This window comes from Cibotium barometz, chromosome 21 (genome assembly GCF_041138505.1).
Source record: "Cibotium barometz isolate CiBa-2024 chromosome 21, ASM4113850v1, whole genome shotgun sequence".
Taxonomy (NCBI): domain Eukaryota; kingdom Viridiplantae; phylum Streptophyta; class Polypodiopsida; order Cyatheales; family Cibotiaceae; genus Cibotium; species Cibotium barometz.
This window is the reverse complement of record NC_141066.1, coordinates 2,866,841-2,938,929: the sequence shown is the minus strand read 5'-3', so window position 1 is coordinate 2,938,929 and position 72,089 is coordinate 2,866,841. Positions and strand designations below refer to the sequence as shown.

The window sequence follows — 72,089 nt, the reverse complement described above, 5'->3', positions numbered from 1 at the left end:
TGAACAAGCACGAGTGACACGGCGCTCACGAAAGAAAGCCACCAAGATTGGTAAAGGATAGAGCCAAGTGGTTATCAAGAGCGGTAGAGAACCTATTGACACATACCAACGACCGAAAAAGCTCACCGAGTATCTAACCCCATTGAGGAAAAGGAGAGACTCCTAGCAATCCAAGAGTTGTTCAGAGAATGCCAAGCGCAATTGGAAGATGAACCCTCCCACTGTCTACTTTGAACAATGTCCCATCGGTCTCTAACCTGAGACCTGCTGGATGAAGCTCAAGTGTATCCTCAAGAGCTTCCAGACCAACCGCTCCCACAAAGGCAAACAGAAGCAGCAACTTCCACTTCACCAGCTACCCCCAGCAAGGAGACATGGTGGCCGAATATCTTAGGAACCTAGGAGATGACCATTTTAGGAGAGCGAGCACATATATCCATGTTCCTATCCCTTACACACAAAAGAGGTTAAGACTAAGCCAAACCAACCTTACTCACGAAACAAACCCCGTTCCAAGAGACATTGTAGGTCTCTCTTCCTTCCTCTCTTCTCAGGTCCAAATCCCTATCGGCACTTTACTCCAAAGTAGCCCAAGTTTATGGAATAATTTGAAGGACTGAATGGAAGGATGCCTCAAGCTTGGTTGGCATGTACGAAACCATAGAGCCTGACCGCTCTACTGAATCTGAGGAAGAAGAATTTCGCATACCCCATTATGTAGCTGAAACCCCTATGGCTCGAGTGAATATAGCCTTGCCAATAACCTTCGATGGCCACCGAGTTATAGCAATCTTGGATGGTGAAGTGGGAATGAGCATTGTTACAAAACAATGCTGGGAAAAATGGGGAGTCCCCACCTTGGATATCACCACGTTACTGGTTAAACTTGCTGATGGAGCCATCGCTAGACCCATTGGTCTACTAAGGAATCTCAAGATTAAGATCCTAGGAACCACTTACCGCCACACCTTCGTGGTGATGAATTTTAGACGTCAGCTAGTCTCATATGACTACATCCTTGGCAGACCATTCATGAGTGTCAAAAATGATTCATGATTGGGATACCGACCACATATACATTCGGCGAAAAGATCTAACATTCAAGATCAATCTACGTACGTGGAAGGTACACCTCATGAGTAGTAGACCATTCATAGAGGACTCTATCATAACTACACAATCCACGGCAATCGATCTATGCCAGACATGCCACAAAACACTTGAAGATGAAAAGGAGAGTGAGGGGTGTGCACCTCTTCCAGATCTTGAGTACTCTGAGAACTGGATGCATATCCTTGTTACCCTAGACATTTTACCTAGACACACTCATACAAGGTTTGCTACGACAGACAGGCAAGAGAGTACATCGTTATACATGCTCAGTTCAACATACTTGCCTGACGTTGCCACCCAAGAACTTGAACAGGTTATTAGAGCAAAGCCATCAAGAGATACACGCTCCCATAAAACGCATAGGCCTGAGGGATTCCCTGGACCAGAACGATATGTTTTTCTTGATAATTCAGATACCCATTGGTTGAAGTATGTGGGAGCTGTGGAAGCGCATGACCACTTCAATGAAATGTGGCAAACGAAATTTGCTAATAGCTCTCTTTTGGTCCACTCCACCATCCCACAACCAGTAGAATCCATTGAACCCAAACCAGTCCCAGAAAAGCTTTGCCGCTTCACACACAAAGCATGTAACAAGAAGCTAGCACTTACAGAAAAGAAAGCCAAAAGGCTAGTTGACGAAGAAAGTGCTAAAGCTAAAGAAACTAGACAGGTGCCTAAGCATTTTAAGACTTTCCAGATGGCCGGCCGATTTGTCTAATATGATTCAACTCAAAGGTCCGACAGTGGGCAACCTGGGACCTTATATAATGGTCCAGCCAAGGTCAAGGAGGTAAACCTAGAAGGCCCGGGTGAACACCCAAGGCCGATATTTATTGGAGAAGACCTTTCTAAGAAAGAAGAGACTGAGCTCATCGCTCTACTGACTGAGTTCCAAGATTGCTTCGCTTGGAAGTACACAGATATGAAAGGTATACCTCCAAACGTAGTCCAGCATACCATTCTAATGGTTGATGGAGCTAGGCCGATCAAACAACGAGCTTACCCAATGAACCCTACATACTTTAAGATGGTCTGAGAAGAGATTGAGAGACTTATTGATGCCGGATTCATCTATGAAATCGAGCATACAAAGTGGGTATCACCCATCGTGATAATATCCAAAAAGAATAGAAAAGTCAGAGTGTGCGTCAACCTCAAAAAGGTCAATGTCACCACCATTAGGGATCACTATCCTTACCTTTTACGAAACATGTACTAGAACGAGTAGCTAAAAAGGAAGCTTACAGCTTTCTCGATGGATTCTCTAGTTACAATCAAGTACTGATCGACCCTAAGGACCAGCACAAAACAACCTTTGCGACCGAATGGGACACCTATATATACCGAGTCATGTCCTTCAAGCTGACCAATGCCCCTGGAACCTTCCAACATCTTATGTGCACGGCTTACAAGGAATATCTTTGAAAATTCCTTGAGGTCTTCATGGATGACCTTTGTGTCAATTCCTCCTGGAAGGAGCACCTTGTATATTTGCGAAAAGTGCTAGAAAGGTGCAAGCTATTCCACATCTCGTTGAATTCCCCTCAAATACCAATTTTGGGTTCGACATGGAGTGATCCTGGAATACATCATCTCCGAGCAGAGAATCTCTACCGATAACAAAGTGTGGCTCATCCTAGAGCTGCCACCACCCCCACAAACTTCAAAGCAATCCAACGCTTTATATGCACGCCAACTACCATCGACGATTCATTTTTCTATACATAGATATTGCTCAACTTCTCCATGGACTCGTCATTGTGTTCGAGTGGAGATTGAAGAATGCCAACGGACCTACACTACGCTCAAAAAAGCCTTAGCAAGCACATCATTCTCAGGTCCCCAAACTGGGATATCTTTCACGTCCATATTGATACCTCAACCTTTGCTATCATATGGATGCTTGCCCAACCAAGAGAACACAAGATAGATTTCCCCATCAATTTTACCAACCGCTCCCCCAACCACCCTCACACACATGCGACGTGACCTGAGTAGCTTTTATCATCTTGTTTTGTTTTTCAAGGCCTTGAAGAATGAAAAGCACTTCTAAGAAAATTTTTAAAAATGAAGTTTTTCTTTATTTTTAAGTGAATTTACATTTTATACAGCTTATTATGGCCAAGAGAGGATTAAAGCACAGACTCGTCCCTTTCAAATTTCAAAGTGCTTGCTCTCTTTTATACTTCACATATCATAAGGTGATGATGCATATGGCTTTTTTGAGGATATATGTCTAATTAACTCCATGGAGCACACTAGCTACAAAAGAATCATGTCCACTTCAAAAAACAGTCACATAACATCATTTAAATTTCCTTTTAAAAAACATGCAAAGACAACAAACACTACCACAAAAGGTAAAACATCTCATTCCCTCCCAGAATCCACCTTTCCTGAGCCACGTAAACACTCTTACTATTTTCACAAATAGACTCTTACCATTTTCTTACATCATAGAATGATGTTTTAGTATGCAAGTTTGATACTCAATTATGGACACAATGTAAAAGTGTGATTATTGAATAGCAATAAATCCCATTAATGTGGGCATACATCCTATGAATAGCAGTGAGTTCAATAATATCAAGTGCACTGTATTAACAGAAGCAACTTCAGATCGTATTGGCTAATTAATTTAGTTGTATCGACTAATTGAATTCCTCAAATGTCTTGGTGAGTTTTTGAGGCGCCAACTACTTTTCCTCTTGGTTTTAAACCATGTGGGACGGTCAACCTGACCCATTTTTCCTTTCTTCTCAGTATTCCCCTGCCTATAATTTGTACCCTGGTCATGCCGTTCTTCAAAGCATCTTACTTCCCTATCACCCTCTCTTAGTCTTTTGGTTTCTACTTGAAGATCTTCGACTAATATTTCAGTTTGCTTGCTTGAGATACCACGTATGTACCATGATATGGGTGGTGGCGGAAGAAGCCTAGGTTGTACAATTTGTTTCAAGGTGACATCTGAAGCTAACCTGCTTGAAGTACATGCTGGATCACTCTCCGGAGAGGTCATAAAAGCACATTGAGGAGCATCCACATAGATGGGTTTAATATCCCAAGTCCCCTCAAACTTCTTCATAAAGCCTTCCTTGGAAAGATAAAAACTTACCTGTTAAAGGATGTAACAAAACTGTTAGCTCTCTCTCTCTCTCTCTCTCTCTCTCTCTCTCTCTCTCTCTCTATATATATATATATATATATATATATATATATATATATATATATATATATATATGTTTCGTCATTGAGAATCCGGGTTCAAATCGCCTTCCCTGCACTTCAGTACCCCCGTATGGATCATATCTGTCTGCTGGCTTGGCTGTGACGTTTAAATCTCTCTCTCTCTCTCTCTCTCTCTCTCTCTCTCTCTCTGTGCACGCAGTGCCATCATATGGATCATATGTGGTCCTCAGGCTGGCTATGATGTTAAAGACTCACCATCATCTGTTTCTCTCTCTCAAATACAATCCATTCTTGCAATTATGTCCCCGCGTCTTACCGAATGAGTGTGCTTGTTTTGGTCAACAAAGACACTAATGGAAAGCGTCCCTGAGAAACACAGAAACCTCCAGATGGCAGATTGCTCCACCTCTACAAGCTGCCGGTGTCCATCATCTTCAAGAACATTTCTGTATGTAACTTCCTACATCACATTCTTGAGCTATGTCAACAATCACCCGGCAATGCATGTTGTGCCCAAGCCTCCACAAAGAAGGCTAACTATATGAAGCTTTTAGGGTCACCTTGATATTCTTAAAAACACGCTTGTTTCCGGGGTCTGTGATGATGTCAAATAGGTCATCAGGTGGCAAACCTATCTGGAAGCGTGTGTCGAGAAGACAAAGCGTGCCTTTTGGAACTGTTACCTGCTCCATGGGAAGACCAAATCTGATGTCAAAACCCAAATGATTGAACTTCTTTGTGAAGGTTTTAGATCCTACAGAAAGGACAAGTCATGAGTAAAATCAAAACGATGCAGATACATTGAAATCTCATGGCAATGCTAAGATGGATACATACGCGAGTCAAATCTAGAATACATAGATACATTAAAACACTGATGGACATGCTTGCAGATTGATGTGTCAAATGTAGATTGAACCTTATACCCATGCTTGCAAAATCGAGGAATCAAATGTCCATTAGGTGGGGCCATGGCTGTGCTTGCAAGATCAATGAATCCAATATAGATGAGATAAGATGCATGTGAAAACCCTCATGGAAATGCTTGCAAAAGTCGTCTAGTCAAATCCAGATGTCAAATCTAGATAAGATAGGATGCATTTAAAACCCTCATGACCAACCAACAAGTAAAAATGAGTGGATACATTTGAGAATCCAGATGGTCATGCTTGCTGAGTCAAACCTAGATCAGATGGATACATCAAAAACCCTTGCAAATCGATGACTCAAATCTAGATAGATGTAAAAATATATTGAATGATCATGCCATGTGCCAATATTGCCCCATGACTTGGATGGATTGAAAAACCTAATGGTTATCCAAACATGGGGTGTGTGAGTTTAGATAGCAGCACCTTCTCAAAAAGAAATATCGAAATAAAATCCCCAATGATCATGCTTCCAAGATGAGAAGGATACATTTAAACACTATAATGGACATGCTCGCAAAATTGAGTCATCAAAAGTACATGAGAAGGATAGATTACAAACCCTCATGGTCATGCTTGAAAAAATAAGCAAGAGCTCTATTACCTAATGGTTATGCGAATACCATCAGGAGCCCTAATATTCATGCTTATGCCATTAATAGCCCTAATTATTATGCTTGCAAAACTTTAGATCTAACAAAAGGTGGAGTCGATGAGATGAGACCTTTAGAACTGGGGGCCTGTCCGTCCAAGCACTGTTCTTATTCCAAGCTTCCAGCTGCCTGCTTGAAGTCTGCTCAACTGAGGGTAAAGCTGGAACAACAGGGGCAGATTCTTGCTTTGAATCCCAATTTTTATTTCTGTTAAGCAGCTGTTGCAGCTTCAGCCTCCACGTATTCAGAGACTCTTGAGTTTCCTGAACAGGTCCACACACAAAACCATGGCATGAAAGCAAACGATAAGCAAAGATCTGGCCCAAGGCCATCTTCTTGAGAGGTAGAAAACACGCTTAACATTTAACCCTAGCCCCCGTATGCGAACCTGCAACGCTTCGCGCAGAGGAGAGGGCTCTCGCGCCATGTGATGGAGTAATACTTGTAACAAATTCGCTTGAGGAGAGGCAAAATGGCACCAAAATGTTTTTTCTTTTTCATTTCCATTAAATATATTATTTGAGATTTTAGAGAATAAGAGTGTTTTTTTTCTAAGGTTTCATTTTAGTGATTAATGTTTGAAAAAGTAAATGAAATGATACCCCATATCCTCTCTATTTAAGGCAATAAAATGATGACCCTCCATATGATTTCTATTTGCATACATTCACCCATATGCTTTCTATTTGCAATCCTCTCTATTTAAGGCAATAAAATGACTACCCCCATATCATTTCTATTTGCATGCATTCACCCATATCCTTTCTATTTAAGGGCCACAATTCTCTATAAAAAGCTTCAAAGGGCTCACTCAATGAGTAGAGGGAAGAAGAGAGAGAAAGAAGAGAGGGAAGTGATGGGAAAACTCATTTTCTAAGGTTGTATTAATTAAATGCCATGTGAATAACATTTAACTAATACATATCAAATAATTTATTTGAATACTCCCGTCTCCGATGCAAGAGATATTCTTGCATGCATAAAAACACATACTCGTCCTTGGGACAGGAGAGGAGAGATAGGCCTTATATGTGAAGTCCATTTTGGGCCTCGTGGTCCTCAACTATCCATGCTTGCCATATATATCCACGTAGGAGCTCCTAAAGGACTAACTTTTCTTTGAAGAAAGCACCAAACTTAGCATACATATACATCTAGCATCCCAACCCAGGGTAGTGGTGACAATCTTAACATACGTGGTATTGAGAAAACCAATCCACAACATGAATTTAAAAATAAAGGTTACAAATAGTGTCATATTAGGTGCCTTTTCACTCTCATTATGACTACATGATAGGATAACACAAAAGGTAGAGTCTAACCCAAAAACCAATACAAAGCTAGTAAATTCTCTACCATCTACACACAAAAATGTCTGAAAGAGTGACACAAAAAGTAGATTAATGTCCCATGCAAAACCATCATCATTGACCTGCACATAAATTGGCTCGTCAGTTAACAGGAAACACACAATTTACTTCTCTTTACACCACTAACAAAATTGATGTGGCAAACCATTAAAACAATCTTCCAGGCGATTGGATTCTCTCCTTAGAAGCACATACTCCTCGCCTCCATCTCTCTAAAATATATATATATAATAATAACATTAGCTATTAAAAGATATAATTTTTTAAGAAAATAAAAGCTGAAAGAGAAAACCTTACAAAACACATTCAGTGGATCAATTCTTGAGATGAATGGTATTTGAACATACTTATAGACAGCAAATTGAAAATTTATGTATTGTCCAGTGCCTATGCACCGAAAATCTAACTTATTAGGCTTTTCATAGTCTACAACATTACATGTACATGAAGCTGATCCGCAATCGTAGATTGTAAATTCCAAAGAGCCCAAAGCTCTCACTGTAAGTGTCTGGACCATACAAACCTAGCAATAATCTAGGTTCAAAAATAAAAAAATTATTTTAATTTTAAAAATAATATATTAATAAAAATTTATATTTATAATTAAACGTAATAACTACATAAAAAGCAAGTTTTTATACCATAATACACATGTGCACTCTAATAGTTCGATCATTAGAGATGTTGTTGCTTGTCCTTCCCAAGATGGGGGGTCTACAATTGAGCCATGAATATTAAATAAATTATGGTAAATAATGATGACTATATTATAGCAAATATCGAGACAAATATCTTCAATATCTTGTCCATCGCCAACCATAAATAAATGAAAATGATCTCCTTGTTACATCCATCTTGAGCAATATTACCCATTATATCAAATACGACACTAAACTTCTCTAGGGGCTGAAACAGCCATTTCTTGTGACTATGCTTTTGGTGCTTAAGAGGCCATGTAAAATCTCGCTCTTCCACATACCATCGTACCCCAACATGCTCCGATGGGGACCAAACTTTGCAAGGGAGGACCCACCCCACATGCTTGCAAAGTCTGGTCACCATCAGAGCAAGTTTGGGTTAGAAATTAGCGCGCCCAGTGCGGATTTTTCAAAGTCTCTTGGTGCTTAGGCCATAGAAAATCCTAGTCTTCCCCATAGCATCGTACCCAACATGCTCGGATAAGGACCAAACTTTGCAAGATTTCAAGGGGAACCCACCCTCACATGCTAGCAAAGTTTGGTCACCATCGGAGCATGTTTGGGTTAGCAATTAGCGCCCAGCGTGGATTTTTCAATGGTAGCGCGAATGTGGGAGATAAATTAAAAGAAGATTGCCATCATCCAACTCCTATTTAACTTCATATCTTCGCATCACAATAAAATAATTGTCATTCTAAAAGAAACATCAATCAACTTTAAAGCATGCACACTTACTGAAAGACCACATAGATTACACATGTCACATCTTTGTAAACATTCTCCTTCCAAATGCTTACTTAATTGATACAAAGATATCTATGAATGTAGTCTCTGACATTTGTAGGATGTTGTATCAATAGCTCATTCTCTACCTTCTAGGCATATATTACATTTACAATCTTCTAGATGTCATTTGCAATACCTCTTTATAGACAACATTGGTTGTGTAGACTTTGTTTGTACCTTTAATGCTGCTTTCATGGTCCACAATATCTTTTACACACACTTTTCACTACATTTAATGATCTAACACGTGACATAGCAACTTACAATTGTCCATGTATGAATACTTGTGTGGCCAAATAAAGTCCCGACACCCTCAATGTTTGTCCTTGGGACTTATTTATATTGACATACCAAAAGCTAGCCTCACTGAGAAACTGTCTCCTTCTCATGTCAAAAGGCAGTTGAAGGATCTAGATGGTATGAATGTTATCCTAGGAATAGACCCTATCTCCAATGTTTGTACCTGTAATAATTTCTACTTCTATCACCTTTGAGTGAAATTACTTACATATCAATCGGGTTGTTGTACCATTACAAACTCCTCTCACTGAGGGTCCAAATTGCGGAGCAGCATGATAGGAGCATTCATCTTTAGAAGCAAGTGGTGTGAGGAGGGTAACCACCACCTACATTCAAACTATTCAAGTACTCAATTGCATACAATATTCTGTCATATGTAGTAGAAGAAACAATCGAATCTGTACTGAGGTATTCTCTTTCAAGAACAGGTAATGCACTTAAGGCTAGTTGAAATGGAGTGATCATAAGCTGAGATTAGGGACAATCATTATGCAGATTAATATACAATTAGTAAGAAATCAGACATAATGCCTAAGTGATTTAGCCCTTCACAAAAGGATGGAAACAGCCTTACAGAAGCCAAGGTTAGAAGCCATGAGGCTCCAAGAGTCATGATGACTAATATCAAAAGATATCAAAAGGTGTCAAAAGGTTAAAAAGGGTAAAATGATAGTCCATGAGTCTTCTTTTATACTTGAGCCTATGACCAAAGTCCTAAACCTAATCTAAAGGTGTTGCTTCATTACAAACCATCCCCCTCCTATACTTGAGCCTATGACCAAAGTCCTTTTATACTTGAGCCTATGACCAAAGTCCTAAACCTAATCTAAAGGTGTTACTTCATTACAAACCATCCCCTCCTATAATGATTTTGTCCTCGAAATCAAAGGGTGATTGTGCACCAAGAAAAGACATATACAAGAGGCAATGTAAAAAAGCTAAAAATCACATCCATGACTAAATGTGGATGAAGTGGAAGACCCATACATGAATCATATGACCCCTAGGGTCAAATGGAAAGGATGAAGGACTCTCATCCGCCGATGATGAGGCTATTCATGCAACCACTTGGATCGAAAGGAAATCCGAGGCATGCAAAATCCAAGGCAATGGTTCCATGATAATCTGGTGCAAGTGGAGAACATAAGGAACCACTATCGATGACAAAGTTAGTCGAGTATCCTCCAAGATCAAAAGGATATGTATATGCCCCGAACCATCAAAGCTGAAATGGTAGTAGCTCTTGGGTCAAAAGGAAAGCTCAACTTTGAAGCAAAAGTGATGGTAGATCCTGGATCAAAAGGAAAGCTCGAGTCTAGAGAAATAGTAGCACCAGGGTTGAAAGAAAAACTGGTAAGCTCAGTCTCACAACCACAGTGTGAATCTGGCATATGAAAAGTATCCACCGAAGAAGCTTGAAACTCCTCGCCATAATGTCCAATGGTTTTGGTGAAAAAGAACCATCGTGTAGACCAAGACTGGGATATGTCATAGGTGCATCTGAATGTCGAGCCAAATATCCAGAAACTATGCTCCTCAAGTGACAAAGAATGCCACCTCGTAATAACGAGAAGTCGATGAGTGAGAATCTAGAGGTCTAAGCCTCGATGTGCCAAAGGTATGTGCGAATGCCGCAAATAAGATGTGCTTGCTGACACAAAGTGGCAACTCATGATAACGATCGTGGAGACATGAAGACAATGCATGCGCGACCCTCCTAAAATCAGGATGATCTGAGATGATGTCATAGTGATATCGATGACAAAGATGATGTGTGGTGTGTTGATCATCATAAGAAGGATAAAAATAGTAAGAAACACCCATAGCTACGTGTGAACACCCACAACTCTAAGCGTGTGAACAAAGTCTACGAAACCCAAAATGTGCTAACATGTGTAAACATGCCCTATAAAAGTTATAAGCATGTGAACAATACCCAATGAAAGCTCAAAGCAAGCGAACACCTCACACATGTGAAAAATCATCAATGAAGTCCAAGGGGTGTCATTGACACTCACATCACATGTGAGCAAGACCAAATAATGCATCAATATGAGTGTCACACCTCACACACGTGATAAAAAATCTCCAAAGAAAAATTTCCAAACATTGTATTTGTTTTTAGTGTATTCTTCTCATCCTTCTTTCTCACACATTGGCGGCCTTTCTAAGGGCTTCATGGGCCGATTGTTTGCTGAGAGCTCTAATGCTATGTGATGCTCCCATGGCTTGGCTGCTAGCTTGCACTTGCAGGAAATGCCAAACGAAGCAAGCCCAACGCGTTCTCAGAGCATGTAATGCTTCTTTTTGCTCTACATGTTCTTTTTTTTCTTTTAGCAACATCACCATGTCTGGCAAAGATCAGAGGCGATGTTCTGAGGTGTGTAGATCTCCTTTGGGTTTTTGCACACAAGCTCATTATCTACAGTGTGTCACCACCAAGATCTCGACCGATTGCCAACCAGATAACCAAAAAAAAAAAAAAAAACTAGAGTGCAGAGCCTCAAAGAGGCGATGAAGCCCGCTGCTTTTTTCTTTTTTTAAAAAAAATTGTTTTCTTTTAAAATCTCCCACTGTGCCAGTTGTGATACACGTTGAGGGTGATAAACTGAGTTACTAACGTTGAAAGATGCTCACTGAAATGCGCTCTCTGATGAAGCATTGCTTTGATGAAAAAACCTGCGTTACTAACGCTGAAATGCTCTCTGATGAAGCAGCGTTGCTTTGATGAAGAAACATTGAAGATCTGTGTCCTAATATAGATTAGCTCCGAGGAAGAGAAACTTGCACTGATGAGCTGCTTATTAGACGCAGGCGATGCAACTATTTAATTTACGCTGAGCCTTGATCGAAATAAGCAAGGGGGCGATGCTGAAAGGCTGCACCATTCATTCGCTCTTCTTCCAAACCACTGAGACGGCGCCTTAGGTTTTTACCCTAGCCTCTCCTCTCCTCTCTTTCAACTGGTTCCTCATGCTTGCACTCACGTTTGTTGCTCGCCCCTTGAAGTAGTGTAATTGCTAATAAATAATGAAGGCAGATATCTCAATGATCATCTTGACATCAACACAGACAGTCACAGGCAAAATAAAAAGAAAATGCATGATTCCCTTCTTGGCTTGAATGTGACTTTTGCAAGCTGTGAGATGATAGCATCAGTCTTGGTGCTCATATGGTTCTTGAAGGCCTGCTCGTAAAACGCCTTAACCGCTTTTGTCTGTCACTCTATGGTGAACTCTGTTGAAAAAATGGTTGTTGACAGTTTTTCTCCATAGCCATTGTGACCAAGTCTTGTTGTCTTCTTTTGATTGTCATCGTAGTTGCTACTTTGTCAATAGATGCCCAAAGTGGTGAAGCCTAGCCCCACACTAGATAGGCATTGTTGTTGTGAAATTGATCATCGCTTGTCACCTACCCATTGGGAGGTGGACAGTTCATTTGTCTTGCCACTAATGTGCATGCACTTAGAATGGCCAAGAATCACCAATCATAGCCAATGTCCTTCAGCTATTCACCACTGATTTCTCATGTGAAAGCTCCTCCTTTTCCAAGCTACCACCAGCAATACCGATGCCTTTGGTGAGGCTATACACCGTCTTCACCATTTGTGCTGTAAAGCTATGGCAACATGTTACCTTTGATGTAGCTTTCTTTGCTAAGCTTAAAACTTGGCTTTCTTGGAAACTGTAACTATTTGTAGAACTTGTAGAGCAAAAATAAATTTTTGTTAACCGTTCATCAAACTGTTGAACTTTGTTGTAAGCACCAAAACATTGTTAAAGCTGCAATAATCTTTGATAAATCTTTGATGAACTTTAATGAGTCTTGCACACACTATTAAGATCTTCATTTTGCACTCAAGATTGTAGTTTTGCATTGCTAATTTATGCCTATATTGTTTGATGCTTTCTTGGCTAGCTAGATTAAAAGACCCGTCCTATGTTGCCCAGCTTGCTATAAATCCTTGAAGGCTACCAAACCAATCAGTGGTTGGTAGTCTCTCCCAACAACCAACAGCACTCAAGCCTTATGGTGTATGGAGCATATTGGCTAGTGCCAATGGTCTAGGTTCAACTCGCACAGTGAGGCTTTCTTGATTAACAACAAAAATTTGTAGCAAGAATCCACCTCATAGAGCATACATTCATCAATCTTTGTTGTAGAAGTGTGTTTGGCATTAATCTTTGAAAGATTAATACTAATCTATAATAAGACCTTACTTTTGTACAAATCTAAAAAGATTTAACAGTTTATACACACTTTCTTGCTCAAGAACTGCATCATTTCATTGATTTTCTCTGTAATTCACTGCTCTTGAAGCTTTCACAATTTCTTTGTAATTATTATGCAATCTTTGTCAAAAGTTGTAAAGATTCACTTATCTTTCACCAAGCATCTTTGTCTTTCAATTTGTTTGTTGAGCAAGCCATAGTTACACAATATTCAAGAAACATGACGAAATAAAGTTAAAGTTTGTGCACTTACTTCAAGATTTGTTTAAAACTTCATTAATCTTGAACTGCACTAAAGTTTACAATGAAACTTATTCAAAACTGTAATGAAACTGCACTCAGCACATCACTCTACAACTCTACAACAGTAATCTAAGAACTCTACACAACAATTAACACCATATTAGATAATTTGGAAAAATTCTCATTCCCATTTTAAAAATGGGATCATGGTGAATTTGTCCAAAATTTTGTCAAAACTCTCTCATGTGACATATCGTTAGAAAGGTCTTGAAGAGTAGAATCTAAATCTACAATCTTTGACAAATTCAGAGCTATTATATTTAAGATATGTCTAAAACTATATAGAAACGTTGATTCCCAAAATATGATATTTTTTCCAAATTACCTAATATTGACTTAATTTGAATATTCTGCACATTAATCTAAAAACTATGCACATCAAGTGTAATTTGAAAACTTTACACAACAACTGTAATGTGAAAAGTTTGCACAGTAATTTAAAAACTTTGTAAAGTAATATGAACTCTGCACAGTAATCAAGAATCTCTCCAAAAATGCAAAGAACTCAAGGGATATTATAGCTAATAAGAAGAAACCAAGATTTGTGTGAAGATTTGATAAGAATACACTCTAATTAAGGTAAAAATTCTCTAAAATTCAAGAAATCAATAAGATTTTCAAGAACATCAAGAAATGCAAGAAAACCAAGAAAGTGCATTTTGAAAATTGTGGAAATTTCTAATCCAAAAATAATTAACATTAATCATGATTAAAGAAATGTATTCTGAAAAACTAGATTAACGGTAATTCGAAAATGATTATCACTAATCATGATCAAAGAAATGCATTCTAGAAAATTGGATTAATATTAATCTAAAAATGATTATTACTAATCATAATCAAAAAAATATATCTTGAAAATTAGATTAAGAAAAATATAAAAATAATTATCATCTAATCATTGTCTAAGCAAGGATTTAAGCCAAGAGCTCTGATACCAATTGAAATGAAGTGATCATAAGTTAAGATTACGGACAATCATTACGCTGATTAACATGCAATTAGTAAGAAATCATGCATAATGCTTAAGTGATTTATCCTTTCACCAAAGGATGGAAACAGCCTTCCATAAGCCAAGGTTGAAAGCCATAAGGCTCTAAGAGTCAGATGACTAATATCAAAAGATATCAAAAGGTGTCAAAAGGTCAAAAAGGATATAATGATAGTCCATGAGCCCCCTTTTATACTTAAGCCCATGACAAAAGTCCTAAGCCTAATCTAAAAGTGTTGCTTAATTACATCGGTTCATTGATCTCATTGACCTAATTTAAAGGTGTTGCTTTATTACGCTAGTTCATTGATCTCATTGACCTCTTAATTTCGAGGTACAAGAATAGTTTGACCTTTGAAGAAGCATGCATAATCCTCCACTCTTTGAAGATCTTTGTACACCCATTCTACCAAACTCATCAGGGAGTTCTCATGGATCAACATTTGCAGTGGAATTACCACTCTACCTTGATTGTTTGGATGATCTATAGAGTCATCTCTAATTTGTAAAGTCCATTTGAAAAATTCTTGTTCTGTACCACATAACCACTTTGAATGACCCGCATGTTTTGGGTGAGCTTTAAAACATTCACATATCTCTAAATATATGACCGGCACAACGTTACATCAACAATATCCTCACATGATTCCTTTGCCACAACAGGTAAGATTTGCCTAAAGTCACCACTAAAGAGCATAATTTTCCGACCAAACACTTTGCATAATGTCTTTTAATGTCATGTCTAATGCTTCATATGCATACCAATGCATCATTGGAGCCTCATCTTAAATGATCAATCTTGCAAGCTTCAACACCTCAGCCAATGGGCTATTAACTTTAGTACTACATATGTTAGAAGCATTGAGAACCAATGGGATTTTGAAACGTGAGTGTGCAGTACGTCCATTTGAAAGTAACAATGTAGCTATTCCAGAAGATGCATATGCCAAAGCAACTTGATTCTCTCCACGTAATCAGGATAACAAAGCATTATAAAGATATGTTTTGCTTGATCCACTTGGTCCATCAAGGAAAAAAACACCACCATTGTTCAAATAAACGACATCAAGGATGGTATCAAATGCTCTTGATTTGATAACTGTTAAGTCTCCTTTCCATTAAAAGAGCCAAATCAGCCTATTGAACATAATCAAACATCATCTCTTCCATCAAGAAACTATTATTGACAGTAGAAACACTTCATCTATTAGGAAGAGGCAACACTTCAAAATTATATAGACGTTTTTCATATTGTTGGTAAGAGGTCTTGCATGTGTAAAAGAGAGCTTAATTCTTAGCTTTAAAATTACAAACACTAACGTCAGCACACCTTCTCTATACGCTATAAAAAAACTCATCTAAAAGTTTGGTAAAGAAATTGTTCCAAAGCTGTTCGAGACATATAAGCTCACAAAACACCAGAATAATGACAAAAATTTGACGCAGTTGAAATCCTATTTTCTGAAATGCAACTTCTTGAAGACACATATACCACCTCACATCACTCTCCAGCATTCCTTTGACTTCACATGTAGCCTTAAAACAGGGATACAAATGTCTATTCACTGTTCATACATCCTCAAAAGATTTGCAGCCTTTACACACTATGAGTAACATGCGTAGGTAGTATTTCTCACCTGCACACTCAGGCTAATATTATACATACGTCCAGTCATATTTCTCCTTTTTCTTTTAGTCCATTATTGAGAAGCTATATTCCACGCCCACTTACAAGAAAAATCAACATATAGGAAGCTATTTGCATAATTCACAGCTATAATGGTAGAGCATACTTCTATGTTAATATGGGCTTTGTATTATAGAGAGAAAAGGGTTATATGTCCTTTATATACATACTTATACAAATATTTCATAGTTGTAATGGTAGAGCATACTTTTATGTTAATATGGGCTTTGTATCATAGAGAGAAAAGGGTTATATGGAACAACCCATTGACTATCCACCCTATGATCCTTTACTTGTATGAAACTACCATCGTCTCACCGCATGTAAGTTGGATATCCATTGTCATCAATGATAGTAGTCTCAGAAAACTTTCGAGGATAATGATGCCATTAACCATGCAAGGAGAGCACATATTTAGTTCCCACATGGTCCATAGACATTACAATGACTGATTATGCTATGCAACTCAAGAAACATCACCTTATCTGGAAGTTCAAAACATACCAGCTTATCATAATGAGCAATCTCAGTCGGTTCACATTCACTTTCCAATATCAATAATATATGTGCATCTAGAAAGCCTCTTTTTTAAAATTCAATAATCGAAACAAATCCCGCTACCTTTCCAAATAATGCTTTTTTCACCAATAAGTGCATCAAATCCTTATGCTTCTCATAGAAGACCCGTGCAGTTAGGTCAATCTTGGATAACTTGACCCGGTAGTAAAGCATTGCTTATTTCATTCCACTTAGAATTGCAAGTAAAGATAATAAAGAGGTCAAGTTTATCCATCTTCCTAACAATTACTATTGAATCCTAATATAATTGATGCATATATCGAGACCCCCAGTATATGTAAATGGTAGAACTATCCGGCATCCAGTAATGCCACCAGAGACCCTATTAACTCCATTGCTTATATTAACCATATCTGCAAGTCCTTGGCATACTTAGCACACAATGCTTTCTGGATATTACGTATCCATACTAATCTTGATTCTTTCATACTGTTATATGCATCAATAATGTATTGTTGCAAAATTCGACCACCGCATAGAAGGCACACATTTTTATCTTCCCTTATTTGTAACCTATATGCATAATATTCTCATTAAGTCATAGTCTTTATCTCCTCATTTGAACCTTGTCTATTCCTACCATGGAGTGGAATTCCAACATACCAACCATCCTCTCCTCGAGGAAATAGAAGAACATATAATAGAGACATATATGCACGATGCAAGTTAGATATTCTTTTTATAGTACTGTCTATGACCTACATGAAAATCATCCCCTTGACCCAACATGATAGCAACTACCTCACTATCCATAAGAACCCAGTATTGCCTTGAGGTTGATCGAGCTTCAATGAATTGATGACCATTCTCTAATCTGCACGTGGACTCGATTGTAACGTTTCTCTCATTGTACAAAATGCACATGCATATAGATTCTGTTCATACATCATTGTTTGTAACCTTTCAAGCACATTATGACTTAAAGAAGGCATCCCATGAAGTCTATTCTTCAATTCATGCACCATATCATACACATATAATTGGGTAAATTGAGGAGCTGCATCTTGTGTTCCATCATGTATTACAACACGATGATATGTAGTACCATGGATTTTAAAATTAAATACACCTTCCCCTAGTGAATTAATTATCCAAGTAAGCACCCAGTGAAATGAATGCTAAGGCATTGTTATAAGAGCATATATTTTTCCTATATTCCTTATTTACATTATCATCACCAAGTAGCAGATCAACCAATGTAGGAAGAGGACTTTCTAAAGGCAATAAAAAGATGTTCCCACTTACACAACAGTGTTTGCCCACATATTGTCAAAGCTTTCTTGATGCCTCACATTTCAAAATTAGTGTAGCACAAAAATGACACTTATAAGTAAGGGCCCCTAAAGAGTGAAGAGTAAAATCTCCATAACATAACACCATGGTTGTTGGATGCTTAACATTGTGAGGAAATGAAAACACATGCTTTATAGAATGACATTCAGATTTAGTACCTTTCACATCATCGACAACAGCATAGGAAATAGGTTGAAAATTATCAATATGACCAATCTCATCTATAGGTAGCTCATTTAAACAAAAAGAAACAGGGCCTCCGGCCATATCTCTATGTGCCTGAACATTTTAATGTTTATTAATAGGTTCTTAAAGAACCGTAGCAGCAGTAGGAGTTGCTTTGTTACATGAATCTAAGTGGATTCCAGCATAGAATTTTCTCTGCTCCTTCTCATATTCAACCCTTCCAAGTGTTTTAATTTCATTTACATTAAAATCCTCCTTTAAACTAGCATCAATTTGTTTTCGAATGCAAGTCCTGTTTGCGAATAATTACAGCAAGATACGCGTGTTGTATACAAAATTCAAAGCCAATAAACTTGGTTCAAACTTAGGTATATACAGCTCCTAACCATCTTCAAACTTAGGTATATACAGCTCCTAACCATCTTCAACCTCCTTTCTAAAATAAAAAAGCAAATAATAATTTTCTTATTTTGCTTTTACAAATATTCTTAACTTTGAACTGATGACAAAATATTATCTTATCATATTTATTCTTTTTCAAGTGCCATTATCCTCACATATGATCTTGGAGGCCTATATCGTGACATGTGACCCTACTCTCAGGGATAGACTCCATACAGTAGCAAACATGATGTAATCATTAGAGAATTTTAAAATAGAAAAGTTTGTCTAACAAATACTACCCATTTATATCTCTAATTTCTATGTATGCACTAATAAATGATAACCTCTCTCAGTCTCTCACCTTTATTTGCTAACAAAGACATTACTCCACACACACACACACACACACACACACACACACACACACACACACACACACACACACACACAGAGAGAGAGAGCATGAAAAAAACAGAATTATAAAACATATTGAGAGACAAAAAAGAGAGCGAGAAAGAGAATATAGACAAAAAGAGAGATATAAAGACAATGAGAAAATAGAGAATTCATAAATATCACTATGAAGAAGCCAAAGCTGGAAAGTTGGAATAAGATTTTTCCCTCGAATAGATACATCAATTCTAAAGCTACCAAGAAAACTTCATTACTCTCACGAAATCTCTAGGCAACTAACTACCTTGGACCTTGGTTTCTGTTAAAACCCTAAAGATCTCTCTAGCTAATAACCATACATGAACCAAGCACATACTCATCCACCCAACCACCCCCAAGACCAAGGGTGCACACATATATACAATGAAGTATCACATATCTTACCTTAGTGTCCCATACCACCAAGAGATATGACTTCACTCTAGCAACACTTAGCTCTAGCTTGAAATGGCAAGAGAGTAGACACAATGCTCTACACAAGAGAATATCCCTTGAGAATGCCCCATGTCCCTATTATATAGGAGGGCCCTCAAGTGACTCTTGACTCTCCATTTCCATGTATGACCCTTGGTTGCCTGACTCTAACCTCAACCCAAGGTTAGACCTAACCCTTGCCCCGCTAGAGCATGTTCCCATGCTCCTATGTTCACATGCCTAGGGTGGGTTAGCCTCCTAGTATATGCACATATAATGTGCACATAACATACTCCCCCTCTCTCAAAACATTGCACTCTTGCACTGAAAAGAAGGAAAACTATGCTGAATGTTCTCAACTGACTCCCAAGTCGAATCCTCAATTTCCCTGTCTTTCCACTTAATTTTAACCTCAAGGATTAGGCAAGACTACGAAGTTCTCTTTCCCTGAATTCAAGTACCATTTCAGGTTCATATGGAACATAAGACAAATCTTTGACTTCAAGGAGTTCTTGAGGAGTAACTGTGTTATCCTCACCTCCCAGCTTCTCTTTTAGTCTACTAACATGAAAGACTAGATGAACTCTAACATGTGGAGGTAGTTTTAATTCATACGCAACCGTACCAATCCAACGTATAACTCAGAATGGACCACAATATCTAGGAGATAATTTTGAGCACTTTTCTGTTGATAAAGTCTGAGAATCTTTAGGAACTTTCAAATAAACCAACGCTCTTGGCTCAAAAGACCGAGGTGAGCATCCCCTATCAGCATAAAACCATGCTCTATCCTGAGCACTCTTGATAGAATCCTGAGCTTGGGTCAGCATTTCCTACATATCTCGTAAGAAATCCCTCGATGCATCAAGATCAATGTCCTTAAGACCGACATCAATAGGTATCCTGGGTTGATACCCATACATAAGCATGAACGGACTATAAGTAGTAGCCGAATCCTTAGAACTATTATAGGCAAATTCCATCATTGGAAGATATTTTTTCCAACTCGATGGTTTTCTAGAGACAAATGCACGAAGCATATCCTCAACAATCTGATTCACACTCTCTATTTGCCCATCAGACTGCAAGTTATTAGAGGAACTTATACTCAAAGTAGTTTCCAATTTCTTGAAAACTTCCTGCCAAAAATGAGCTGTGAACTTCCTGATCACTCACAATATCAGAAGAAGGTAGAACATATAGTCTAAACAGTTGCTTGACAAATTGGTAAACCAATTCCGAAGCTTTAATTGTTATCTTTATAGGTAAAAACCTAGCCATCTTTGTCAATCTAGATATCCACTACTATACCCAAATGGCATCGTGACCCCTGTTGGTACATGAAAGTCCCGTAATGAAATCCATTGGAAATACTTTCCCACTTTCGAGATGGAATATCCAAAGGATGTAATAACCCAGCACATTTAAGGCACTCTGCCTTATTAATCTGACACACTGATGACATTTGACCACATAATTCTAAATAAAATCCTTCATTTTTTGCTAATAAAAAGTCCTTCTAACCAAAGCCAAGGTACGTTGTATCCCCAGATGTCTTGCCGATGGTGCATCATGACACTCAAAGAGGACCCTCAATTTAATTTCCGGCACATCCAGTACTACGCAAACCCTATCATTTCGGAATAAAAGACCATTCTGAATAAAAATAGGTTGGCTTTTCCTTAATTCACCAGGTTTTGATCTACCTCAAAGTTGGACCCTGTTTTTGCCAAATCCTAATATTTTCCAAAGAAAATATATGTATTGCATTTTCCCTTGAGTGAATCGTACGAGTTAGAAGTAATTTCTATGAAGCTAAGTTCATTAACTTCACCAATTCGACTCAATGCATCAGCAATGCTATTCAAGCGACCTTTTCTATATTTAGTCATGAAATCAAAGTCATGCATCAATTCAGCCGATTGGGCCTTTCTACCTTTTAAGTCCGGTTGATCCACAAATAAACTGCAAAGACTGATAATCTGTCAAGACCATAAATTGAGACCCGTAGAGGTATTGTCTCCATCCCTTTAAAGCATAAATAATTGCATACAACTCTTTCTCCTAAATTGGGTACCTAGTCTGTGCATCGTTGAGTTTCTTACTTTCGAAGGCCACACACAAGCTTCCCATCCTGGAACAAAGCTGCGCCTACCGCAAAATCACTAGCATCAGTCTCTACAATGTTAGGCCTACTAGGATCTGGTAAGACTAACACATGAGCATCTCGAACTTTATATTTCAAGTATCAAAAGTTTCAACTTTGAATAATCCTTGACAGATTTTCAAAGAAATACCACAAAACCTAAGATCTTAACTGCTTGACCGTACGCGGAACTGGCCATTCCAAAAACCTTTTGGATGCGATCCAAATCTATACTTAAGCCATCTCGAGAGATCTTATGACCCAAGTATAACAATTTCTTTTTAAAGAAATTACACAGATAATTTACAATACAGTTTCTCCCTCCTCATGAGCCTTCCTAGAACCTCTTTAAGATGATTCTCATGTGCACGCAAAGTTTTACTCTATATCAAAATATCATCTAAGAAAACCACCCGCATTTTTCTAATAGATATCTAAATATATCATTCATCATCTATTGGAAAGTTGCTGGTGCATTAGTGAGACCAAAGGGTAACACTAAAAAATTCATAATGGCCATAACGTGTCCTAAAAGCAGTTTTAGAAATATCTTCCTCTGCAATACGAATCTGATGATAATCGGTTCGCAAATCAAGCAGAACTACACCCCAAGGAGACTTAATTGGTCTAATTTGACCAATCTTCAAGTATTCAGCTAGTTGCTTTGCTACCTCGTCTTTCTGAGTCTGGCTGAGTCTATATGGAGGACTACTAACAAGTTCTGCACCCGACACTAGCTCAATTTTATGGTCCACCTCTCGTTTAGGAGGTAATCCATGAGGTAACTCATCAGGAAATACATCTTGAAATTCGCTTTTAATGGAATTTAACACTTTACTTTCCCAAACATCCATAGAAACAATGTTTACATCAAACTGAACACATGGACATTGGATCCATAACCAATTGAAAAAGTTCATAGTTAAAAAGATTTTTCATTAACTCAAGCTCATTAATAAAAGATTCCTTGGGTACAACAATGTTTCCCTTAAGAGTAACAAGGTTTCCATTATGATGGAAAGACATCAAATGTTTGACCCAATCAATAGAAAATTCCTTCTTTTTTTTATGAACATTCCATCCCTAGAATTATGTCTACATGACATAAGCTCATGACATGAAAATCAAGTCTATCTAAGTACAATTGGATGTCTAACGGTAGTTTTGACACCTTCTTGTCCCAGAATTAGACTTGTCCTCCAGTCATCCCTGACCTTGTACATGTGATCATTATTTGTGGTTTCCAGCTTCATCCTCTGTACTCTGTACCACAATGTTATCAATAAAATTATGAGTACTACCAGGATCAAACAAAATATGAACCTGAAATCCATTTATTGATTCATAAACACGAAATAATTTGTTTAGACCAAAAATGTCTTTACTACTGAAAGTACAATCTAAACATTGGCTTCCTTCAAAAAGCGTAATATTAACTTTAGAAAATTTACCTTGAAGTTCTGTAATGTGTATAGATTTCTTTGGTATGAACTTCTTCGGTGCCACCTTTTGTCCAGGCGCCGAAGGTGCTGTAGCTCCATTCAAAGGACAGAATTTCTTCGTGTGTCCCTTTCCCTTGCATTTGAAACATGTAATATTATCCTTGCTCACAAATTTTTGCTTCTTGCTGGCATTGTCAAAAAAAATTAGTTTTTTTGTGAAAACCAACTTTCTTTTTTGTTCACTATTTGAAAAAGTGAACATGGATTTCTTTTCATTAGACGATGGTTTGAAATGTTGGCGTCGACCATAGTCTTATGAAAAAACCTGAACTGCTTGAATAGCATCCTCAACCATTTTGACCTTGCAGTTCTTTACCTAGACCATTGATGAAAATCCCACCACAAGTTATGATCATCAGATTTGGCTTTGGTAGCCAATTGTCTAAATTTTTGCACATAATTATCAAAAGACTGATTTTCCATGCTATTTTTAACAAACTTGGCAATTATTTCAAATTCATCCTCTGGTTGGACAAACTCTTTTTTAAAAGCTTCCTCAAAATTTTGCCAAGTGGTGGGGATGGAATCATCTTTGAGATCCTTTCACCAAGTTAATGCCTTTCCTTTCAATAAACCCTGCGCCATCTGCAGCTTCTTTTGCATATCTGTGAATGGATGAAAGGAAAAATGAATAGTCCACATATTGAGCCAGGCATCTACACATTCCTGGGTATTCTCCTTTTTCTCATCGTCGTACACTTTTAGTGCAAACGACAAAGCAACCACTTTGGTAGGAGCAGGAGGTGCCACCAAAAAGGCTTTTTGCAAAGTCAAAATTTGCATCTTTAGTGACTCCATCTCGTTCGTGACATTTGGCAATAGTTGCCTCAAGATGCTATGTCACTTCCAAAAATTCACTCTTTCCAACAGCCTTCTCTTCTTCAACTTGAAATTTTAGATCTTCCCCACCCAAGTTGGGATGATCACTCATCTTATCGATATTATCATTGACTGAGAAGTCAATATGAGCCATTATAATAAATTCTTCAAAAATCACAATTCACTCGAATTCAACTTCACTTGCCCTATTTTGACCAAAATGATCTAGCAAATCAATTCACTAGAATGGACTTCACATAAGAAAAAATGCTTTAATTATCATGAAAACATCGTGTAGAATTAACCAAACAGAAATAACTATAAATACGAGACATACTCGCATTAATTATACGTGAATAATTCGCATATATCTAATGTCAGCACGTAAAAAACATACTTCAACACTATATAACCCTCAAAAATATTAAATTCTCAAGAAAAAAAATTATCATGATATTTTCTCTATTTTTCTAGGACCTCAAAATTTACTAATTTTAAAATCTACCAAATTCTCTCTTATGGCACTCCAAATCTAAAATTTCCAAAAAAACAGCAATAAAATTTACCAAAACACAATTGATATTTCAAAATACCAATTTTTAGGATTTTTCTAATTTTTGGCGATTAAAAAAATTACCTCGATAATCCCATTGAATACGAAATTTTTCAATTCCACCAGATAATTCTCAAATCCAATTAAAACTTATAATTTTAATGAATTTACTAATTTTTTACGTTAAAAAAGATTTTTTTAAAGGAATTTGAACGATCACCAATCCCAAATATTTTTAAGGAATTTTAAGGGAATTTGAACACACTACATGCCGATCACCAAACCCAAATATTCCAAAAATTTGAAATAACCTTTGTCTAAATTTTCATAAATTTTTTATTTTTTTAGAAAAAATTTAATGCACCCCGAACGCATTAGAATACGAACAGTCAAAAAATTCAAAACCCGAAAAGTCATCCCGGAATATGGAAAGTCAAGGGTTGCAGGAAAATAAAAAGACAAAAAATACCGGAATTTGAAAGGTCAAAAAAAAATTAGACCCCAAAGGTCAAAAGGGCTCATCATGAATTTTTTTGTTAAAAAAAATATCATGAAATAAGAAGATTTTTTTCCTCTTTTTTAAAGCTTTAACCAAAGTTTAATTAAGCTTTAATTAAATGTAATAAAGCTATATTAAAGCTTTTAACTAAGATTTATTAAAAAGCTTAATAAAATTTTTTATTCAAGATCAACTGCGGGGGGCCTATGCACAGGCGGCCTACAGAACCCCCCCTCCCCCCAGCATGTGCGTTTGAGAGAGAGGGGAGAGGAGCAAAGCTCACTCCCCCATCTCCACTCTCTTTTCCTTCCACCCTTATTCTCCACTCTCTATTCTGTGAAAGTGATTAAAGTCTTAATCATAATTATAGTTGCTAATCATGATTAAAGCTTAATCATGTTTAATATTAATTAACCCCACCTAAGAGGTGTTCACATATGAGGGAGAAGAATATGAAAGAAAATTCAGATTTGAGAGATGGAAAAAATGTCACGCACACAAGAGACAACCCGATGCACCGACATGCTGCCCCCTACTACATTTCAGTTAAAAAGTCGACAGAGATTCAATAGCATGCCCACGGGAAACCTATAAAAAATGTATTTAAAAATACTTTTTTACCATAAAATGCTCAAACAATGTCCTAAAAATTAAGAAAGTTTTCCTAAATTTATTTAAGATGTAGGGGAATCCTGTTTGAGCAAAATACCCACATTATCATGTGGGGTATTTTGGTTAAAAAAAATCTGTAAATGCTTATTTTAATCATAAAATTAAAGAAAAATAGCATTTTCACTCACGAAATTTCCCCGCAACGTCGATATATCATCCAAGTTGAGAAGCATCGTGTTCCAATCGCCATTTTTTTTTAGAGATCTACCTGGACACTTAATGAGCATACGCCCATGGCTTTAAGTGTGAACGACCATGATAATTTTTTTTTTCAAGAAGGTTCGCCCGAACGCTTATGAGCATACACTTGTGGCTTTAAGTGTGAACGGCCGTAGCAAATTTTTATTTTTTATTTTTTTAAATTTTTTTTGGTATGTTCGTACGCCGTGCGAATTTAAATTTGGAAGAAGGTGATTGTTGAGTGGGGGACAACTAAGATCCCCTCATTAATGCAAGGTAGGTGGGAAAAGGCTAAAGTTAGAGGTTAACTCTAAATCAATGGTTTTCAACTAATTTAGAGAGGCACTCTAAGTTGACTAATGATTAATCCTTCTTAATTCCACTATTAATTATCTTTTAACCATCTTCTTTGCTCTCTAATTACTCCTTAATGGTGAGAAGTTTAGAGATGGAGATTTGATAGATGGATTAGAAATGTTTAGGCTAACCCAATTGTGTGATCATCCCTAATTAATCTCTCTGATTCTATCTCTAATTAACCCACTCAAAAGAGAAAGAATTAGGCAAATGAGACCTAATTAGTGCCAATTTTCACTAATCATAAGCTAATGGGAGAAGACTAAGCATGGAATTACGTCAAGACGAGTGTTTAGAACACTAATATCACTCCAATTGTAAGCAATTAAGCTCAATTTTTTTTATTTTTGCTCTCTTTTAGTTCACTAATCACATTAACCAACATATTAGTAAAAATTAGTGAAAATTAAGAGATTATTTATTATTATTTTTTAAGTTTTTGGTGGATTAGGATTCTATCTTACATTCCTAAGCTACCTATGTATACTAATCTAACACAAAACATGTTTGGAAGCAAAAAAATAACAAAAAAGACTATGTTTTAGCAAAAACCCTCTTCTTTGAGCTCTCTAATCACCCAAATCTCTAGTTTTTTTGCTTAAACACTTGCTAATCTTACTCCCAACCACAACCGATGCACAAAATTTTTTAAAAAAAAGCAACAAAAATAATTTTAAAAAATCAACGAAACAAATCCAACAACCAAAAACAGAATGCCATAGCTTCTTACTTGGCATCAGGCTATGGAGACTCCATCGAAGATGGCTTTGAGAAGTAGTGGATTGCTGCTCCAATCACTCCCCAACCCTAACCTTAAGCACACCACACATGCTAGATTAGAGTTACAAAGAGAGAGGGAGAGAGAGAACACTCCACTTCTATTGCACAAATGGGAGAGTCATATACAAACAAGAGAAATTGGCTTTTATAGTTCCAAGCCTTTTCCCAGTATGTTGCCCTGAGAGTAAGTGGCCCGAGGCACCCAAAATATAGTTACAAGACTTTTCTCTATGTTTTGGCCAACTGACCAAGATCCTCTTGTCTGTCTTCCAAAGCTCAATACTTGGGAGAGTCTTTAGGGTGTTTCCCTCATCAAATGACGAGATTTACAATATAGTGTAGGCACCCATTACATAAGTGTCCCGACATAGTTATCATAGGAATGTGTTAACCAATATGTGGTTAACAAATATTTTTAGCAATGAAAACCTTGATCAGAGATTATAGATCTTTGCTTAGACAAAGTTGTGCAAATCTAAAGTAAGTGATCAATCTCTCATTCTTTTACAGCTCTGGTTCATTTCCTTACAAAGAAAACTTGTTGTACAAGCAAAGTTTGCAAAGAAAGGTTCAAAAAGGGACAAAACAATAAACGAACAATGTTTGGTACATGTTCTCAATCAAGAAAAGTACATAATATACAATTTCAGTGCAGATTTGTGCAAACAATGTTAAGCAAAATGCATTTCAAAGACATTTTGATGCAAGTGTGCAGTATTGACAGATTTTAGTACCCCCAAAAAAAAAAGTTGAGAAAAATCTATAGAAGTGATACAAGAATGCAAGATTAATCAGTTTCAAACAAGGGGATCAAAGATTACATTGTAATGTGCATGTTTTTTATCCTCCTTTTTAGCATAGTTTTTATACAACCAACTAACTTTGCTAGGAATCGAACCCAATCCACTAGTGTAAACCAGTGTACTCCATATACCACAGGGTTGGGAGTTTTGGCTGTTGGAGGAGCAATACATATCATTATATGATCTGCATGCACAGCAAAAGAGATTTAGAGTAGGCTAAAGAGGGTACTGGAAATGTATACTTCAGGAAGTCAACTACTCAAACATTAAAGAGGACAACGGTGCAAATACAAATAGACACACTATGCTTGATATAGGAAAGCAACACACAAGACAAGTAAATTGTATTAATACAGAGAAGCAACAATCTTTTATATAGATCTAATGCTAACATGCAATAAGCACACATAGTCAAGTGGAAAACAGCATGGGATCAAGTCTCACAACCAGTATTGTATCTCTACAATGTGCATAGGATCTCATGAATTTAGATAATGTGGATATAGCAGAGTAGAGACACCAAATATAACTCAAAGGAGAAATTCAAGTAGTCTACATCATGCTCATCCATAGTTGCCTCATACCATAGAGATACATTAGCATTATGGATTCTATACTTTTCACATATGGCCTTAACTATGGTTTCTAGATCTAGATGCATTGGAGTGACAGTAGAGATCCTTGTTGTACTTATAACCTAACAACGTCACCCTTCAATGATGCCCGGAAGATCAAGAAGCTAGATTTTGGCACCTTAATACTTGATGACTCTTGGAATATACAGGTTAAGGTTGTGAACTCATATGAAGTCACCTCAGAGAAGGTGTGGAAATACCTTGATCTTGTTCACATCTATACAAAGCCAAAAGGGATGAGCCTAGACTACAAAGATCCAATGATTCTCTCTACAAAGAGGCAAACGGTGTAAGATTTCTACAACACAAGGAGTCATAAGGACATGCTAAAATAGTTCAAATATGCCTTTGTGTGGGTGTTCGAGTGTCAAACATAAGCCACAAAGGGTTGGAAAAGAGCATGAGTTGGATGATGAAGATGGTGTGTACAGATCATCAAAAAAGTCTGATGTGGCCATCTACCTTACTACTCCGAGGTGGCCTGGCTTCTACCCCGTCATCTCTTGTGAACACTACTTAGGACACTTTTTGCCAACAAGTTCAAGACATCATCCCACTATTAGAGGCTCAAAGTCGAGCTAAGAAGAAAACAAATTTCATAAATAGAAAAAAATGCTTCATCGCCCTTCTTCAAGGCTCAGCAAAGACAGCACATCGCAATTTTAACCCCAAAAAAATTTAAAAAAACAAAGAGAAATTTGGGCCTTGTGGCCAAAGAGAGAGAAGAAGAGCCAGCATCATTAAGCTTCGAGCTCTCAGGTTTGTGGCCGCGCTTCATCAAGCTTCAAGCTCTCAACTTTGTGGTCACACTTCATCAAACTTCAAGCTCTTAGCTTTGTGGGAAAGCCAACATCATTTAGCTCTTTGAGCTAAGCCTTATGGTCACCAGCAAGCGGTAGCCGTGTGGGAAGACGAAGAAGGCATAAAGGATCCGAGGAGCAAGATGAGAAGACAAAGAAGACATAGATGGGCCACGAGGAGAAGGGAAAGTGAGAAATTATTGAGCAAAAACAAAATAAAGGGGGCCTATTTCATCAAATTTTAGGGTTTCATTTTTTATCCATTCAGACCCTTGCCAAAAATTTGGTTTTCCCACACTTTACCCAATCAAGCCTCCATTTTCTATCCTTTGCCCAGCCTAACAGCTTCCTATGTGCAAACCATTAACCCCATCCCATTTTCTTACATTCACACCTCCTCTACATTAGTCTTATAAGAGGTTGTTTTCACTCAGATTGTACATACACACATTTCGAGAGGATTTGAGGTTTTATTACGCATATTTTTAGTGATTGTTGGGCATGTTTACATGCATGTGAGTTGAGAGCATGTTTTTAGTGATTGTTGGGCATGTTTACATATGCGGGGGAGTTGAGAGAATATTTCTAGGGATTTGTTGGGACTTTTTTCACTCACCTAGCACCTTGCAAGTTTGATATGCACAATTTGGGAGCTTTTGTAGACCTTGTTCACACGTTTTGTGTTTGGTGGTGTTTTCACACATTTTGACTGTGTTGGGTCGCACACACTATGGCTTGGCTTATCCTTATTTCCTCTATCCTTCTTATGACCGACACACTACACACCATCATCGAATCAACCTCACTATGTTACTATCTTAGATCCTAATCTTAGGAGAGTCTCTCCTGCATTAACTTCATGGCTCTACGATCGATATTTAGACTTGCCATTTTATGTCATGGTTCACATATCTTTTGTTGCATTCACACATACTTTTGGTACTTCAAGGCTTAGACCTCTATACCCTCATTCAATGACTTTATGCTATTACGAGGTAGCGTACTCATGACATTGTTGGATGTTCAATATTGCGGGTTTGTTACGTAGTCATTTGAGGCATTCTTTCGATGAAGAGGATATATGTGCCAGATGGTCCTGTTGGTCCGCACATGGCGACTTCATCAACTCTTTGCTTGGTTACCTCGCCATATATGTTCAATATTGCGGGTTTGTTACGTAGTCATTTGAGGCATTCTTTCGATGAGGAGGATATATGTGCCAGATGGTCATGTTGGTCCGCACATGGCTACTTCATCAACTCTTTGCTTGGTTACCTTGCCATAGATGATTTGGCATTGTTTGCATGGGAATAGTATAGGCCTAAGTTTCTTACATTAAATGTGTCAAGCTAATGTTCTAGGACTTTCACATGTGGGGACATTCACGATATCACTGCTACTAGCTCTCATAGTTTACCTGACAGCATTTATATGGGTATAGTGCATATATTTGAGTAGTCATGGATTGAGCATGTGAGATTAATGATGACTTTATTCTAGTGAGACCTCATTGGGGAGGCAAGATAATACATTTGGAACTAGAGAGTTTTGCATTTGACTTAGACATTTTCTTAGATCCAGTGTTTTTGGAGATAGACGATACTTATGAGGATGACTTCAGTGACCTTGGAGATTCCATGGTTAGTGATTTCGTGGATGATTCCACTTATTTCTCATGCGTGGATACATTGTCCATCTTGAGTGACAATGACGCTTATTGTGATCCTGTTGACCATATTATTACCTCAGAGGATCACACACACATAAAGGGATTTGTACATGATAATTTAGTGCATGGTTTGGATTGTGCCAAGACACATATTCATATAGTAGACGATGGTATTATTTCACATTTTCTCTTGCACGGTTGCTCTTCCACCATGTTGATCATGAGATATGTTCCTTTGGTTTCCATAATTGTCGACATGATCATATTCTCTTTGGAACAAGGACATTCATTTTTGGAGACATCATATGTCACTTGAGATGCATGGCAGATGATTATGTAGTACAACATTCAAATGCACTTGTGATACACCATGGTCTTCGCCTACACGATGGTTCTTTTGTGCCACGATCGTTTGACATTCTGGCCATGAGTTTTGAGCTCATTTGGTGGATATCTTCAATGTCGGATTCACACGACTGTGAGGATGGGCTATGAGCTTTCCCTCAGATTGAAGCTTTGCCTTTGACTTAGGAGCTACTATTACATCGGCTTTGGGAGTCCGTGATGTATACCATGCCTATCCATTTGATCCTGAAGGATACACGACTAGCTTCGTCACAAAGTCATTGTGTTGGAGTTCGCATGCCTTGGATTTCCTTTTGATCCACCCAGGGACATAGCTCATCGATATTAGTTCTCTACATTTTTCGTTTCACCTAGGCAGTTGGAGAGCCATTAGTTTGGATTTTTCTTGGATTAGATTTCTTTTCGATCTTGGTGGCCACATCCTTAGCCTTATCTTTGATAGCATACCACTTGCTTTTCTATTTGATCCTAGAGGTCATACGACACCTTTTTCATATGATTTCGAGGATCATGTGACTTTGGTGTCGACATTGCATCGACACCCAATATGGTTGATTTTGGCTTTTGTATATAGCCTTCTATATGTGTTTTTTTTTTCACGACCACCCTTCAATTTTGAGGACGAAATCATTGTAAGAGAATGGTTTGTAATGAAGTAACAACTTTGGGTGCACATGCACTAGGGCATAGTTCTAGGCAAATGGGCTTCGGACATCTCTATACATGTAGGATTAGAACACATGGCCTTGGGACTATAAAAGGGATAATCCTTTTGGTACATTTTATGACTTTTGATTACCTTGTGATAATTTGACATAATCTTGGAGCCTTTTGGCTTGGTACATTTTATGACTTTTGATTACCTTGTGATCATTTGACATAATCTTGGAGCCTTTTGGCTTACGTAGATTTGGACTTATGTAAGGTTATTTCCATCCTTTTGATGAGAGGCTAAATCACTTAGGCACTATGGATTTGTATGTGATTAGCATTCTAATTACATGCAAGCTTTCATGGTAATTTTCCTATATCTCAGCTTCATTTCAATGGATAGGCCAACCCGATCGTCATGGTCGCCAAGAGAAGTGGCAGTGCGAGAACACAGGGAATGAACTACCTCCACATTAAGAGTCAGAATTCACAATAATGGTAAGCTTGTTTTACGTATTCCTCGAAGCGTTTTCACTGTTGAGTTCTTCCTCCTCTGAAGATGAGGTGGATTTATCAGAAGTTGAGCAAGCTCCAGAATGAAGTGAACCCATCTTTTTCCAAACCTTGCTCTGTACATCTATGTACAGTTGTGATTCTCTCTCTTGCAATTGGTGGCCAATGGTAACGACGGAGGCCATCCAAAGGCCTTTCCCAAGACGAATCCCTTGGGAATGGCCTTTCCTAGACGTCATGGCCATGGGAAATTGGAACATTCTGCAAAGATGTTGACAACTAAGCCAATGGAATTACCCCTTGCTAGCACCTCACCTAGTACTATATCTTGGGGTCTGTCTTTAAGACTCCCTGCAAGTGGGATCAACGATTGAGTGAGAGTAGCATCCCATTGCTATTTAAAAACCATCAGGTACTAGAGAAAGTAAACTAGGGAGGAGAGGGGAACGTAGAGAAAACTAGGAAAGTAATCTAAGGAGAGAGTAAACTAGGAGAGTAAAGTTCAAAAAACTAGGATATTAGTCTACCCAAGGTAACTAGGGACATGGGATTTAAACTAAGATTTGTTAATTAAAAAAGAGGGTAGTCAATGTGGTTTTAATAGTGAATTGGTTAGAGCTTAGCTCTTTAAGCTAGAGGCCTTGGACTCAATTCCCAACTAAGCCTACAAAAGGTAAAAAACCTTTTTTTGTTTGAGATGAGACTCCTAATTTTTTTGGGCTATGCTCCACTTCAAGGTAAACTAGGAAAATAGTAAATTAAGACTCCTAGTTTACTTACGTTGAAAGAAGACCTGCTCTTTGGAGGGTCGGGATCCCACCGACCCTCGACAATGAGAGGACTAGGTCAAGGACAACCCACCCACGAGAGAATTCTTGCACAGCACAGCCGAGATTGCAAAACAAAAGCATGAGTTCCAACGAATAGGAATATCAACAATTTGCCGACATGAAAAGCACGCACTTACCTCCGGTGGTCTCTCTTGTCATTCACAAAATTGATTTTAGTAAGCAGCCCTCACGAAATTCTCAAGCTTTTGGGTTTTGCTAAGGTGTTTTTTTGTATATGAAAGGTCTCCAAAAACAGCATCTCACAATTTTCGAGATTCTGCATACTTGTGTGGCATGATGCACGCACGCCTTTCTTTCTCAATTTTTGCAGGTCGCCCTCTCTATTAGTGTACATTCATCACCATACCCGCTCAAGAGAGCTCTCTCTCTCTCTCTCTCTCTCTCTCTCTCTCTCAAAACGTGGGTTCTCTCTCTCCAAGCAACATGATAGCTTGCTATGTTGCAAAGCTATCGAGCTTGAGAAACCGGGCGGTATGAGCGGCTTGGAGATGCAACTTTGGCGGTAAGAGGTCTTCACATCGTGACTATCTAGAGTGCACGGCAAATGATATACTTCTCTTTTAAAGTAAAAACTTCTTTCTTCGTGCCCTTCTTTGATCGGAGTACTTGTGGTGGTGGACACATATACATGGATTTCTTACTCATGACGCGTGAGGAATCTGGGATTTATGTGGGATGATGAGACGAGTAAAAGGTTATATGCGGTTGACGAAGGCAGCAGCGAGAGTGAAAAATTAACTTGAATGTAAGGCAAAAGTGAAGGAGATTTGTGTGTAACACGAGAGCCTGAGGGTCAAGAGCCAATTTCAATTATTATCTTCTTAAAAGACTGTCTCAAAGCAAGCACCCAAACCTAAACACACCCTCCCATTGCCTTACCCTTTAAAGGTCCCCAAATCTCTAACCATCTTCTCAGATTGTAGAAACACCCACATCCCGTTTGCAATGCAGGTTGCAAGCAGCCAAGACACGTGCAGTTGCCCAGACTCAGACTATGCCATACACTGCATCTCAACACATTGTCACAAAGCAACATACCCTTTCCCAAAATAGTTTTTGCAGGTCAAATTTAGCATTTCTTTGCACTAACATTGACTGCGGGCTGAATGCCACTGCTGACTTGCTTCGAGCTTACGGCTTGAGCAGGAATTGGAAAAGCTTCAGTGTGAATAAGGAACATAAACCTATGGGACAAGGCTTTTACTGGGTTGGCTGTAGATGTCCAACACCACACCTTACACCTGGCCTAGCAACAAACACCAGATCTCATTCTCAAATCCTTTCAGAACCTCCTACCATGTTTACAACACTCAATTCAGCTTGATAAGCATTTCGTGTGAACTCCCATCCTTTCCCTGTTCTAAACACCAATTTCAAGCCAAACTAACATGTCTTCTAGGCATGGAGGGTTTGCACAATGATGTACAGCTACCTCATTCATTGTTTGAGCCTTGATTACACGTTAGGAGTAAATTGAAAAATGACACATGCTAAACCAAATCAGGTCCCAATTTCCACACCTCTGGTTATGACTAGTTGTGCACGTAGTGCCACTTTTACTAACTTACATGAGCAAATATTATTTTGCAAATCCTTTTACATATACTAAAGAATACATCCTTGCCCACGTCAGTTACTCTGTGAGTGATTGAGCAAGTTTATGCACATCACTTCATGGCCCATTTCTTATGTTCTGTAGCCAAGCAAATCACGTGCTTTGTTGCTTCACACTTTGATATAACCCATCGATGATAACCTATCAACAACAACAAATTAACACCTCTCTCTCTCTCTCTCTCTCTCTCTCTCTCCACGCACACCCACATATACATCTCTCTGTGTGTGCGTGTGTGCGCGCGCCCAAGCGTATCTTCATCAAAGCAACACACCTGATAGTACTTCAATAACTGAGGCCTCTTCTTCTTATAAGTAGGAGTGATCAGATCTTTCTCTACATCAAAGGGAATAGGCTCTAGATAAATGGCTTTGATGATCTCAAAACCCTTGAGCTGCACAAAAAAGGGGCACATTTAAAGAACTTGTATACAACGAAGCTCTGGTCAGTTGTGGCTGTGTGCGTAGTTGTTACCTTCTGCTTCCTGCCAAGTGCTGTCAGCTCCTGAAAGAGAAACTCCTGGACCCTTTTCTCATTGCAAAGGTCGGTTAAGTCACCTTTCAATCCATTCGCAGCCGCCCAACTTTGAAGAGATTGCTCATTAGGTACAACCACGGCAACCAATGAGGACTCAAAACTGTTGCCGTAGACCCAAATCTGCTTTTAATATAAGTTTGAAGAGATCAAAATCACTTAATAAAACAAGATTTGCACATAACAAACTATGTTAGGAAGTATGCTTACCGAGTCTACGTACAGGCTCATCCCATACACCATTTCAAGATGTTCCACAGCAACGTACTCTCCCTGAGCCAGCTTGAAAATATTCTTTTTCCTGTCAATTATTTTTAAGGATCCATTTGGCTGCCACTCACCAATGTCACCTGCACCATGTTGCCAAGCTCAAATGGTAGCCCGTTCCCACTTACATGCCCACTAAACACCAGCAAAGCCTAACTTTTACCTGTGTGAAACCAACCGTCTACCATCACTTCACGAGTTAAATCTTCACGCTTGTAATAACCAGAAAACATGATCTTGCTTCGCATACAAATCTCTCCTCTAGCCATATCTGCCAAAGCATCATACCCCATATCGGGTACCGATTCTAGGCACACTTCAATACTGGGAGAGGGAACTCCAACAGTACCAATCATAGACAACTCATTTGGAACACAACAGAAACTTCCAGCACATGTCTCTGTCAAGCCTTCAATAAAAACAACAAATTTCAGTTGAAAGTCCTAGCAACCCATTGCAAAGCTTTTTATATAGTTTTCCTTTCTTTGTGCTAGATTGTTGTAGAGAAGTACAATTATTCTCACATTGTAGGCTTGTTATGTTCCACCTTATAAAGGTGTATGCATGCATGCATGTGTGTACACAAGTTGTGCAGATATGAATATGTATATGCATTGTGTGTATGTGCACACGTGTGTACACATGTTGTGTGTATATGAATATGTATACAATGTGTATGAATATGTACAGACATACATTGACATAAGCACACACCTGCACACACATACGTGTGTGTGTGTGTGTGTGTGTGTGTGTGTGTGTGTGTGTGTATAGTATATATATACATATATATATATCAAGTTTAGTCTCCAAAATATAATTTACCATAGCCCTGGACCACCATTGCACAGGTGGAGACTCTTAGAAACTCTTCCACGTGCCATGCTAGAGGTGCTGCTCCCGTCATAATCAACCTGACCTGCCCCCCAAGCAGCTTCTGAATCTGTAATATCAGAAATGATATTCAAATCATCTTTTAGTGTTATATGTAAGGCAGTAACTAACTACTGTAAGATCAAAATAGCCAGAAATCAACACGTTTACACATGATTGAAAGCCCAGAGCTATCTTTAAAAAGAATCTGACCTTATTGAAAATTATTTTATCTGCCAACGGTGAGGCTTTGTCCTGTTTATAGCCCATTCTCATCCAAAAGAGTTTGCTGTGTAAGTAGACCCCCAAACCCCCAAAAATGCCCAACATAACTTCAAGATATTAGTAGTTCAGGCTACATGTGCTGCAAAAAGTAGATACGCCCCCCCCCCCCCCCCCCCCCCCCCCCCCCAAAAAAAAAAAAACTACACACACACACATGCAGAAACGAGTGGATATAAGTCTGTATGCAGACACGTATGTCTGGACACTGTTCACTACTCATTAGTTCCAAGTCACACTATCACTGAAAAGAAGCATCTTACTATCTGTAGCACGCATCGAACAGAAGCCTAAGGCTCAACGACGCCCCACTTAACCACCTTTTACTCCCTACAAATCAGAAGACAGAAAATCATTAATAAAGCTGACACCACTATTTGATTAAGCAAGAACATTCCATTGGATGTGCATGTTGTACATAAATATCAGACCTGCATAGACACGGTCGAAAACCTTGGGTACCCCTGCAAATAATGATGGCTTCAACTCTTGTAGATCCTCCATGAGCAGTTTCGGATCCTTCACACAACAACGGGGAGATTACAACATGAGTTGCACCTCATTGGCATCCAGAGATAACAGCTATCCAACAGGCAACATGAAAGAGGGACATGAGGATAAAGCTAATACTAATACAAGGTTCACTCTCACACAAACTCATGCACTTGCAATTAACAAAGTCACAAGACAACTCCATGTTTTGTTTCACATTAATCAATAAAACACCCACTAATAAGTGAACCATAAGATAGGCAACAAAAAGACTCACCCCCTGCCAATATCCTATTGAAGCACCTTGATAGATAAAGTACTCCTCAATAATACGATCGAATATATGTGCCAACGGTAGAAAAGACAAGTATGAATCCTCGGGAGTCATCTGTAAACATAGTAGTACATTAGACTTAAGAGTTGCTGGAGAGTTGATGTTACCAGTACTATATCACCAAAAACCCCATGCTTGACTCTCCTCTCTCTCTCTCTCTCTCTCTCTCTCTCTCTCTCTCTCACTCACGCACACCTTAATCTAGTGCCATGTAGACATGATTATTCCTTACAGCCACCTTAAAGGCAAAGTTAGAGGTCGTATATGGGCAGTTTGCAGCCATTTTGGTGGCCCTATAGGTGCCCAAGACATGCATCAGTGGTTGGGACATATTATGGCCACAATATGAACACATTTTATGACATTTTTTATGACTTGTCAGGGCCGCAAGAGTGAAAACCGACCTGATTACAACTTGCTATAGAAATCCCTATATAAAGGCAAGTCATGGGTCATTCTTTGCATTCAAAGACGGATTGTAGAGCCAAGACCAAGGGCATGCAGTCTAACAGTTTGAATGTGACATGCAAGGGATTAATCGTAGTAAAACAACCTTAGTCTTAACTAAAATGCACTTAGAAACATTTAAGAGATATAGAATGGTTTCAATGCAATGCAATGCAATGCTACTATATTAAATGCAATGGTTACAACTGAGATCTAAAAAGATGTATAATGCTGATGATGCTAACTTTGACTGCATGGATGCTGAATGCTGAACTCCACACCTTGGCTCTTGCATTTCCATCATGGTATCGAAGCAAGCACAAATCCTAGGGCGTGCTCAATTTTCACTAATCACACCATGATTAGTGCTAATCCTTATCCCTAGACTAGCTCACCTACCTCCCCTACTTTCATGGAAGCTGTACCCACCTTCTGTGGAGGACCTCCAGCTCCTTAACCACGGCTCCTTTTGTCAAATCCTTCCATAGACGAGTTCCTTGCATCAAGGCGCACCAGCTGGAAACAGCAATTGAAGGGTACCCTGCGCGCTAGCCTCGGCATTATGATTTCCCCCAAATCATACACAGAAACTCTAATGCTCTGGTCGTACAACTGATGCGCCCTCACCAGTTCATTATTTTTCAATTCCTCCTACTGTCGAGGTCGCCTACCAGTAGGCTTCATCCTCCTAAGAGGGCTTGTCATATCTCTCCCTCTGCTGGCCGCGCCGCATGCTTCTTCTCAGACTGCTCTATGGCAGAAGCTCACCACCATAGCCCATCTTTAATGAAGCTTTATTTTTTTATCATTTTTTACACTAAAGATGTATTGAAGAGCTATAGCGACTGAGGAATCAACCAATCAAGCAAAGCTCAAGCTCCAAGAAGAAAAAGAAGTCACATCAAAGTGCAAGTGCATCAAGAAGAAGCCAAGAAAGGTGCCATCCTCATACCTTGAAGGTCTTCACCTATATGGTGAAGGGATTCTTGAGTAATCAGCTCTATTGCTCAGTAATAACAGTGGATTTATCCACTACTTGAGCTTGAAGAGCTCTCTTGTTTCAAGGCCCTGCTCAAGGAGATCTACAACACACAAGGTGGTTATTAGCAACATGGCTATCATCCTTTTTCTCTACATCGATGATGTCATTATCGTCGACATTCACTAGTGGATTTCTCCACAAGGGGATCCAATCATGGGAAAAATGAAGGACATGGTCAAGTTTAATGGCACAAACTTCTTTACTTGGTCAGTGAAGGCCAAATTCCTTCTTATCAAGAAGGGTTTTTGGAGTGTGGTCAATGGAAGAGAGATGCCCACCAAGGGGGGAGGATAAAAGTCTATGTACAGCAAAAGATGAAAAGGCACTAGCAATCCTCTTGTTAAGCATGGAAGATGATCACATCCACCACATTGGTGCTTGTGAGACTTCCAATCAAGCATGGGAAACTCTCAAAGAACTATTTGGAGCAAAAGGGAAAGGGACTCTAATGTTTGTCATGATAGAATTTTTTGGTCTCTCCATGGAGCCAAGTATGTCTTTTTCAACTCATCTTAACAAGATGAAAAGTTTGTTGGCTCAACTTGCAGGTGAAGGAGAAGTCATCAAAGAGGACATCACTATTGTAGTGATATTGAAGAGCTTATCACCAAGCTATGGGCACCTAGTGACAACTCTCAAGAATCTACCCGATTTGTCTCTCAAGAAGGTTTAATCCTCCATCTTTGAAGAAGAGAGAAGGACATCTACTCCAAATGCAATATATCAAGATAATGCACTCTATGTCGAAGGATCAAAGCCAAAGACAAATCAATCCACTCAAGATAAGCAATCATGCTCCTTTTGTGGTAAGCCTGGGCATACTGAAAAAGCATGTAGATTGAAGATGACATGTAGCTATTGATAGAATGTGCAGCGGAAGAAGGGAAAGTGGAAACACAGGGGGGGGAGAGAGAGAGAGAGAGAGAGAAAGGAACACGGCTGAGAACCTGCTCTCAATATCATCACCAAAAGGAATACATTGGGTAAAATATATGTGAGGGGTGACAAGCCCCTCAAACTAACATGGTCAGCCCTAGAGGCTAAAATAGGACACCAAATAGGAAGCTAGCAAGTAAGGGATGATGTCTAACACCCCCTCTCAGCACCGGATGCTCAGCAAACTCCAAGAAGTCAAAGACGACATCCTCGATCAAAGATGAAAGACTGCAAAAACAAGTACCAAGAAAGCTCCACGAGCAATCTCCTCAGCAACTCAGCTACAAAAGCAACAGAACAAGCTGCCAGGTACACCGCTCCTCTGGAAGAAAAAAACCATATAGGCTACGACGTGCTGCTCCAAATAATGGTTCCAAACCCAAGTGTAAGAACACTCCCCGAAGTCGAATGTCGTGTATCCAGCCTGGAGAAGGTATGAAAAACCTCATAACCAACCAAGATCAGATCCTGTATATAATCAATCCTGGGAGAAGCAAACTACTCCTCACTGGAACCCTCAAAAGAAAGAGTCAATCTGCTCCAACTTTGTACCAAGAGTAGCCAACTGCTGTACAAAAGCATCCTCTGAAAAGGTCGGCATCGCAAGATGTAAAGACTCTGTAGAAAAGATGGGGGCCATCTGCTCAAACTCCATAACATGTGTTGCCCAAAGCTGTACATAAGTACACACCACGGAGGTGGGCATCGCAAGATGAAAGAACTCCACATCCCCCTCTGAAAAAAGATATCGTCGGATTGATATGAGCCCAACCTGATTCTGATCCAAGGCATCCCGCCGGGTCCAAAAAACCATCCTCCAAAACAACAAGCCTGCAGAAAAAACACAGATCTGCACATGGGCAGAAAAACACAGATATGAAGAGGTAGAGGAGGGAGCATCCAACGCTGAAAATTACCGGCGCTATGATACCATGATAGAATGTGTAGCGGAAGAAGGGAAAGTGGAAACACAGGGGAGAGAGAGAGAGAGAGAGAGAGAGAGAGAGAGAGAGAGGAAACACAGGTGAGAACCTGCTCTCAATATCATCACCAAAAGGAATACATGTCCCTGAGCAAGAGGGGAGAACCTCGTAAGTGAGGGACTGCAACTAGACAAGCTAGGCAAGCAATGCAAGCAGTGAAATATGAGGGAGGCCTACCGGCTATATATACCTCTACATGAAGGCAACCAACTGGTGATAAATACCCCCACGATTGGGAAAAATCCCAAGACCATAAAATAGGAAATAAATATGGGTAAAATATATGTGAGGGGTGACCAGCCCCTCAAACTAACATGGTCAGCCCTAGAGGCTAAAATAGGACACAAAATAGGAAGCTAGCAAGTAGGGAATGATGTCTAACAGCTATTGTGGTCTCAAGGGAAGTATTGCTTCAAAAAGAAGCATGAAGCAAATGTGACAGAAGAAACCCACCGTCATGACATCTCCACTAATATTGTGAATGATTATGACTGGGCTCTTTGAAAGCCTCTTTCGCAGTCCCCTTCAGAAAATTATGATGTAAGTTGAAGTAGTGCATTTATAAACTAGTCTCAACATATCCTCAAGATACGCTTTCTTCTATATAGCCAAGCTCTTCGATTATGTTAGTCAAGGCTTGGGAAATTAGGCAAAGACTGGATCATATTTTAGCCATGTCTTGTGTAGAGAAGATGTAAGATTCACATCCTATAGCCTAGTCTGAAGAAGCGGGGGCATTAGTCATCCTAGTCCTTTTTTATCTTTTTGTTATGTAGACCTCCATGTTTAGTTCATGGGAGGGTAGTAGAATATTTCTTGGTCAGGTAGTACCGACTACTATCAAGCCATCGGCCTGCAGAAAGTGTTCACGACTATGATTAATACCAGTCGGCCGGTTGAAATGTCTTGTCGGCTGCTGAATATTCTCACGATTGCCCTCAATTCCTAGTCGGTTGCTGTACACTCCTGTCGGCTGTCCACAATGTTGACTTAATGCTGGAATGCCATGCTTAATGCTCACTTAATGCTAAGAATGCTATGCTAAATGCTCATGAATGCGAAGAATGCCATGCCCCCTCTACACCAACTGGGTGTGCATGTGACATTGGATCAGCCACATACATCTCCAAAGCAACGTTTTCCATTAACGCACAGAGGAGGTCAGTAAGCATTAGTTCAAGCATAGCATTCATAGTCTATATCTACATTGGATCTATGATAATCATTGTAATGACTCATTCACTCGGTAATATATAGTAGTAGTAGGTTAGGTAAAGAGTGTCTCTTCTCCTTCTCTCTACTTCTCTATGTCATGAGCATGTGATTAGCGTTTATCTTTATTGGTTTGCACTAATCACCATGAAGCACGCTTCCACATAGTAGTCATGTTACACTCTGTGTGTGTGTGCGCGCGCGCGCGCACGTGTTCGTGTTCATGAGGAGGACGACACATTATCAATCTACACAAATGAGGTTCTTCTGCTACCTACCTTATTTAACACACATGGTCTACATAGTATGTTGGCCTTTTCGGCAGCTAGTCTTTTACCATTTTCATGTTGTCTTGACATCCAATTTACTCATGGATCACATGTAACAGCTTTTTGGTCTCATAGACTTTTGGGTCGCTTTTTAGTCTCATACCCTTCAGGTTGTTCTTAGGCATTAATACAATCTCTTTCTTTCTTTCTTTCTCTCTGTCTTATTATCATAGGATACATGCGGGTACCCCTAACTCATCAATACACACTCTAGGCCTCCAGTGGTGCTTGCATATGTAACCCATGTCCTCCACACAATGGATTCATGGGGTTTGCCTCTTCTTTTGAATACTCTAGAGAATGTAGTGAACAGCTTTTAGGTTTGCCAATTTTTTCCCATGTTACATGCCACTAAGCATGATGAATGCGTATTATGGACTCTACCATTGTCTGATATACCCTTGTGCATTTTTGTTTGACACAACTCTCTCTCTCTCTCTCTCTCTCTCTCTCTCTCACACACACACACACACACATATGAAGGTTTCAATGCATTGGTCAAAAAAGTACTAAGATAAATAGCCTTGGGAGGAACCTTTTCTTCAAAATGTGCCAGCCAGTAGTCAACAGCACCGATCTGTAGAGACACCGACTCATGGGTAAGCATAACCCCTTTCGGTTCTCCAGTTGTACCACTGGTGTACATGATGGTGCAAATGTCAAAGCCTCTGGGAGGAGTCAAGTCAACTGGGTTATTCTCCCCCTGCATAAATGAAAAAGAATCGTCACCTGAAAGAGTAATAATAACTGTATACTGAAACAGCCAACACTAATTTCACATGGTCAGCTTGAATTGCACACCAGATCTAGAAACTCCTTCCACGAATATGCTTGGACTCCAAAGGACTCGATTTCACTTCTCTGTTGTTCGGTAAATGTACCAAAGCTGACAACAACTACACAACACAAGAAAACAATAGGATGAGACTTGATGCCTTCCTTACATCTCTTAAGTGATGTAGAGTGCATATTTATGTGACCAACAAAGCTAAAACAAGAATTGAATGATTCCCAAGAAGGGTGGTGACCGTTTGGAGGTACTACAGTGGTGCCCCATCCCCCTACTTAGGGGCACCTACAAAATCCTGGCCAAAGCCATCAGCTCCCGCCGTCAGCCTCACCTTCCAGATCTGATCGATGGCACACAAACAGGCTTCATCTAGGATAAGAGCATCTTGGATAATGTCTTACTTTTTGGGAGGCGACCGCCATGGCCCACTTTCACCAAGAGGATATGGCAGTGCTGCTTCTAGACTTTGAGAAAGCCTATGACGAGTGGATTGGCTTTCCTCGAGGGCACCATGTCTCAGATGGGATTCCCGACCGGATGGATCCGGATAGTCTCAGCATTTTATTCCGCCGCCCGGGGGCCAAAGGGGACAGGTTCCTGATCACCAGATCAGTCCGTCACGGGTGCCCACTCGCCCCCTTCCTCTCTCTTTGTTGTGGGGTGATGAACAGTCTTGGCTGCCCAAGGGACTGGGCTGCAGGGTCTTCGTCTCCATATCCGCTCACAAGAGGAGCTTCTAGACTCGTAGTTTGCAGATGATACCGCCGCCTTTCTTTCAGGAGACGAGGGGAATCTTCAAAGATTTGTGCAAGCCATCGAGATCTTCTGCCTAGCATCAAGAGCTCACTTCAACTAGCACAAGTCATGCGGTTTTTGGGTTGGATCCTCACCCACCCTAGCTTGGAGACCAGTTCAGTCTTTTCAATAGATTACGGACAGCACGCCAATCAGATATTTGGGATTGTTAGGTGGGTTTGATCAACAGCTTGCCCCTCTTCTTCTGAGCATTCGAAAGAATGCTCCTTTTTACAAGAGCACCACTTGGCTCTCCCTTGCTACACGTGTAGTGGTCGCCAACCAAGTGCTCTTGGCCACCATGTGGCACATTACTTCTTGTTGGGCGTTATCCAAGGCATACCTAGGACAAGCGCAGAGGTTGATCCGGAGCTTTCTTTGGGCAAGGACAGACGCCCATCCTGCGAGGGCCAAGGTAGCCTCGAGGGAACTAGAGGTTAATAATTCAAACCCATCAATGTGGGGGTCGGGCATCATTGGTCCAACTATTCAAAGTAGAGGACTCTTGGGCAAGCTGGTCATTCAAGGCCTTTAGCCAAGGGGTGAGCATTGAAAGGCTTTCCTCGTATTGTCACCGTTTTGCCACCCAATTAGTCCACCCATGCTTTCTCATTATGTATGTACATTGGACTGGCGTCCATGGCAGTTGCATATGCCGGGGACTGATGCCACTCATGTGATACTATGGACTTGGCTTTCTACTGGGACTTGTGTCTGTGTATGTGCCCAAAAATGCCTGGACGATTGGTGTTCCATTGGGTCAGGTAGAACCTCGCGTACTTGCCTGGAGCACGTCTATTTTGGTATAGTCTCGTGAACGGGGACTTTCCATACCGATGTTGCATTGCATAGCATCTTTATGTGCTTGCTTGCAATTGAATTTGCATGCTGTTTTCATGCTTGCCTGACCAATGTGTAGTTCCAAGTAAAGGGACGCCCGCGCGTGAACCGTGCGTGTGAAACTGTCTGCTAACAAGGTTATATGGCATGTGACAGGTGGTAAGTATTGGTCATAAACCTAGGGTTGTTAGAGACATCCCAGGCGTTTGGTATGAGGAGGGTATGGTGTGCACCTCGAAAGACTCGTATTTTTTAGAGACATTTGTGACATGTGAGGGAATGACCATCGTAAACACAACCTTAGGCTAACTAAACTTCACTTAATGATGCTTAAGAGATAGACAAATAGTGTCAATGCAATGCAATGCAACTATATTAGATGAATGGGTTTACAATGAGATCTAAATAGATCTATGATGCTGTCCTAGATGAAGATCCTTCTCGGGATGAGATGGATGGGCTGAATGCTGAAGATGAGGACTCTTCCTTGCTCCAATGCTGAGGTCCACCCTTCGATGCCGGCTTCCCTCTATGTAGGAGGTAGGAATGATGACTTATATGCTGAATATGCTGCCTATATGCTGGATGAACTGTTGTCCCCCTTCTCTCTTGGGCAAGAAACGCTGAAGGGAATGCTTGGAACTGATGTGATGCTATCTGTATGCTGAAACGCTGATGAACTAATGCTGAACTGATGAACAAATGATGGACTCCTGCTCTCCTTGTTGCCTAGGAAGGAAACGCTGAGGAGAGGATGATCAATGCGTTGCTGAACTGAGATATGATGGACTGAATGGATGCGCTTCTATTTATATGTGAACATGGTTGCTGGTCGGCCAGTTTGCTGCAGTCGGCCGGCCCCCCAGATGCTTACGACTTGTCGTAAATGCCTAGAAGGCTGTCGGCTGCCCATACCATGCTGTCGGCTGGTGCTAATGTGTTGTCGGCTGGTGCTAACAGCCCCGACCTGATGCAACTAAATGCCTTACATGCTCATGAAGGCTAAGGTACTGATGTTGGTGCTGGATGACCCCCATATACATGCTTATGCTGATATATGCCTGAATAATACTTAAATGTCCTGTTTAATGCTTGATGATGCCATGCCACTTGTACACCTAATGGGTGTGCACGTGACATTCCCCTCTGCTAAACTGTTGCTAGGTGGTATACCTAGCAACCTTTCGACTCCTCTGGTGATCCTTCTCCACTGAAACCACTGCCCCCTTCTGACTTCTTCTGCCGGGATTGAGGTCGACTGTAGGAGTTGAATCCTTTGAGCCAAAGACTTGTCTACTGCGGGAACTGAATGGCAAATGCTGCTAAAACTTCTTGGAAATACATGAGTCACCCCTGACCTGTCTGTGGAATCCTTTCACCCACCATCTCTGTCGTTCCTGAAACTCTGAACTTCCTGAGGCGATGTTGGAGTAAACTTTCGTCTTCTTCTTTGGAAGAGAAACCCCTGCTGCTGCCAGTTGAAACCCAAAACTTTATGTACTCCTTTGATGATGGATGTCATTCTTCTTCCCAAAGAATTCATGGGCAAACATGTATGCCTTGCAGATGCAAGATTGACTGCTAAGATGTCTACTATGCAAGCCATGTGCAACCATATATGCTGTGCAAGAATGCAGATGGATGGGTTACTATGCATACCTAAGGGAAAATCCCTAAGGATGGCCTGCAAGATTTTGAAAACTGGGTTTAACTATGCGGAAGCGATTAACATGATGTCCGACAGAATGACTGATGGAAGGAAAATGATCTAAGGCTGGTTACCCTGTAACGCTCTGATGCCAATGTGACGTGAGGAAATGACCGTCATAAACACAACCTTAGGCTAACTAAACTTCACTTAATGATGCTTAAGAGATAGACAAATAGTGTCAATGCAATGCAATGCAGCTATATTAGATGAATGGGTTTACAATGAGATCTAAATAGATCTATGATGCTGTCCTAGATGAAGATCCTTCTCGGGATGAGATGGATGGGCTGAATGCTGAAGATGAGGACTGTTCCTTGCTCCAATGCTGAGGTCCACCCTTCGATGCCGGCTTCCCTCTATGTAGGAGGTAGGAATGATGACTTATATGCTGAATATGCTGCCTATATGCTGGATGAACAGTTGTCCCACTGACTTTCCCTTGTCTCTTGGTGGGAAGGAAACGCTGAAGGGAATGCTTGGAACTGATGCGATGATGTCTGTATGCTGAAACGCTAATGAACTAATGCTGAACTGATGAACAGATGACGAACTGATGCTCTCCTTGTTGCCTAAGAAGGAAACGCTGAGGAGAGGATGATCAATGCGTTGCTGAACTGAGATATGATGGACTGAATGGATGCGCTTCTATTTATATGTGAACATGGTTGCTGGTCGGCCAGTTTGCTGCAGTTGGCCAGCCCCCCAGATGCTCACGACTTGTCATAAATGCCTAGAAGGCTGTCGGCTGCCCATACCATGCTGTCAGTTGGTGCTAATGTGCTGTCGGCTGGTGCTAACAGCCCCGACCTAATGCAACTAAATGCCTTACATGCTCATGAAGGCTAAGGTACTGATGTTGGTGCTGGATGACCCCCATATACATGCTTATCCTGATATATGCCTGAATAATACTTAAATGTCCTGTTTAATGCTTGATGATGCCATGCCACTTGTACACCTGATGGGTGTGCACGTAACAACATTAGAGGCGTGTTAGAGACGTTTGTTATATATATATATATATATATATATATATATATATAGAGAGAGAGAGAGAGAGAGAGAGAGTGATATATAAGTTCAGCAGTCCCAACACAGCAGTCCAGCAGTCCTAACGCAACAGTACAATAGGACAGCATTCAGGCGCAGCCGTACAGTCCTCCACAGTCCCCAAATCAACAAACAGACCTGTGTTTCTGTCCAGCATCAGCCATACAGCCCTGCGTTTCAGTCCAGCATCAGTCTCACAATAGTATTCAGCCCTACAGTCTGCGTTTGCAGATTTCCAGCAGTTCCAGCCTTATTCACCAGTATACATCAGTATCCAGCATTCAATGCATGATCAAGGCATACACCAATCATCTGGTAAAGGTATTCTATCATTCATAGGCATTTACAGCATTCTAACATAGCTTAGAACAGTCCACCGCCTTCTTTTCTCAACCTCCCATGTGCAGCCCTTCCTCATGCCCTTGGGAAGAGTGCATAGGCTCGAGATCAGTTCATCGAGGTGTTTCTACAGCCGTGTACAGTTCAGCCAGGCTTCAGATCCTCTGAGATCTTGCGTTTGGCTTATCTACAGTCCCCAGTCATTCTCTCTAAAGTAATAAAGCAAATATTATCTCGTTATCGGGATAAGGGGCCCTTCAGTGGGTAATTTGGGACCCAATCTGGTGTAGAGTTCTCATAACTCTTTAAAATTTGAAGTATTAAAGTGGATTGCTAAACTCATAAAACTCAGGATTCTGAAGACGGTGTGAGCATTTGTGTGACAGGATCTTCCAATACAAAGACTTCCGCTGCATATCACACGAGAAGATCAATGAAGTGGCTTTCAAGTTGGCATTGCCTAGTCATTGGCACATACACAATGCTTTTCATGTGAGTCTCCTTCGCAAGTATGTAGGGCCGGAGCCCAGTGAACCAGTCATTGAGGATCCATCAAGAGTGAATGAGCTTGAGGAGACTTTGCAGCCACAGCAAATTGTGTATCCCAAGGAACGCAAGCTTGCTACATGCAAAGTTGTTAGGCGTTACCATGTGAAGTTCAAGAACTATCTTCCCATTTGTTGGGATCAAGGTCTTTCTTGTATGTGTGTGTGTGAACACATCCCTAAATAGGTGTGAACACTTTATGTGTGTAGTTGTGTGTGAACTTAGATGGAGTGGATAAGTGTGCATTTAATAAGGGTCAAAGGGTTTGGTATGTGAAAAGGCCCATATAGAGAAAGGCTTGTACTCCATCATTTGCAGTTCTTTGTATCATTAATGTGAGTCGTGTTGTTTCTCTATCACTCTCACTCTCTCTGCTAACTGAGCTCCATAGCCATGATTGACTTTCAGCCTCCATAGATACTAACCCTTCTTGAGCCAACAGTGGTATCAGAGCCCTAATTGCTACAGCAACAAGCAACCACCTGTGTAAAGCCCACATCTACCATGACAACCTGCCAGCGATGATGGTTTTTGTAGATCTAAAGCCTTATTAAAAGGCTATGCAATCGCTGACCTCGATCATTGATTCGACTTCATACTGCTAGGGCCGCCCACGAGCCTCACGTGCTACAGCCCACCAAGCATACTTCAACGTCCTCTTGCATGCGTCTACTACTGCCGTGCAGACCTGCTGCTTCTAATCGGCTCCTCAACTGTAGTTCTGACGACCCTGCCTTCGACGCCTGCCAACGGCTGCCTTTTTTGGCCTGATGTGACCCCGCCACCTGCTGGTCCTACACAGCCTCAACCACCTCATCCACCAAACCAGACGGTACTCGTGGCACCCATTTTTTTTTTAAGACGCCTGCCAACGGCTGCCTTTTTTGGCCTGATGTGACCCCGCCACCTGCTGGTCCTACACAGCCTCAACCACCTCATCCACCAAACCAGACGGTACTCGTGGCACCCTTTTTTTTTTTTTAAAGATAAGGTTTGACTGTTAAAATATTAGGGTGCCCTCTTTCAATAAAAGTGTGTTCACATGGGAGAAAATAAAATGTATTTGGTGTGTCCATTATGTTGGGTATCTCACTTTGGGCCTCTTTAGCATGGGCATTATTGTCTTCCACAACAAAATCTGCATTGGCATTGGCTTGGAAACGACGCCGCAAGAGAAGTAGCACACCAAGAGCTTCATCGACCAGGAGTTTCTACTCCTAAAAATAATCATTTATATTTATTGTGGGTTATTTGCCCTAGATATATCCCAAAAATGAACAAAATAATCTTGTGTTTGTTTTTGTAAATCACCTCTGGCCACCATATGATGTAGGCCATGTGATATGTGGTTTGTACGTGTTGCTAGTCTTTTTTCCTTGTTTATTCCTACTCATGTAGAACCACTCATCGGCATGAGAAAAACTCATGACACAAGTGAGGTGAGATATCTCTTGAGGGGATTCCTACCCAAGGTGCACCACTGCGAGCATGAGAAACTAGACCATGAGTCCAAGATTTATCGTTGACACAGTAAGAGAGATAGCCCTTGAGGGGGATTTCTTGGAAGCAAGACCTATATATATATATACCTAGATGAATCCAAGAATATGCCCAAATTTTCCTTTTAGGAACATGCATGTTATATACTCATGGTAGTCAACCCACAAGACTATATAACTATCAACTCCATTATGCATAGTATGGACTAGATACTATGACATCCCCACTAACGTCATCAGTGCCCAATAGTGGGTGTAGAACTCTGTATCAAGATATGCTCTCACACACGTACTCCACACACACACACACACACATAAGAGCATATATTCACACAAAGCCCTTTGTATTAAGTTTCTGTCAAACCTCTAGAGATGCAAGGCCTATCTCTATGTATCCATGTATGTGTGTGTTGTTTGTGTGACCTATTCCTTGTGTGTTTCTACCCCAAGTGAAACCTAGCTGGCACGTGAAACTAGAAGATAGATTTATCCATGACAGTAAAAAACTGGCATGTGAAACTAGTGTTCTAGATTTACTCCACATAGTATGAGGCAATCCCTTGAGGGGGGGTTTGTTGGGATCAAAGTCTTGCTTGTATGTGTGTGTGTGTGTGTGTGTGTGTGAACACATCCCTAAAAAGGTGTGAACACTTTATGTGTGTAGTTGTGTGTGAGCTTAGATGGAGTGTAAGTGTGCATTTAATAAGGGTCAAAGGGTTTGGTATGTGGAAAGGCCTATACAGAAAAAGGCTTGTACTCCATATGATGAATCAAGCATTTGCAGTACTTTGTATCATTAATGTAAGTCGTGTTGTTTCTCTATCACTCACTCTCTCTCTTTTAACTCAACTCCAAAGCCATGTTTGACTTTCAACCTCCATAGATACTAACCCTTCTTGAGCCAACACCATTGATGCTAAATGGGTAGATGAAGAGTTCCTTAGAGATTGCCCGCATTTGCTTCAGACATATTTGGATGCTTTTCAATTGCGGACAACTGTTTAGAAGCGAGGGAAATGTCACCATTTGGCCACCCAATTGGTCCACCCGTGCTTTCTCATTATGTATGTACATTGGACTGGCGTCCGTGGCAGTTGCATATGCCAAGGTTTGATGCCACTCATGTGATATTGTGGGCTTGGCTTTCCGCTGGGACTTGTGCTTGTGTATACATGCCCGGAAATGCCTGCAGGCTTGGTGTTCCATTGGGTCTGGTACCTCGTGTACTTGCCTGGAGCATATCTATTTTGGTAGTCTCATGAACGGGAATCGTCCATACCAATGTTGCATTGCATAGCATCTTTATGTGCTTGCTTACAATTGAATTTGCATGCTGTTTTCATGCTTGCAGGACCAATATGTAGTTCCGGATAAGGGGACCACAGAGGCCCGAGCCCACGGCCTCAGCTCCTCCTCTGTCGGACTGCTTCGCAGACCTCTGACTCACGTCTAGTGGGATCCAGGTAAGTGGGAGAGGCACGGTCCCTTCAGCCCAAAGAGCCTAACCGCCCCTTTTTTCTATTACATGGCAAGGATGGGTCGCAAGATCCAGATTCATGAGATTGATGGCACTCCCCGACAGCGGGGGCACTGGGACTCCCACGGCATCTCTTCCCGCTTCATTGGAGATTTCTACATGCAGCTGCAGGACAGCTATCAGCCTAGGAAGGTCACTCTTCCTCTGGCAGTTAGCCCATCACAGCCTCACTGTCAGTGTTTGGTTGGTCATTGGAAGACAGCTGCATGGTGCATTCGATGCAGCCACCCACGAAGTCACAATGGCACTGCCTTTGGCATTGTCCCAAAGCGCAAAAAGCTTGGCAGAGGAGCCTTCGTCTACTCACTTTGGTACGTACTATCACCTGGAGGCTGGGGGGCAGTAGCTTGGGTGACTGAGACCGGGCCTGTTCTTTTCTACGAGAAGATAGCAAGTTGGCAAGCCCTCCGACTCTCGCACTGCAAGATTAATAGAGTCCCCAGTCCCGATACATCGCAAAGCCCTGGTCTCTAAGCACTAGTCCGAGATGCGAGATCATCTGCAGCATAGCTGCATGACATATATGGCGGACCCCGTTGCAGCAAAAAGGCCATCGAGGGTATTCCCACTCCTCCAGTTGGGTCTATCCGCTCCATTCTTACCCTCCACAATCGATGGGGGAAGCTTCAGGTGGGTCAGATCGCATGCATAGACGGCGAGAGGCCTTCCTGCACAAGTGGCACACGGGCCACTTTTTCACTGATCAAGCCGGCGAGATTACTTCGCATTACGGCCGCCAGCTTCTCTCTCTCTCCCCCCTAAATGAGGTAGTACCCCTCCTCCATCTTCTTTTTGGCCTCCTATGAGGGAGGGTGCTGAGCATGTACATCTAGCCCTCGGGCTGCTATTTTTTAATTAATAGAAGGATCTCTTTCTCAAGAAAAAAAGCTGAGCATCAAATGCCAGCCAACGCCCACAATAAGCCAATCACAAGGATAGCCAACCACACCAAATATAAATCCAGTGTCATAAGGAGGCCTTACATGTTCACAAATCAAAGAAAAAACTTACAAAGTATTGTAGCTACTTACTTTTTAGGAAACTTGAACAGTTTAGCAAAGACTTCAGTATCTACAAAACACCATAAAATATGGGTTAAAAAGACGCATTGATATAAACCAAGGTAAATAAATGTCTGCAGCTTTGCTTGTGAAAGGCATCATGAAACCAAAAGTCTACCTAAAAACCTGCAAAAAAACGGGTGTGAAAAAGGCTACATCAAGTTAAGCTAGCAATTCTTTATATACGGCTAGTTAGGAACCATATATAATGACTAGAATCAGCATACTTGTGAGCATACCTCTGGCAATTTGGCCTCTTGTACAAATGCAATTGGGATTTCCGCATGTTTGATGATGAACTCGATGGCATTTGCTCCTGTTTGAATCAAGAACGTCCCTAAGAATTCAAACCCACCCACTACAAAAACACGGGACATTACCTACTCTCAACCTGCTCAAATCACAAAGCTCTGGTATCCTAAATTTATACCAAATAGCACTCAAAAAACCATGATCAGCTTGTGCAAACACTACTATAAAGTCATGAGTTCAAAAACCATGCAAACTTTCCTCGACCCAATGAGAAAACATCAACTGATATATTAGAAACTACAGTACATGAGAAGAGGGGAGAACCTAGTGTGTCGTATAAGGGCACACAAGAAACAGAATGCCCATTGCAAGCCTGTCAACAGCCAGTGAGATATGAAAGCAAAAGGTGAGACACCGTATCCACTTCCCTGTGAATATGTTAATAGTTTATTAGGCCTGCTTTGAGGCATTTAAGCATGCTAGATGGATCAATAAGCCATTGAAAAGAATGCACAGAAACGTTCAGTAAGAACCTCCATTGCAATCACCCACTCTGGACAATTTGCTCCATACACACCACACTTCTCCCTCTGAAAAGATAAGCAATAATACACTTGCTCAAATGATATCAGGGTACATGCAGAGGCAAAGTCCAAAGGCAAATGTAATAGTGAGAGTCCAAGGTAGAAGAGGGCAACTATATAGTTACTCCCGTACAGATAACAAAGAAAGGGTACTCTTTCAAGGATTGAAACACCACGGGCATCCTAATGCATTGGGATGACAGACCCATAACCCAGATCCCTTTACTAGATGTCTAGAAAGCTCACCGGGTTAATCCCACACATCCGCATTGCTGAGCCAATCCTTAAAGCTTGATCAAAAGTTTCCTGGTAAGTTAACCAGACATATTTGCCTGCCTGCAATCAATTCTTACATTGTAGATTAGGGTGGTTCTCAGACCTTGGATTTAACTACTCCTCAGGCATAACAATTCTTAACATTTAAAGCTAACAAGAAACTGCAAGCTTTAAGAAACTCACTTTCCCATTGTTGATTTCCCGACGACCAAGCAATTTGTTGTCAGGATTTCTCTTCACGGAAACACTGCCAGAAAAGAGGCTGGGTCAATGAAAGGTACCTCACTCAAGAAATTAGAATAGCTTTCGTTTGATGTATGAAACCAAATGTAGCCAGAGAAACTAATAGATGAGATAGAATCCTCTAAAAACAAAACAGAGAATACATGCTCAGTGCCTCCCATCGAGGATGGGCATGGACTCATTACATTAGAGATATGGTAGGTAAGGTCAGTAAGCCCTAAGGTGAGCCATGTGAAAGAAATGGAGATGGCCATTGAGAGATTTACCACTCTAAGCCAACTAACATTACCAGAAGGAGAGAGACAAAAAGAGCGTTTGTTGCAGCTTGAGGGGAATTGAGATCTAAAAGCAGCTTCGCACTACCAGAATGGTGCATAGTGAGGGTGCCTGACTCTTGTGCTTTCTCCAATCCAACACTCGTACTACACAAATTGTCCATCCAACACAGATAGTGTTTGCAGCAGCTACTGTACAAACGTGATACGGGATAAATCATGTTGGTAGCTACTTTTCAGTGTAATGGTGTTTTGATCATCTTTTCACATTATGTATTAATTCTCCACTTTGGGTTTAATCCGAAGTAATGAGTGTTAGAAAAGGACCTCAACGGTTTACACCAAGTAAGGAGGGGATTTGTAATGGCGAATTGCAGCAAGGTTAGAGGTACTTTCTTCTTCGTCGAATTTCACTCTCATGATGTGTATGACACATGGGACAAGTGACACTATCACATAGATGGCATATAACAGTATAGCACATAACGAATGACTTCAGACCTACTTTCTTCTTCACATCGAATTTCACTCTCATGATATGTATGAAACATGGGACAAGTGACACCATCACATAACAGTATAGCACATAACGAATGACTTCAGACGTGGAGAGGCGAAGATGCTTTCTTCTTCATCAAATTTCACTATCATGATACACATGCCACACACACTCTATGACCACACATTGTCACCATGCCACAGATAGCATCTGACAGCATGACACAGCGCCAATGACTTATTGACCTTAATATGATGTGCAAGCGAGGGAGTTGTATAGTTTGAAGGAACACCGACGCACACTGACTCGACCACGACATAGCCAATGAACTCTGACGCATGACATAAACCAAAAATCGTATCTGTTTATTAACAATATGTTGAGCCAACTAAAACTCTCTGCATTCGCAGACAAAAAGACGAGAGCGAAGGCAAGTTCTAAATGAACGACCTGAAAACATCCCAGCAAGTATCGATTCCTGAAGGTGGGGAAGGGAACCCATCTTTTGCGAGTATGCTTCTGTAAACAGGTCCGACAGAAGGCTTCCCGTTGGCGGCTTCCTTGCCCTCCTCAACTTTGCAATTGTAGTACTTGAGGTTTTGTAACAGAATTGGGTCCGAAGCTCCCACCATTGTCTGCAAAATCCTAACCCTAGAGAGCACGACACCCTGGGAAACAGAGCAACAGTGGAGACAAGTATCTGCAGAATGGGTGCTCACGGTAGCGTGGCAACAATTAGGGTTTCTGTAGCTAGGGTTTCTGCACAGCAGAAAAAAAAATCAAAAGGGAAAGCTCGGTATGGCCACACTTCAGAAATGAACGGAAGAGGCGCCGCAGAGTAAGGAGAAACTAGGGTTTCTGCGTAAGCGATGGCGAGAGTTATGGCCCTGGCGAAGGCTATTACGCCGTGTTTGCTGGAATTGAGGCATGGGATCATCGTTGCCGAGAGACAGAGAGAGAGAGAGTGTGTGTGTACTGAGAGTGAAAGAGAGAAGCCTTAACTGCGGCAGTTGGCCGAACAACAGTGATCATTCAATTCAATTTAGCCACGGATGCACAAAGCCCAGTAGAGAGAGGGCAACCGAACCTTAAAAGCCCAACCGAACCTTAGGCTGGCTACAAACTCATCAAAAGACACCACCACCTACCTCCAACCGTGCCACACGGGTCACAATGTCCAATTCATGATTTTCGATCATTTTTCTCGTCCTAACTAACACTCATAAATAAATGAAAGTAGAGGTACGCACATATACTAAAGTCAACACATGCAAATTGAAAAGGTTACATAAGTATTGTTTATCAATACCCCTACACTACATTTACTTCTCTGAATTGAATGTTATCAGGAGTCGACAACTTGGATGCAGCCGATATGGACACCACAGGCATTTTAGCTCCTGAAAAAAGCTCCAAACGACAAACAGGCAACTCCAATGACATGGAGATAAGCAAAGAACTCAAGAGAGGCAGAGCACACCTGGGAACCACCCCCCAGTCAGTCACTAAAGGAGGTCTTAACAAACCCCCAAACAAAAGATAATGAAAGTTGCAAGCTTCAATGTCAAAGGACTTTCAGATCCAAAGAAAGCCCAACTAGTAAGACAATGGTTCAAAGCCAAAGGTCAGCTGGATATCATCACTCTAGTGGAGATAAAGACTTCAGGAGAGGAACTGAACAGAAGGCTATTCTCCATCTCCCCCGAGCACTTTTGGATATTCTCACTTCATTCTCATGGAAGTGGAGGCCTAGCAGTGGGCATCCATTATGATTGCATCCAATATCTACAGGACTTTCACATTGACATCAACAATCAATGGATAGTTTTACTCATGAACAGCTTCACCTTTGTAGGAGTTTATGCTCACGGCCCTCAGAAACAGAGGACAAGAACCTGGAACTCCCTTCTAAGGCTACGTGCACCTGTTTTGATTATGGGGGACTTTAACATGGTTGAAACCCTCAAGGACAGATACAACTTCAAAGGACAATCCCTTTTTGGCTCAGAGAAACAAGCTTGGGAAAAAGTAAAACACAAGTTCAATCTGCAAGATTTGGGTCAAGAAGGAATCTTCTCATGGCAAAACTACTCTACTAGAGAGCTCTCCAGAAAAGCCAGACTAGATAGAGCTTATGCAAGCGGTGAAATTTACTCTAAATACAATAGGTGTGAATGCTCGGTAGACAGTACTACATGCATTTCAGATCACTACCCCATCATCACTACAATGGATAATCAAGACAACAGACATAAATCTAGCTGGTTCCACACAGACCCAGCTCTATTTAAACTGCCCCTAGTTCAAGAAGAAATCAAGCACATCTGGAAATCCTTCTTCAGCAACAATCTATCCCCGGTAAAAGCTTGGAGTCTGTCAGTCAAGTCTACCCAAAATTTGCTCAAGCAGGTCAGAAAGGAAGTTTCAGCTCACAGAACCAGCAGACTTAAAAAACTCCAAGTGTAACTTCAAGAACAAGAGGCCTCCACTGACCCTTCCAATGTCAATCACCAATGTCAATCAGATCAGAGCCAAAATCAAAAGAGAAGAAGAAATTGCCCTCCAACATACTAAGCTCTATACCAGGGAATGGTGGGCAAGAAAAACTGACAGGCCATGCCCTGAAATGTTTAAAATGCTGAAGGTCAAGCAAAGGTAAGAGCATATCCCCTTGCTCAAAAACAAGAATGGAATCCAGGCTATTAACCAAGATGAGAACAAAAAACTGCTCTTTTCACTGAATACTACCACAACATTTTCCAGGAAGATGGTCCCCCCTCCCCAACCAAGACAGCTGCAATGGAGGCTATCAAAGTAGCCAGACCCAGAACTGTCCCTGCCAATTTAGCCGTTACTCTGGATCAGGACATCTCTCCTGAAGAAATCAAAGAGGTCATCTTCTCTCTCAAGCCCAATAAGAGTCCAGGTGAGGATGGACTGCCTGCTGAATTTTTCCAAACTTTTTGCGATGTGCTAACAGGACCCATATTCCAAGTGTGGCAAGAATCCTTGAAATATGGAGCATTGCCATCACAAATCAATGAAGGCCTTATCAAGCTGATCCACAAAAAAAGGCCCCAAGGAGATCATGGGTAACTGGAGACCTCTCACAATTCTCAACAGTGTCTACAAAATCATTGCCAAAGCATTAGCCCTTAGACTGACTAAACACATGAAACTATGGATAACAAAGGAACAAAAAGGGTTTATCAATGGGGGCAGGTACATCTTGGACTCCATCATTGCCTTATGGGAAGGGTTTGATTATGCAGAAAAAACCAGCCAGGACTTCGTGTTTATTAAGATTGACTTTGAGAAAGCCTATGACAGAATCCAGTGGGATTACATCCTCCAATCTCTCAAAGATATGGGTCTGGGCCCCCAATTCACCCACATGGTAAAAACCTTGTTTGGAAATGCCAAAGCTAAAATTATCATCAATGGAGAACTCTCAGACCCCTTCCCTCTTGAAAAGAGTATCAAACAAGGATGGTCTCTAGCTCCCCTGTTGTATGCTATAGCTGCAGATGGTCTAAACTGGCTAATAAAGGACAAGATTAGCAAAGGAGATCTAGTTGGAATCAAATTACCCAATGGAGATCAAATGTGCACTCAGATGTTTGCTGATGACACTAACAGTCTAATAGCAAACGAAGAAGAGAGCATCAAGGTACTCTGGAGCTGTCTACAAACCTACTGTGAAGCCTCAGGCTCCAAAATTAATCACAGCAAAACAGGAATCAAAACCCTCATTGAACCCCCTCCCTCTTGGCTCCTTGAGACAGGCTGTAACATCATTCAGGATGGTGAGATCTTCAGGCTCCTTGGTATTCCCATGGGTTTCAAGGTGTCACTGAGACAAAAATGGCAATGGGTAATGGAGAAAATAGAAAGCAAGTTACTTAGATGGAAAAGGAAGCAACTGTCAATAGCAGGGAGAATTATGGTGCTTAATCATTTCATCATCCCTTCTACTATCTATTTCCTCAGCTGCTGGAGACCCCCTGATGCCGATCTCAATGATTTCACCAAGCTATGCAGAAACTACCTATGGGGAGATGACCCATGGAACAAGAGCAGACTAAAGTAAAATGGGACATCTGTACTGTACCCAAAACCAAGGGAGGGCTGGGGATTAAAGAAATATGCATGTATTCTGACAGAATGGCCTCAAAATGGATCATCATAGCTCTAGAGAACCCCACAAAAGACTGGGCACAGCTGCTGTTCAAGGACACCCCTAGGTTCACTATCACTAGCCACAATAAATGGTGCAATTTACCCATCATCACCATAGTAGCTTCCAAACACCCCATAACCCCTAAAGAGAGCCAACTAGTAACATCCATTTGGAAAGCCTGGTTCAGAATCAAGAGTTTTCTCTCCATCATACCCAAGGACAACAAAACAGAAGGCATCTTAGCCATGGATTCTTGCTGGTGGTCTATTCTCCCTCTAACCCCTCTTGAACCAGAGGAAGGGAAAATAGCTCTAAATCTCCACAAAAAAGGTCTAGCAACCTGGGCAGATATTTTCAACCCCCACCAAGGTACCTGGCTCACAAGAGCAGAACTTGTAGCCAAGTTCGACAGTAGAACTCCAGAGTTAGATCTAATTCAAAGCATAGCAGTTCAATGGAACCAACAAGAAATCTGGAAAATCAGTAGACCCCCATCCTTCAATATCTTAGCCTTTCAATGGATAGAGAACAAACCCCTTCTCCCCATCCCCAATCTCGAAAAAGCCCCCCTATTCATGTCACTCTCAACCGCCGCAGATGGAATATCAACTGGGATAGGAAAAAATGGTATAACAGTCTCAAGGAGCTGTGGAGCTCACACATCAATCCCAAGAAATCATGCCTTGCCTGGCTGGTAGCCTACAGAGCCATATGGACACAGAGCAAGACTGCAAAGCTTCACATCTCCTCAGATCAATGTGCAAGATGCGGCTTACCTGAGGACGACCTCCACATCTTCTTCCACTGCAAGCACATTTCCAACACTTTCAAAGAGCTACATGCATATATTCTGAGGTGGGGTAAAGATGTTAACTGGAAGAATCTAATGTTAGGAGAAAACATAGGATGTTCAACAACACTCTGGAATGTAATCAGATGTGAGTATCTTTGGCATGCCTGGTTACAGAGGGTAGCAGTTACTTTTGACAACCCCGAAATCAAGGGCCCTCCTCTCTCTGTGTGTTTAATAACATCATGCATCAGGTATTGGACCAAACAAACCCAAGCCCTCTTCAGTTTGGAGAAGAGATTAATGATCAAGCTCCAAAAGAGAGCCTCGGACTACACCATGGAAAAACTAGAAAAAACCAGAGATAAGATTATTCTCATCCTATCTAAGGACAGATCACTAATAGAAGCAATCTTCAGGCAGCAGCAGTAAGCAAACCCCTCTCAATGCCCATCAAGTGTAGAAGTGGATCGACATGCAGACAGGAACCAGGAACCAATTCAGAGAAGCTGAAAATGAAGCTAAGGCAAAGTGACCTGGCAGGCAGTGGAGTGACACCAATGGTTCAAACTGCCTCCAATCACCGGACCGACGCTGATGGCTTGTTGGAGTTTTCTGCAAGGACGACAGATCAGTTTAGTCCTGATAAAGTAAAAGTAAAAAAAACCCTCAATCCCCCTTTCGGACACGTCCCTGTCCAAAATCGAGCACAGGTACACCAGAGCAAGAAGTCTCTGCTGAGCAGGACCTCTGCACATCTTCCTGCAAGGCCGTTATGAGGAATCAGAAAAGAGACATGCTGCTGAACTTCAACAAGGTAGAAGTACCTTTCCGTAAAAATCGACCTGGAGCGCCACCAGCAAGGAGGAAGAACTTAAGAGCTAGCCGCAAGGCTGATCGAGGAAGACGAAGGTTTCTAGCCGCGGGGAGAGGCCGCCAACACCCGATCTTGGGCGCCATCGGGGCAGGGATGAAGTCAACGAAACCGGATTGGAAGCTCCCACGACCACGTGAGGGATCCAACTGCTGCTGCAGTAAGGGAAGCAAGAAGTCTCTCTCCAACCAAAGCAGCTTCCCAGGGCTACCATCGCACCTTCTTCCCCTGCAAGACCGTTTAGAGGAATCAGAAAGGTATCATACTGTTTAACAACAAAGGATATGCACCTTCTAGTTACCGTTACTGTCCTCCAATTCTCTGGGCGCCACTGAGCAAGGATGAAGAATCTGAAGAGCTAGCTGCAAGGCTGAACGAGGTAGAAGAAAGGATTCATGCAGCTTGGAGAAGCCTCATTTTGCCACTTGTGCTGGTCCTCCATTTTGGCGACACCAGCAGGATGAGGACGAGGGATGAGATCGATAGCCAATAGCTATTTTTTTCCTCATGCGTCGACACGTGCAGTCACATGCATCGACACGCGTAGGGCATGTGCCTTGGCCACATGTCCAAATGCATGATGGACACGTGGCTGCTTTCCATGTATCTTGGATTCTCCCTCTTTCATAAATATATTTGCCTGTTTTTTTGAAAAAAAGGTAGGCTTCTTTAGTAGTAAAAAGAAAAAGACTTGATCTGGAGAGAGAGCCATTTCAGCGCTGGCGAGCTCTCTGCTGCTCTGTAATGTGAACGTCTGTAATCACCGTCGACACCGTCCAGCTCTCTGTAATCACCGTCCTCATCCAGCGCCCTCAACTTGCAGCGTAGCTCGTCCTCGTCTAGTGCTGGGAGCTCGCTGCTGCGTTCAACCCCTCTCTGTAATGCTGGTTTGAATCTAGCTCTGTAAACTTCTACTTTTGATTTGTTGCTTCTATTAAGCTTGAAGCCCTCTGTGTGCTTCCTTCCCTACTTTCCACAGCCCCCCCCCCTCAGGTGCATGGGCACTGAGTGGAGGGGAGCTCCTACTCTTCTTAGAGAACAGGGATCCTGCTCTGGGAGTAAGCCATCTCAGTTCACTCAAGCTGCCTTTCAGCAATTCCTACATTGGCCCCCGGCCATGCCATGGATGGCAACAGAGAAACCATGCTGAAGTATGAGCAGGTTTTAGAAGACTGGATACCAAAAAATGGCTAGAAGATTCCAGAGCCCGAGTGGAAGAGCTAAACTGATGCTGCTGCTGCAGAAACAAGTCGAAGAAGGGGCTCAAATCAACAAGCAAGCTCCATCCAAGGTAATGGACACATCAGGTAAATCCTCTTCCACTAATCCTGTGGTATGTCTTCCTCCTGAGCTAGTTCATTCAGTGGAAACTGATTACACAGCCCGTTGTTTAGTTGGGTTAATGTTTGGGCCAAGACCACCAGTAGATTTCCTTAAGGGGTGGGTCAAAGATAACTGGACTTCCATTGGTATCGAGGTAGAGATCATCCAAGCCCTCCCAAATGGATACTACCTCTTTCTATTCAAGGACCCAAATATGGCCCTTAAGGTCCTAGGTTCAGGGCAATGGATGTACAGGAACATCCCATTCTGTTTTTTCAGCTGGTCCAAGAACTTTAACCCTCAAGGTCCTAAACCCTCAGCTTGCCCGGTGTGGGTGGAGCTTCCTAACCTGCCCTTCTACTTGTACCCTTGGCTTAAAAAAAATTGTCTCCCCTATAGGGAAAGTGCTATACATGGAGAAGGGTGTGTTACATTGAAGAAGGGTGTGTTACATTGATTGGATCTTATCCATCTAATTTGACATTGATCAATGGCACCAAAGTCAAGAGAGAGCTCATGAAAATGCAGTGTGTTTATGCATTATAGCTTTGCAAAGAAGAGGTCATGGATGGGGATAAGGAGGTAATGCATGAGACTATGGCTAAACTCTTCGATGAGTAAAAAGATGTGTTTCAAATGCTTAAGAGTTTACCCCTAATCATGGTATTGAGCTTGAACTGAATGTAAAGGCAATTAACAAGCCCGCATATAAGCTCTCTAAGGTGGAAAGAGATGAAGTTACAAGGCAAATCAAGAACTTTTGGATACAGGATGGATTGAACCCAGTCAATCACCATTTGCTTCACCCATACTTTTGGTGAAAGATGGAACATTTTGGATGTGTATTGACTATCATGATCTCAACAAGATCACCATCAAGAATAGGTTTCCAATACCTCATGTGGATGATCTTCTCGATGAACTTAAGGATGCCAAGTACTTCTCGAGGGTTGACTTGTACGATCAAATTAAAATTAAGGAAGGTGATGAGTTCAAAATAGCTTTAACAAAAAGAGGGCTATGCCATTTCATGGTGATGCCATTTTGGTTTATGCAATACACCGCTACTTTCCAAGCATTAATGAACAAAGTACTACAACCTTTTCTCTTAAATTTTTTATTGGTGATCTTCGATGATATCCTCATCTATAGCAAGAATGAGGATGAGAATTTGGTGCATGTGAGAGAAGTGCTTGAGGTGTCGCACTTACATGCAAAGAAGAGCAAATTTACTTTTATGGCTCAAGTAGTGGAGTATCTTGGTCACATTGTGAGCAAAGAGGACATCAATGTGGATACCAAGAGTTAAATGTGTTAAGAAGTGGCATACACCCACTAATGTGACTCAATTAAGAGGATTTTTGGGTTTATCTTCTTTCTATAAAAGGTTTATTGAGAGGTATGCCAGAAATTACAGCCCCTCTTACCGATAAGCTTAAAAAGGAACCCTTCTTTTGGGACGCAATAGCAAAAGGAGACTTGAGGAGCTTAAAAGGATGCTCACTTCTGCCCCTATTTTGGTTTACTTGGACTTCTCTAAACCATTTACCCCTGTGAGGGACAATGCATGTGGAAAAGGAAATCCGGGTGGTTTTATACCAAGATCATGGTGTGAATGCGTATGACAGCCATAAGTTGCATTAGAAGGAAATGCAAAATCATGTGTATGATCAAGAGATGGTTGCTATCTTACACGCCATCAAGAAGTGATATCATTACCTTTATGGGAGTACCTCTATGGGAGTCACTTTTATGTGAGAAGTGATCCTAGGGTGTTGTAGTATTTCCTTTCTCAAACCATTATTATCTCTTAAGCAAAGGTGGTGGTTAGGCACATTGCAAACCTATGATTTTGAGATCACATACACAAAGGGAAAAGATAATGTGGTTGTCGATGCTTTATCTAAAATGTGGGCATGCTCTTTATTAACCATAACTAAAGTGCATAAGGATTGGGTCATGGATGTTCAAGAGGAGTATCTCTTGGATGAGAAAGTGTCATGAATGGTGCAAAAATTACAACATGGTTCTCATGAACAATTGTAAGCTTTATAATGGTCTCTTATCTTAAAAGGTGATAGAGGCACCAAGAAGGAAGGCAACAAAAGAGCTTCATCAAAGAGGAGATTCCATCATCATCAACAAGCTCTTGAAGCTTGGAAGAAGAAGAACAAGAGGAGGAGGAGGAAAAAGAAGAAGAAAACACGAATTTCCATCATGGGATGTTCTTGTTACCATATTATAGTAGTGATGTGTGTGAACACACTTAGGACCGCCGGGGCACTTTTTCCCTCACTAGGAGGTTTTTTCCCCCGTGCATTGTATATACGCCCATTATCTTCTAGGGCTTGTTATCTTTCATTTTTGGCACTCATAATACACTACTGTGTTGTGCTCAAGCTTCCTCATCTTCTTGAAGTTGTGTGTGCATTCCTGCAACCCTAATTCCAACAATTGGTATCAGAGCAGGCTTCCTCCTCCCGGGCAGCATCACCGGCACCTGCCGCTTCATCTCCTCCGATTGCGACGAGGTTTCACGAGCGTCTGCAGGTTAGTATATGCCGTGGGGGAGCCCGTAGGGCTTGGTCATTTCAGAATTTTGATCTGAGGTCATTTCGCCCTCCGTTTTTGCATTCCAAGTACTGCGCAGGCAAAATCGTCCTACTGTGCAGATTTTCTGTCAAGATTAAAATCTGCAGGACAGGTGCCCATTCGTCTGTTTTGGGCTGTGCTACATAGCACAGGTCGATTTTATACAGGTTTACCTCTTACAGACAGCATTTACATCTAGTAGTACAGTCATTGGCCATGGCTGACAACAATGATGTATTCCGCATGTTGGCTGCTGAGGATAAGTTGGATGGCACCAACTATCCATTGTGGGCATATATGATGCGACATGTATTGGTAGCAAAGGGGTTATGGAATATTGTGCAGGGTATTGATGCACGTCCTATTGTGGCTGGGAATGCTGCAAACACATCAGAAACAGGTACTGTTGATGATGGTGCAGGCACAAGTGCTGTAGCAGCTGTTCGAGAACCACCACTTTCAGCAGAGCAGATTCGGTGGGATGGTAGAGATGCGCAGGCTCATGCCTTGATTGCGCTGTCTGTCAAACGTACCATTATCCCACATATTCGCTCTTGCAGGACTTCTAAGGATGCTTGGGATGTACTTGCCACATTGTATCAGGCAAGAAATGAGGCTCGTGTTGCTTACCTCCGAAAACAGTTGGAGAGTGAGCATATGAACGAAGGTGATTCTATGGATAGCTTTTTGACAAAGATCAAGGATTTCAAAGAGCAGCTCATTTCTGCAGATGAAATCCTGTCAGACAGTTCACTTGTGCAGACTGTTTTGAATGGTTTACCAGATTCTTATCAGGGTTTTGCTTCCACTCTTCGCTTGATGATGAAAGGCAATCCCAATGCCTTATCATTTGAGGAGTTAGTTTCTGTTTTGCTGCAAGAAGACCAGTCAAGGCAAAACAGGAATATTATGCGTGTCGCAGATCAAGCTTTTGTTGCTAGTCAGAGAAGCGGGAAAGGTAAAGCTGGCTTTTCTTCTAGTAAGCAGAAATCTGCAAATGCTGCGCAACCAAAGAAGGAAGACAAAGATGAGAAGAAGGGTGACAAACAGAAGACATTTTGCAAGTACTGTAAGGGAAATGATCATGTCATCAAAGCGTGTCCTAAGCTGGCTGCGAAAGAGGCTAAGAAGAAAGAGGCTGGTATGGCTGTTGTTGCAGATGCCTCTCCTTCTAACAATGAATCTGCTAATGTTGTGCTAGATACAGAATGGGCATTCAATGCGCAGTGCAGTTATGACCCATCTTTGCATGACACATGTATGTCTGCAGTAGATTCAGATGTATGGTACTTTGACAGTGGTGCCACTAAGCATATCACCTCGCAGCGCAGTTTATTCACCTTCCTTGAGTCTGCTCCCACAGGGAATACTGTCACTTGTGCCAATAACTCCTCTTATCCCGTTGAAGGAGTTGGACAGATTGTGCTGAATGTTGCAAATGGCAACACCTTTACACTTTTTGATGCATTGTATGTGCCAGGGATCAAAAAGAATCTGCTGTCAGTCTCCGCATTTGCCAAAACAGGTTTGGTTATAAAATTTGTGGATGACAGATGTACTGTTCATGATCTCTCTTGTGGTGACATCATTGTAGCATCTGGTTCACTATGTCGAGGGCTGTATAAGCTCAATATGGATGGCAAATGTGTAGAGGATTCAGCATGTGCTATTATGGATACGCAGGCTATTTCAAATGCAAAACTGTGGCATGCACGTTTTGGTCATCTGAATTTTGCAAGTTTGCTGCGCCTGCAGAAATCTGAAATGGTGTCTTCTTTGCCTAAGCTTGAGGCACCTGTCAAGCATGTTTGTGAGGGCTGCATATTGGGTAAAATGCAGCGTGCTTCCTTTCCCAAAGATGGATCAGTGAGAGCTGAACGCAGATTGCAGCTTGTTCACAGTGATGTTTGTGGTCCCATGCAAACTCCATCATTTGGAAACTACCTTTACTTCGTGACTTTCATTGATGATTTTACCAGGCATGCATGGGTATATCCTTTGAAGGCAAAGTCCGAAGTGTTTTTGTGCTTCAAACAGTTTTTGGTTATGGCTGAAAATGTGTCACAAAGTAAGATGGGCACCCTCCGTTCAGATCGAGGGGGGGAGTATATGTCTTCAGAATTTAATGCATTTCTGGCTGAGCGTGGGATAAAACACCAATGTACAGTGCCGTATACACCACAGCAAAATGGTGTGGCTGAGAGAAAAAACAGGTCTCTCATGGAAATGGCAAGATGTATGGTTAAGAGTCAAAGTCTACCACATGGTTTTTGGCTTGAGGCTGTCATGTGTGCCACTTATGTACTAAACAGGTGTCCCACCAAAGCATTACAGGTTGTCACTCCATATGAGGCTTGGCATGGCCGCAAGCCATCTGTTGGCCATTTACGTGTTTTTGGTTGCCTGGCATATGCATTAGTGCCTGTGCAACATCGCAGAAAATTGGATGACAAAGCTGTCAAATGTATTTTTGTTGGATATAGTGCTGAGAGCAAAGGCTATCGTTTGTATCATCCACAGACAAAGCGCATTTTGGTTAGCCGTGATGTTGTATTTGTGGAAGATGCAGTTCAGCCCTTGGTTTCATGTACTAAGGAGACAGATATCAGCTCACGTGATGTCTATGATACATTGTTGCCTCTTTTCAGTGGTGCACAATCAAGTGCAATACCTCATGAGGCAGTTTTTCAGCCTATGCAGGTTTTAAATGATGGCACAGATCAGCCTATATCTGATGCAGATGTGCATGATGCACTTGAGGATGAGAGACAAGAGATTGAGGGCTCTAAAAACATGCCTAGATGGCTGGTGCAGACTTTGCGTGACAGCAAGTTGGATGCCCCTTTGTCTAGTCGCACTCGTTCTGGCTCTCATGGTGCCTCTTATGCTTCAGATTGTTATGCATTGGCTGTTTCTAGTATGTGCGATGAAAGTGAGCCTGTTTCATTTGATGAGGCACAAAGTTCAGAAAATTGGATGGCTGCTATGCAAGCAGAATACGATGCTATTATGAAGAATGGTACATGGTCTTTATGTGACTTGCCCCCTGGCAAGAAGGCCATTGGCACTAAGTGGGTATACAAATTGAAGCGTAAGCCTGATGGCACAGTGGATCGCCATAAGGCTAGGCTTGTTGCAAAAGGTTATGCTCAAGAGAAGGGCATTGATTTTGATGAGACTTTTGCTCCCACATGTCGTATGACCACTGTTCGTAGCATCTGTGCATTAGCAGCTCATAATGGTTGGAATGTACATCAGCTGGACATAAAGACTGCGTTCTTAAATGGAGATTTGCATGAGGAGGTGTATGTATCGCAGCCTCGTGGTTTTGTTCAAAGAGGGCAGGAAAACAAAGTGTGCAGGTTAAAAAAGGCTTTATATGGTTTAAAGCAAGCTCCACGAGCTTGGTATGAAAAAATACATGCATATTTGACTGCACATGGGTTTCAGAATAGTCCAACAGAAAGCACTTTGTATGCTAAACGTGTGGATGGTGTACATCTAATCATTGCTCTCTATGTCGATGACATGCTGCTCACAGGACCAAATGAGAGTCATATTGCTGATTTTAAGGCTGATTTGAATGCCTCTTTTGAGATGTCAGATTTGGGGCATTTGCATCATTATTTGGGGATACAATTTAAGCAGTGTGATGGAGGTATTGCTTTGTGTCAGACAAAGTATATTGAAACATTGTTGCGGAGATTTGGCCTTGAAGACTGCAAGCCTATTGCTACTCCAATGGAGACAGGTTTGAAGTTGAGTCTTCATGATGCTGGAGATCACTTTGATGTCACACTCTATCAGACAGCTGTTGGTTGCCTCATTTATGTATGCATTACGAGGCCAGACATTCAGTTTGCAGTCTCACAGGTGAGCAGATTTATGCATAGCCCAGGCATTAAGCATTGGCAGGCAGTGAAGCGTATCTTTCGCTATTTGAGTGGTACTCGGCATCTTGGGTTGTTTTATCCCAAGGGGGGATCATTGTCGCCAGATTTACATGCTTTTTCAGATTCTGACTGGGCTGGTTGTTATGACACACGCGTGTCCACGAGTGGTTTTTGCTTCATGCTTGGAAGCTCATGCATATCATGGTTGAGCAAGAAGCAGCCTACTGTGGCCACTTCTAGTTGTGAAGCTGAGTACAGGGCAGCTTTCACAGCTACGGTTGAGTGTGTGTGGCTCAGACGCCTTATGGCTGATTTGGGTGTTGGGCAGCCATCTGCCACCACCATCTTCACTGACAGTCAGAGCGCATTGGCAGTTGCGCGGAACCCAGTGTTCCATGCTCGTACGAAGCACATTGAGGTGCACTACCATTATGTCAGGGAGAGACTCTCTGCAGGAGAGATCAGTTTGGCTTATGTGCCAACACAGGATAACCTTGCAGACCTTTTCACAAAGGCTCTGCCTCGTGAGAAGTTCGAAGCTTTTCGCAAAGCTTTGGGCTTACTCCCTTTTGTGGATTCGTCCACATAGCTAGACACTTCCCTATACATGAGTGCTAGCTCTTGTTCACCGCATCACTCCAGGGGGGATTTGTTACCATATTATAGTAGTGATGTGTGTGAACACACTTAGGACCGCCGGGGCACTTTTTCCCTCACTAGGAGGTTTTTTCCCCCGTGCATTGTATATACGCCCATTATCTTCTAGGGCTTGTTATCTTTCATTTTTGGCACTCATAATACACTACTGTGTTGTGCTCAAGCTTCCTCATCTTCTTGAAGTTGTGTGTGCATTCCTGCAACCCTAATTCCAACAGTTCTTCGAAGGTGTATGGGAGCTTCTTTGTGATCATTTGAAGTGTTGGAGCAGTGAAGAAGAGATATTTATGCTACTATTTTCTTTTATTCACTTCATAACCAAAGAAGGTGGAAGACAAAGGAAAGAGAGAGAGAAAAATGTAACCACCATCTTTGCAATTCCGTCAACGTTTTTCTAGCCACCGTCCGTCGGTCGCCATCCATCACTGTCGTCTATTGAACAAGGCTGGTTGGCGTCTTGTGACTTGTGCTTGCTGTTGCTTAAGCAATAGTGTGGCAATTAACAACGATCAGCCCGCCTCAACAAAATGCAAATAGCCGCATGGTGCATCCACGTAGAAATGCAGTAATGTGCATTTTTTTCAGAGAGAAAAAAAACACATCCTAAAGGTTTTCTTTTAAGAAAAAAAAACAACCCTTTTTACTAAGGTTTTGGAAACCTTTCAAATCACTCACCTTTAAACCTTTCAAATCACTCACCTTTAAACCTTTCAAAGGTTTTCTTTAAACCCTTCTACAAGGTTTACTTTAAACCTTTTTGCCCTAAGGTTTTCTCTAAGTCCTCAGAGGTTCTACAAAGGTTTTTTTTCCCTCATTCAGAGGCAAGCGAAGGAAGAAATTATTTGTGCTGTTCTCGCTTGGGAAGTGCAAGGTATACACAATTTCTGAAACCAAGCAAAATCAATGCATCAAGCATGAAATCCGATCCTAATATTTTTTGATGAACTCGTGTGCATGGAAGTCATCTACCGTATTGTAATGGAGTTAGACACTGCCCTTGTGTTGATAAACAAGTGGTAAGACCACTCCTAAATCGATGTTCACATTGGTGTATGTATTTTTTCATCATTGATAAAGTGGAAGGTGGAAACAAGAAGCATATTGAGAACCGCATGCATAAGCTATTAATACATGGGTGGTAGCCATGTGTTGGTCTATGTGGCAGTTGGACCAAGGAAGCTAGCATGATTGGAAGGAGACATGTATGCATGAATTATGTCTACCACGAGAAAGGATTGGAGAAGCACAAAGATGCAACCAATGAACCAATGTAATGAAGAATGGTACATCCAAATCCCACTTGAAGACTGTCTTTTGCAAGAAGATGGTTTCATCAAAGCAAAGGAGCAACAAGGGTGGTGCATGAAGCCACTATACAAGAGGTGGTGCATGAAGCCACTATACAAGAGGTGGTACCAAAGATGCTACTAAGGTTGAGGGGAATTTTGTAGGTTCGTCACGTGATAAGAAACTCTTCTAGTTGAAGAGTGAAGCATGTTTGCTAGAATTCGGAGTTAACCACATTTCTCTATAACTCATCACTTTTGTAAACGCCTAATTTATAAAGGCTACCTACCTTATCATCTATCCTATGGTTGAGAGGGGGTGTTAAAATATATGATGTACAAGTGGTAAAGGGTGAGAGAAAGAGGTCATGTAGGTGTGAACACGCTCCAATAAAGTGGGCATGTGGGTGGAAAAGAGATCTAAGGTTAGCCCAACCCTAGCCCTTGGGGTGGACCCTATATAAAGGGCAGGAGGCCTCACTTTTTGAAACACAACACAACCAACACATGAAGGTGAAGGTTAAGCCAACTTTGGAGTGGCTAAAATAGAAGGTAATTAGAAGCTTTCTATACATCTTGTGTTCTTGCTCTCTCTCATATATGTTGCTCTATCTTGCCATCACCTATTGCCTCTGTTGTGCATACTCCCCATAATTTTGACACGATTGCGAAACACTCTTTCTCACTTGCCCACTATTCTCTTCGGCATATATTTCACCCTTTCCTTATCCATTGGTGGTAGCCCATAAATAATTTACACATTTGGTCCAACATAAGCCTTTAAATGTGACACATGGAATACATCATGCATCTTGGTAGTCATCGATGGAAGTTATAGTTGGTATGTGTCACACCAATCCATGGCTTTGCTGCTCCAAGCTTCCATAGCTTCCTAGATTCGAGGGAGAGAGAGAGAGAAGAAAGATTGATTGGCCCACTATGTTCACCACCAAGGTGTGTGCGTGTACACACACCCCCTAGTCATGTGTAAGCTTGCCCATACACACTAGTCGGCCCTTCGGTCGCTCGGTCACCTAGCCATCCCGCTTTACAGTAGCTCTGGCTCTCTGACAACTAAGCATCTCACCCTTGAACCCCACTAGTCCGTGTCGGTCATACTTTGATGCACTCGGACTCCACTAGTGGTCAATTCATAAGCGTATTACACGCTACGTAACAGTATGCAACCTATCCAACTCACCTCAGAACCTTGTAAGGACCATAACAGTGATGAGCCAACTTGGTATTAGTGTTGCCCTTAAGAGAACTATGTCTTGATTTAGGGAGTCTGAAGAATAAATAACTCCCTTCTTGGAACTCCAATGACCTTCTATGCTTGTCTTCATAGTGCTTCATCTTTTCTTATGACCTCTTGATATTACTTTTACATTGTTGAAGCAATGCTTGCATCCTTTTTGCTTATTCTTTTGCATTTGGCTTAACACCCTCTTGCTTGATGACCATCATTGGTACATAAACTCGTACCCATATA

General features: G+C 41.1%; 2 protein-coding genes and 1 long non-coding RNA gene across 4 annotated transcripts; all 3 read right to left on the bottom strand.

Annotated features, from left to right (window-relative positions):
• Window positions 1-3,700: 3,700 nt before the first annotated feature.
• Window positions 3,701-6,410, bottom strand: LOC147626762 (uncharacterized). Of its 2 annotated transcripts, XM_086815299.1 has the most exons (5): window positions 6,276-6,410; window positions 5,959-6,150; window positions 4,866-4,988; window positions 4,622-4,765; window positions 3,701-4,231 (listed from the first exon to the last, which is right to left on the bottom strand). In XM_086815299.1, the coding sequence occupies exons 1-5, from the start codon at window positions 6,312-6,314 to the stop codon at window positions 3,755-3,757; spliced, it is 975 nt and encodes a 324-aa protein (XP_086671425.1). In that variant the 5' UTR covers window positions 6,315-6,410; the 3' UTR covers window positions 3,701-3,754. The 2 variants fall into 2 exon arrangements, with proteins under 2 accessions (XP_086671425.1, XP_086671424.1); XM_086815298.1 differs by lacking the exon at window positions 6,276-6,410 and having other exon boundaries at window positions 5,959-6,269.
• A 21,433-nt stretch (window positions 6,411-27,843) lies between these two features.
• On the bottom strand, window positions 27,844-29,449 carry LOC147626761 (uncharacterized). Its single transcript, XR_015268494.1, has 2 exons — window positions 28,972-29,449; window positions 27,844-28,058 (listed from the first exon to the last, which is right to left on the bottom strand). It is a non-coding gene; the product is annotated as an uncharacterized LOC147626761 (long non-coding RNA).
• A 5,319-nt stretch (window positions 29,450-34,768) lies between these two features.
• On the bottom strand, window positions 34,769-56,071 carry LOC147626760 (long chain acyl-CoA synthetase 4-like). The gene is made up of 19 exons (XM_086815297.1): window positions 55,453-56,071; window positions 54,169-54,232; window positions 53,956-54,045; window positions 53,659-53,715; window positions 53,450-53,498; window positions 53,113-53,189; window positions 52,844-52,883; window positions 43,507-43,601; window positions 43,241-43,408; window positions 37,700-37,810; window positions 37,362-37,449; window positions 37,194-37,260; window positions 36,862-36,937; window positions 36,601-36,718; window positions 35,939-36,184; window positions 35,719-35,858; window positions 35,449-35,631; window positions 35,249-35,368; window positions 34,769-35,115 (listed from the first exon to the last, which is right to left on the bottom strand). The coding sequence occupies exons 1-19, from the start codon at window positions 55,632-55,634 to the stop codon at window positions 35,068-35,070; spliced, it is 2,019 nt and encodes a 672-aa protein (XP_086671423.1). The 5' UTR covers window positions 55,635-56,071; the 3' UTR covers window positions 34,769-35,067.
• Between the last annotated feature and the right edge of the window lie 16,018 nt (window positions 56,072-72,089).

Coding starts and splice junctions, on each gene's coding strand:
- LOC147626762 (XM_086815298.1), bottom strand. CDS start 6,219: ATGGCCTTGGGCCAGATCTTTGCTTATCGTTTGCTTTCATGCCATGGT. Junction 4,766..4,865: donor GTGTTTTTAAGAATATCAAG/GTGACCCTAAAA, acceptor AATGTGATGTAG/GAAGTTACATACAGAAATGT. Junction 4,232..4,621: donor AAAACAAGCACACTCATTCG/GTAAGACGCGGG, acceptor ATCCTTTAACAG/GTAAGTTTTTATCTTTCCAA.
- LOC147626760 (XM_086815297.1), bottom strand. CDS start 55,634: ATGGTGGGAGCTTCGGACCCAATTCTGTTACAAAACCTCAAGTACTAC. Junction 36,938..37,193: donor TTCGATGCGTGCTACAGATA/GTAAGATGCTTC, acceptor CTACTTACACAG/CAAACTCTTTTGGATGAGAA. Junction 35,859..35,938: donor AGACGGTTGGTTTCACACAG/GTAAAAGTTAGG, acceptor AACATGGTGCAG/GTGACATTGGTGAGTGGCAG.